This window comes from Entelurus aequoreus, linkage group LG03, assembly GCF_033978785.1.
Source record: "Entelurus aequoreus isolate RoL-2023_Sb linkage group LG03, RoL_Eaeq_v1.1, whole genome shotgun sequence".
NCBI lineage: Eukaryota > Metazoa > Chordata > Actinopteri > Syngnathiformes > Syngnathidae > Entelurus > Entelurus aequoreus.
This window is the reverse complement of record NC_084733.1, coordinates 15,327,968-15,400,056: the sequence shown is the minus strand read 5'-3', so window position 1 is coordinate 15,400,056 and position 72,089 is coordinate 15,327,968. Positions and strand designations below refer to the sequence as shown.

Sequence of the window (72,089 nt, the reverse complement as noted above, 5' to 3'; positions counted from 1 at the left end):
AAGACAAGATACTTTAACGTTCGAACTGTAAAACGTTGTTATTTTTTGCAAATATTAGCTCATTTGGAATTTGATGCCTGCAACATGTTTCTAAAAAGCTGGCACAAGTGGCAAAAAAGACGGAGAAAGTTGAGGAATGCTCGTCAAACACTTATTTGGAACATCCCACAGGTGAACAGGCTAATTGGGAACAGGTGGGTGCCATGATTGGGTATAAAAGCAGCTTCCATGAAATGCTCAGTCATTCACAAACAAGGATGGGGGCGAGGGTCACCACTTTGTGAACAAATGCGTGAGCAAATTGTCCAACAGTTTGAGAACAGCATTTCTCAACGAGCTATTGCAAGGAATTTAGGGATTTCACCATCTAAGGTCCGTAATATCATCAAAAGGTTCAAAGAATCTGGAGAAATCACTGCACATAAGCGAGGATGTTATGGACCTTCGATCCCTCAGGCGGTACTGCATCAAAAAGCGACGTCCAAGTGTAAAGGATATCACCACATGGGCTCAGGAACCCTTTAGAAAATCCCTGTTAGTAACTGCAGTTCGTCACTACATCTTTGATTGATTGATTGAGACTTTTATTAGTAGGTTGCACAGTGAAGTACATATTCCGTACAATTGACCACTAAATGGTAACACCCGAATAAGTTTTTCAACTTGTTTAAGTCGGGGTCCACTTAAATTGATTCATGATACAGATATATACTATCATATATACTATCATTATAATACAGTCATCACACAAGATAATCACATTGAATTATTTACATTATTTACAATCAGGGGTGTGGAGGGGGTGGGGGGTGGGGGGGGGGGTATGGACATCAAGTAGTGGACATAGAGAGAGAGAGAGAGAGAGAGAGAGAGATCAGAAGGCATAAGAAAAAGAAAAAGTATCTGCATTTGATTGTTTACATTTGATTATTAGCAATCCGGGGAGGGTGTTAGTTTAGGGTTGTAGCTGCCTGGAGGTGAACTTTTATTGCGGTTTTGAAGGAGGATAGAGATGCCCTTTTTTTTTATACCTGTTGGGAGCGCATTCCACATTGATGTGGCATAGAAAGAGAATGAGTTAAGACCTTTGTTAGTTCGGAATCTGGGTTTAACGTGGTTAGTGGAGCACCCCCTGGTGTTGTGGTTATGGCGGTCATTTACGTTAAGGAAGTAGTTTGACATGTACTTCGGTATCAGGGAGGTGTAGCAGATTTTATAGACTAGGCTCAGTGCAAGTTGTTTAACTCTGTCCTCCACCTTGAGCCAGCCCACTTGAGAGAAGTGGGTAGGAGTGAGGTGGGATCTGGGGTGGAGGTCTAGAAGTAACCTGACTAGCTTGTTCTGAGATGTTTGGAGTTTAGATTTGAGGGTTTTGGAGGTGCTAGGGTACCAGGAGGTGCATGCATAATCGAAAAAGTAATCTGTAAGTGCAAGTTAAGACTCTACTATGCAAAGCGAATGCCATTTATCAACAACACCCAGAAATGCTGCCGGCTTCACTGGGCTCGGAGTTCATCTAAGATGGACTGATGCAAAGTGGAAAAGTGTTCTGTGGTCTGACGAGTCCACATTTCAAATTGTTTATGGAAACTGTGGACGTCGTGTCCTCCGGACCAAAGAGGAAAAGAACCATTTGGATTGTTATAGGCGCAAAGTTCAAAAGCCAGCATCTGTGATGGTATGGGGGTGCATTAGTGCCCAAGGCATGGGTAACTTACACATCTGTGAAGGCGCTATTTATGTTGAAAGGTACATACAGGGTTTTGGACGCTATCATGGACGACCCTGCTTATTTCAGCAAGACAATGCCAAGCCACGCGTTATAACAGCGTGGCTTCATAGTAAAAGAGTGCAGGTACTCGACTGGCCTGCCTGTAGTCCAGACCTGTCTCCCATTGAAAATGTGTGGCGCATTTTGAAGCCTAAAATACCACAACTTAACAACTTAAGCTGTACATCAAGCAAGAATGGGAAATAATTCCACCTGATAAGCTTCAAAAATGTATCTCCTCAGAACTTCTGAGGAGATCAGAAACCTCCAATTTCCCCCATTCCTCTTTGCAGCACCTCTCAAGCTCTATTTGGCGGATGGTGAGCCTTAGTTTTTATCCACGATGTCTCTGTACATTGCTGCATTCATATTTCCCTCAAATACGTATGTGCACTTTGGGTAATTGTTTACCATATATGGAGATATCCACCGAGTGAATTGACCTGCTAGATCCATATAGCTGCAACACCCCCCCCCCCCCCCAAACCCCCACCCCCCCCACCCCCTCCTGCAGATACCGCCATCAAATCACAATTATTACCAATAACTAAAATTGTGACAGCGAGAAAATGAATCTGCGGTGGCAGGAATGACAAACGACGTGTTATTGGAGGTCTAAATGACACAGTGTGACACATGACATTCTTTGGACACTTCCTGGACAGTGACAAGGGCGCTGGAGTGGGAAGTGCTGAGGGAACAAGAGCTCCTTTTCTAAGTAAGGAGAGAAGGGTGACATTCGGGGGGGTCAGCCAAAGTGCGCGCACGAGTCGGCACTCGTGCGCGCACTCGTGTTTCCACGTCTAGTGACTCAGTGAGAAGCCGGCCGAGTGTTAACTTGCTCATTCACTGTGCCCATTCAGTTGCGAAACCCCCCTCTTTGCTACCCCCGCGTTTGTCCACACACACTCCCACACTGACCTTGAGGAAGATTCCCAAAAGCCGACATGAACCGTGCCCGAAAGAGGCGGAACCACACTATGGGAATTGTTCCCTGGTATTTGTTCTGTGGAAGATTATCTTGACTGGATGCCCGGAAGAGTCCGTGACCTGGCGCTCCACTGCCAATCACCGGGAAATCCAAATGTCAGATTGTTACCATTCGTCAAGATTACTTCGGACAAAACCCACTACTTCGCTGCCACACTGAGACACGGTTCAATTGTTGGAAAACTAATGCGCTCTACGTTTCTATAATCGCCATTAAAACACAGAAAAATGCTCGCTTTCAGTTGACATAATGTATTTATGACTGTCCTTGTAGTTAGGCTTTAAAGGCCTACTGAAATGATTTTTTTTAATTTAAACGGGGATAGCAGATCTATTCTATGTGTCATACTTGATCATTTCGCGATATTGCCATATTTTTGCTGAAAGGATTTAGTATAGAACAACGACGATAAAGATTGCAACTTTTGGTATCTGATAAAAAAAAAGCTTGCCCCTACCGGATGTAGCGTGACGTAGTCAGTTGAACATATACGCAAAGTTCCCTATTGTTTACAATGATGGCCGCATGAAGTGACAGAGATTCGGACCGAGAAAGCGACAATTTCCCCATTAATTTGAGCGAGGATGAAAGATTTGTGGATGAGTAAAGTGCAAGTGAAGGACTAGTGGGGAGTTGAAGCTATTCAGATAGGGAAGATGCTGTGAGAGCCGGGGGTGACCTGATATTCAGCTGGGAATGACTACAACAGTAAATAAACACAAGACATATATATACTCTATTAGCCACAACACAACCAGGCTTATATTTAATATGCCACAAATTAATCCTGCATAAAAACACCTGCGTGTTTGTTACGCTAGCTCCTAGCTCCTATGCTAGCTCCTAGCTCCATAGAACACGCCAATACAATTCAAACACCTGATCAACACACACAATCACTCAGCCCAAAAGACCGTTCACCTAACCCAAGGTTCATAAAGCTTATATATTTTTAAAAAGTTACGTACATACGCAAAAAAAAGTTGCGCACATACGGTCAAGCGATCAAATGTTTAGAAGCCAAAGCTGCATACTCACAGTAGCACGTCTGCGTCTTTGTCATCCAAATCAAAGTAATCCTGGTAAGAGTCTGTGTTGTCCCAGTTCTCTACAGGCGTCTGTGTATCGAAGTCAAAAGTCCTCCTGGTTAGAGTCTCTGTTATCCGAGTTCTTCCATCTTGACTGCATCTTTCGGGAATGTAAACAAAGAAGCGCCGGCTGTGTACTGTTGTGGCTGACTACGTTCGAAAAATAGGTCCATTTCGCACCGACAACTTTCTTCTTTGCTTGCTCAGCTTCCTTCTCCATAATGCAATGAACATGATTGCAACAGATTCACGAACACAGATGTCCAGAATACTGTGGAATTATGAAATGAAAACAGAGCTTTTTCGTATTGGCTTCAATGTGGAAGGCATACCCGTGTTCCCCGGTCTACGTCACGCGCATACGGCATCCTCAGAGGCGTTTCGAACCGGAAGTTTAGCGGCAAATTTAAAATGTCACTTTATAAGTTAACCCGGCCGTATTGGCATGTGTTATAATGTTAAGATTTCATCATTGATATATAAACTATCAGACTGCGTGGTCGGTAGTAGTGGCTTTCAGTAGGCCTTTAAATGTGTTTTCTTTCTTTGGTTTAAGTCCTTGGAGTTGGTTTATTTCAATAGAAAACAATTTGGAGAGGGATTGTTTTTATTGGGTTGATTTAATTTAAAGGCCTACTGAAAGCCACTACTACCAACCACGCAGTCTGATAGTTTATATATCAATGATGAAATCTTAACATTGAAACACATTAACTTATAAAGTGCAATTTTAAAATTCCCGCCACACTTCCGGTTAAAAAACTCCTTTGGATATGATTTATGCGCGTGACGTCACAAAATCCACGGAAGTGGTTGGACCCCATCTGACCCGATATAAAAACATTTTGTTTTCTTCGACAAAATTCCACAGTATTCTGGACATCTGTGTTGGTGAATCTTTTGCAATTTGTTTAATGAACAATGGAGGCTGCAAAGAAGAACGTTGTAGGTGGGATCGATCGGTGTATTAGCGGCTAAGTACAATACTTACAGCAACACAACAAGGACTACTTACTACGCCTAGCCGATGCTTGCCGCCAAACCCACGGATGAAGTCCTTCGTCGCGCCGTCGATCGCTGGAATGCAGGTGAGCACGGCTGTTGATGAGCAGATGAGGGCTGGCTGGTGTAGGTGGAGCGCTAATGTTTTTATCATAGTTCTGTGAGGTCCGGTTGCTAAGTTGCTAAATTAGCCTTAGCGTCGTTAGCAACAGCATTGTTAAGCCTTACCAGGCTGAGAATTTTTAACCGTGTAGTTACATGTACATGTTTTAATAGTATTGTTGATCTTCTGTCTATCCTTCCAGTCAGGGATTTATTTCTTTTGTTTCTATCTGCATTTGAGAACGATGCTATCACGTTAGCTCAGTAGCTAAGTGTGTCACCGATGTATTGTCGTGGAGATAAAAGTCACTTTAAATGTCCATTTCGCGTGCTCGACTCTCATTTTCAAGAGGATATAGTATCCGAGGTGGTTTAAAATACAAATCTGTGATCCACAATAGAAAAAGGAGAGAGTGTGGAATCCAATGAGCCAGCTTGTATCTAAGTTACGGTCAGAGCGAAAAAAGATACGTCCATCACTGCCTCTCTAGTCCTTCACTGTAACGTTCCTCATCTACGAATCTTTCATCCTCGCTCAAATTAATGGGGTAATCGTCGCTTTGTCGCTCCGAATCTCTCTCGCTCCATTGTAAACAAAGGAAAATTTTGAGGAATATTACCTCCTGTGACATCACGCTACTTCCGGTACAGGCAAGGCTTTTTTTTTATCAGCGGGCAAAAGTTGCGAACTTTATCGTCGATTTTCTCTACTAAATCCTTTCAGCAAAAATATGGCAATATCGCGAAATGATCAAGTATGACACATAGAATGGATCTGCTATCCCCGTTTAAATTTAAAAAAATCATTTCAGTAGGCCTTTAACTCATGTGCTTTATCAAATTTCACAGGAATTGGCCATAGCGTTCTGTTTCCTATTTACCGCACCATACCATAGCTTTTGTATGATAAATAAAACTGTTAAAAATGACCAATTTGGAGATACATGCTTTTTATTGCATACAAATCACAGCCGGATTTAATGTAATCCAGTATTCCAACCCAGTGGCCTGGTGGTTAGAGTGTCCGCCCTAAGACTGGAATGTTGCGGGTTCAAACCCCGGCCGAGTCATACCAAAGACTATAAAAATGGGACCCGTTGCCTCTTCTTGAGACCAGCTCGCCCCACCTGCAGGGACCCACAACGATGGAGATGGAACATCCAGCAACTGCCCCTGGCGGATCCTCCCCCTGAGGAAAGAGAAGAAGAAACGGAAAATTGAGGAAAAGGAAGGAGGACCGACACGCCGACACACAAGGTCACTACCCCGGCAGCATGCAACACCGCAGAATACCACGCAACCTACCGAGGCGCCACGATAGACGCGAGGGCTGGACCCAGCAGGCCCCAACTAAAAAGAGGATGGGCGGCGGGACCCAGGGGCCCCAGACACGCACACATACACACATATACATATATACACATACATACACATATATACATACAGTATATATATACAGTATATCCATACATATACTTGCATACATACACATACACAAATATGTACCTACATACATACATACATACAGTACATACACATATGCATACATACACACACATGCATACATACACATACACAAATACATACCTACATACATACATACATACACATATGCATACATACACACGCATGCATACATACACATACACAAATACATACCTACATACATACACATATACATACATACACACGCATGCATACATACACATACACAAATACATACCTACATACATACATACATACCCATTACATACATACACACACATGCATACATACACATCCACAAATACATACCTACATACCCATTACATACATACACACACATGCATACATACACATACACAAATACATACCTACATACATACATACAGTACATACACATATGCATACATACACACACATTTATACATACACATACACAAATACATACCTACATACATACACATATGCATACATACACACACATGCATACATACACATACACAAATATATACCTACATACATACATACATACCCATTACATACATACACACACATGCATACATACACAAATACATACCTACATACATACATACATACCCATTACATACATACACACACATGCATACATACACATACACAAATACATACATACACATATACATACATACACACACATGCATATATACACGTACACAAATACATACCTACATACATACATACATACCCATTACATACATACACACACATGCATACATACACATACACAAATACATACCTACATACATACATACATACCCATTACATACATACACACACATGCATACATACACATCCACAAATACATACCTACATACCCATTACATACATACACACACATGCATACATACACATGCACAAATACATACCTACATACATACATACAGTACATACACATATGCATACATACACACACATTTATACATACACATACACAAATACATACCTACATACATACACTTATGCATACATACACATACACAAATACATACCTACATACATACATACATACCCATTACATACATACACACACATGCATACATACACAAATACATACCTACATACATACATACATACCCATTACATACATACACACACACACACACACACATGCATACATACACATACACAAATACATACATACACATATACATACATACACATACATGCATATATACACGTACACAAATACATACCTACATACATACATACATACCCATTACATACATACACACACATGCATACATACACATACACAAATACATACCTACATACATACATACATACCCATTACATACATACACACACATGCATACATACACATACACAAATACATACCTACATACATACACATATACATATACATACATACACACACATGCATACATACACATACACAAATACATACCTACATACATACATACATACCCATTACATACATACACCCACATGCATACATACACATACACAAATACATACCTACATACATACACATATACATACATACACACACATGCATACATGCACATACACAAATACATACCTACGTACATACATACATACCCATTACATACATACACACACATGCATACATACACATACACAAATACATACCTACATACGTACATACATACCCATTACATACATACACACACATGCATACATACACATACACAAATACAAACCTACATACATACCCATTACATACATACACACACATGCATACATACACATACACAAATACATACCTACATACATACACATATACATACATACACACACATGCATACATACACATACACAAATACATACATACATACATACCCATTTCATACATACACACACATGCATACATACACATACACAAATACATACCTACATACATACACATATACAAACATACACACACATGCATACATACACATACACAAATACATACCTACATACATACATACATACACATTACATACATACACCCACATGCATACCTACACATACACAAATACATACCTACATACATACACATATACATACATACATACACATACACAAATACATACCTACGTACATACATACATACCCATTACATACATACACACACATGCATACATACACATACACAAATAAATACCTACATACATACATACATACCCATTACATACATACACACACATGCATACATACACATACACAAATACATACCTACATACATACCCATTACATACATACACACACATGCATACATACACAAACACAAATACATACCTACATACATACACATATACATACATACACACACATGCATACATACACATACACAAATACATACATACATACATACCCATTTCATACATACACACACATGCATACATACACATACACAAATACATACCTACATACATACACATATACAAACATACACACACATGCATACATACACATACACAAATACATACCTACATACATACATACATACACATTACATACATACATACTCCTTTGTAAATATTTTTTCTTAAAAACACATTGATGTAACAATCATAACAACTTGGAGATACTCTTTTTTTTTTTTTTTTTTACCTGGATAGTGAAAATTACAGCTTGGTTTATTTTGATTGAATTAAGCTTCTCTATACCAACAACAAAAACAGCAACAATTTAGAGATAATGTTTTTTAACGAATGGCAACATTAACAGCTGGGTTTTATTTAATTGAATTATGCATTACATAAAATTTCACTTTTTGTGTTTTCTTCCTTGTTTTTTGTGTGGAGAAAGGAAAACATTTTCCCATCATTGAAGTACATGTTTTTCATTAGTCTAGTAATTATCTCAAAAGGTTATAGAAATTGGCCAAAATGTTCTGTTTTGCATTATTTTCTTCATGTTTTCTGTAGTTAAAATATTTTACAATTGGAGATACATGTTTTTCATTATAGACGGCAACAATTACAGCTGTTTTTAAAAAAAAAATAAACCGGTCAACATTTTTTTCCTTTACTGTTTGGAAAATAATAGGGGAAAATAAATATGTATAACATCTCAGGTGTCTTGTGTGTGCTGGTAGGACAAGAAAGTTCCTAGAGTACAAGTTTTTCCACTGGATAGCAACAATTACAGCCTAGTTTAGGTAGATTCATGTCATAGCAATTTTTTGTTAGATTTGCAAGCATTTTCTGTTTTACATCCAGCATACTTCAGCTTTTCTATAGAAAAAACAACAACAACGTGTATTTTATTGAACAGCCACAATTACAACTGGGTTTCATTTCATCATCAGATTTCTTGGAATTGGTCAACACTTTTGTGTTTGGCTTTGTGTAGGAACTAGAAAAAAAAACATTTCCGTAACAATAAGGACATGTACGTTTTTGTATTACATCCCAGTTTGGTTGAATTTTATTCATGTATTCTATCAAATTTATTCGAAATTGGCCATAATGTTCTGTTTTACATTTTTTTCTCTAGCTTTTGTGTAGTTAAAAAAATATTTTTTTTGAAATGTTGGACAACAGCAATTATAGTTTAATTGAAATAATGTATTATATACCATTTATTGGAATTTTTCATCTCTTTGGATTTTGTAAAAAAAAAAAAAAAAAAAGGAAAACAGCCATTTACATAATTATATAAAAATATATATATTTTGGAAATACATGTTTTTCAATTTACAGCAACAGTTGCAGCTGGTTTTCCTGTAATCATCAATCACTTTTTGTGTTTGGCTTTGTCTAGGAATGAGAAAAAACATATTTCCATAACGATATGGATGTACACGTTTTGTTATTACATCCTGGTTTAATTTTATCCATGTATTATATCAAATGTCTTCAAAAATTGCCATTTTTTCTTTAGCTTTTGTATAGTTAAAAATGACATTTTGAAGGTACAGTACATGTTTTTATTGGAAATCAACAATTACAGCCAGATTTCATTTAATTTAAATAATCCATTCATTCCTTTTTTTTTTTTTTTAACTATTTTTTTATTTTGTTTTAGAAAATATTATATATTTATTTATTTATTTATTTATTTTCTCTTTGAATTTTGTAAAAGAGGAAAAAACATTGATATCATACAAATTTTGGAGGTACATGTTTTAATTGACCAGGTTTCGTTTAATTAAAAAAAGTGTTGAATACAATTTATTAGAATTTGTCATTTTTTGTTTTATCTTTGGATGTTGTACAAAAAAAAAGGAAAACATTTATTTATTAAAATTTTCAATTTTGGAGATACATGTCTTTATTGTAAAGCAACAATTACAACCGGTTTAATTTAAATTAAATAATGTATTATATAGAATTAATTGCAATTTGTCGTTATTGTTTGTCATTTTCTTTTTGGATTTTGTAAAAGAAATAAATAACACATTTATATAATTATGAACATTTTGGAGGTACATGTTTTTATTGGACAACAATTACAGCCAGGTTTAATTCAATTTAAACTATGTATTGAATAAAATGTATTTGAATTTGTTGTTATGCTTTCTCTTTGGGTTTTGTACAAAAAAAGAGAAAAAAAAACACATTTATTGAATTATAAAATATTTTAATTTTGGAGATGTTTTTATTAGACAGCAACAATTACAACCGGTTTCATATAATTTAAATAATGCATTATACAGAATGAATTGCAATTTGTCGTTATTTTTCATGTCGTTTTCTCTTTGTATTTGGTTAAAAAAAAGAAAAGAAGGAAAAACACATTAATACAATTGTGAAAATGTTGGTAGTTTTGCAGCAAGGTTTCTTTTAAATTAACTACTGCATTGAATAAAATGTATTGCAATTTCTACGTTATTTTTTGTTTTCTCTTTGGATTTTGTAAAAAAAGAAAAAAGAAAAAAGTGAAAATACATTTAAAACACATTAGTATAATTTTGAAATTTTTGGAGGTACATTTACAGCGAGGTTTCTTTCAAATTAAATAATGCATTGAATATAATGTATTGTAATTCGTCATCGGTTTTGTTTTCTCTTTGGATTTTGTACAAAAAAAGAAAAAGAAAAAAGGAAAAAACACATTTATTTATTTAAATTGTGGATATACATGTTTTCATTGGACAGCAACAATTACAACCGGTTTCATTTAATTTAAATAATGTATTATACAGAATGAATTGTAATAATTATTACTATTTTCCGTGCGTCGTTTTCTCTGTGTATTTAAAAAAAAAAAAATTGAAAAAAATAAGGAAAAACGCATTAATATAATTGTGAAAATGTTGATAGTTTTGGAGTATGGTTTCTTTTAAATTAAATAATGCATTGAATACAATGTATTGTAATTCGTCGTTATTTTTTGTTTTGTCTTTGGATTTTGTAAGAAAAAAAAGAAGGAAAATACATTTAAAACACATTAATATAATTTAGAAAATTTTGGAGTTACATTTACCGGGAGGTTTCTTTGTGAATTGTGAAAATGTTGGAAGTTTCAGAGCAAGGTTTCTTTTACATTAAATAATGTATTGAATAATTTGTATTGTAATTCGTCGTTATTTTTTGTTTTCTCTTTGGATTTTATAAAAAAAAAAAGAAAAAAAAGAAAATACAATTAAAACATTTTTTTAAATTTTGGAGGTACATTTACCAGGAGGTTTCTTTTAAATTAAATAATGCATTGAATAAAATGTATTGTAATTTGTCATTATTTGTTGTTTTCTCTTTGGATTTTGTAAAAAAAAAAAAAGAAAAAAAAAAAAAAGGAAAAACACATTAATATAATTGTGAAAATGTTGGAAGTTTTGGAGCAAGGTTTATTTTAAATCAAATAATTCATTGAATAAAACATATTGTAATTTCGTAGTTATTTTTTGTTTTCTCTTTTGATTTTGTAAAAAAATAAAATAAAATAAAAATACATTTAAAACACATTAATATAATTTCGAAAATTTTGGAGGTACATTTACAGCGAGGATTCTTTTAAATTAAATAATGCATTGAATAAAATGTATTTTAATTCGTCATTCTTTGTTGTTTTCTCTTTGGATTATGTAGAAAAAAATAATAAAAAAAGTAAAAACACATTAATATAATTATGAAAATGTTGGAAGTTTTGGAGCAAGATTTCTTTTAAATTAACTAATGCATTTAATAAAATGTATTGTAATTCGTCGTTATTTTTTGTTTTCTCTTTGTAATTTGTACAAAAAAAGAAAGGAAAAAACACATTTATAAAGTTCCAATAAAAAAATGGAGGTACAGGTTATTCTTTAGATAGTGACAATTACAACCTGATACGACCTCATATGTCATATCTGCCCCTTAACCTTTTTGAACAGGCACATACTCCATTGCCACATTCCTGAGGAGTGTTACATTTTATGACTTTGTGTTGCTTTTGGATAACGATCGCAGGTGTGCCCCGTGGTTATAACCACATCCTGGAAAGTCACGCAGCGTTTTCAGTGGAAGTCTGACTCTCGCCATATCATCACTAAACCAAATGGAGGGTGGGGCATTTGGGGGAAAGAGGGATCAGGCAAAGGACGGGAAGCACGGAGGAAAAAGGGTCCATGAAGAGAGGAGGAGGGAGGGGCTAGGAGAAGGGGGCGGGGCCTAAAAGTATGAACTTGTGTATGATTTAAGCAGCAGGAGGAAGCGACAAGAAGAAGACAGGCGAGGGAGCAGGACGGCTCCTAACTTACATTCCGCCCCCACCTACCTGTTAAAAACACTTTTAGGACACTTTCGTTCCTTTTTTTTTTCGCGCCAAGACCGAGTGGAGACGAAGCAGAGAGAAAGGATAAAGACATGAAAGTGTTGATAGATATGTGCTGCTGCTTTCTGCTGCTGCTGCTGCTACACTCCGCTGCCGTCCTGTCCTCGTCTACACGTAAGTACGCACACACACACACACACACACACACACACACACACACACACACACACACACACACACACACACACACACACAAACACACACAAACACACACACACACGCACCCACAAACGCACACGCACACGCTTGTATTTGTTAACTTCTTGAGACCTCCGAAAAATGCCTACCTCTTTAGGACCACCCTTCCTAGAAATATAACTATTTGTATTTACAACATTAATAATATATACATACTATGCAAATATAAAAAAGGTAAGCTTTTAGTTCATTTTTTTAAAATTTTTTGTTTGTAATTGTTTTTTAATCTTCATTAATTACTTCAAGTTATTACAGTATGTCTCTATATACATATTTTTTATAAATTATGGCCAAAGGGGGCGCATTTCAATTTCTTACACGCACTTGTTATTACATATGTCGACCAGAGGGGGAGCACTTTTAAAACCGACACACAGTTTTCAGCACAGTCCCACTGAAGGGCAGACAACTATTATAGGGAGACAGAACAGGACCGCTGACGGGTCAGCCAACTTCCGGCGCCCCTTAAAAAGGTGGGAAACAGGTAAACATTGGTGGGGGTGGAGGGTGAGGGGTCCAGACTGAGACCAGGAAAAAAAACCTCAATAGCCATAGCACACACAAACAAGTTACAAAGAATACACAAGACTTGCAACAGAGTAAATTTGAAAAATCCCTCCTTTTTGGGACCACCCTAAAATTGATAAATTTCTCCCCCCGGGGGGGGGGGGGGGGGGGGGGGGGAGAAGAAATTCTCTATTAGATGCAATGGTTTTCCGTATTGGGACCATGATTTATCTCGTAACTCGTTCACCGGTCCTCATATGGAAGGTACTTTTCCTTGTTGATGTCTCAAGAAGGGTAGAAATACAAGAACACACACGCACACGCTTGTATTTGTTACCTTCTTTAGGACCACCTTTTCTAGATAAATAAAGATTTGTATTTACAACATTAATAATATATACATACTATGCAAATATAAAAAAGGTAAGCTTTTAGTTTATTTTTTTGTAAATTTTTTTTTTGTAATTGTTTTTTAATCTTCATTAATTACTTGAAGTTATTACAGTATGTCTCTATATACATATTTTTTTATAAATTATGGCCAAAGGGGGCGCATTTCAATTTCTTACACGCACTTGTTATTACATATGTCGACCAGAGGAGGAGCACTTTTAAAACCGACACACAGTTTTCAGCACAGTCCCACTGAAGGGCAGACTAATATTACAGGGAGACAGAACACCGCTGACGGGTCAGCCAACTTCCGGCACCCCTTAAAAAGGTGGGAAACAGGTAAACATTGGTGGGGGTGGGGGGTGAGGGGTCCAGACTGAGACCAGGAAAAAAACCTCAATAGCCATAGCACACACAAACAAGTTACAAAGAATACACAAGACTTGCAACAGAGTAAATTTGAAAAATCCCTCCTTTTTGGGACCACCCTAAAATTGATAAATTTCTCCCCCCGGTGGGGGGGGGGGGGAGAAGACATTCTCTATTAGATGCAATGGTTTTCCGTATTGGGACCATGATTTATGTCCTAACTTGTTCACCGGTCCTCATATGGAAGGTACTTTTCCTTGTTGATGTCTCAAGAAGGGTAGAAATACAAGAACACACACGCACACGCTTGTATTTGTTACCTTCTTTAGGACCACCTTTTCTAGATAAATAAAGATTTGTATTTACAACATTAATAATATACACATACTATGCAAATATAAAAAAAGGTAAGCTTTTAGTTTATTTTTTTGAATTTTTTGTTTGTAATTGTTTTTTATTCTTCATTAATTACTTCAAGTTATTACAGTATGTCTCGATATACATATTTTTATTTTTATAAATTATAGCCAAAGGGGGCGCATTTCAATTTCTTACACGCACTTGTTATTACATATGTCGACCAGAGGGGGAGCACTTTTAAAACCGATACACAGTTTTCAGCACAGTCCCACTGAAGGGCAGACAACTATTATAGGGAGACAGAACAGGACCGCTGACGGGTCAGCCAACTTCCGGCGCCCCTTAAAAAGGTGGGAAACAGGTAAACATTGGTGGGGGTGGGGGGTGAGGGGTCCAGACTGAGACCAGGAAAAAAAAACTCAATAGCCATAGCACACACAAACAAGTTACAAAGAATACACAAGACTTGCAACAGAGTAAATTTGAAAAATCCCTCCTTTTTGGACCACCCTAAAATTGATAAATTTCTCCCCCCGGTGGGGGGGGAGAAGACATTCTCTATTAGATGCAATGGTTTTCCGTATTGGGACCATGATTTATCTCGTAACTCGTTCACCGGTCCTCATATGGAAGGTACTTTTCCTTGTTGATGTCTCAAGAAGGGTAGAAATACAAGAACACACACGCACACGCTTGTATTTGTTACCTTCTTTAGGACCACCTTTTCTAGATAAATAAAGATTTGTATTTACAACATTAATAATATATACATACTATGCAAATATAAAAAGGTAAGCTTTTAGTTTATTTTTTTGATTTTTTTGTTTGTAATTGTTTTTTAATCTTCATTAATTACTTCAAGTTATTACAGTATGTCTCTATATACATATTTTTATAAATTATGGCCAAAGGGGGCGCATTTCAATTTCTTACACGCACTTGTTATTACATATGTTGACCAGAGGGGGAGCACTTTTAAAACCGACACACAGTTTTCAGCACAGTCCCACTGAAGGGCAGACTAATATTACAGGGAGACAGAACACCGCTGACGGGTCAGCCAACTTCCGGCACCCCTTAAAAAGGTGGGAAACAGGTAAACAATGGTGGGGGTGGGGGGTGAGGGGTCCAGACTGAGACCAGGAAAAAAAACCTCAATAGCCATAGCACACACAAACAAGTTACAAAGAATACACAAGACTTGCAACAGAGTCAATTTGAAAAATCCCTCCTTTTTGGGACCACCCTAAAATTGATCAATTTCTCCCCCCGGTGGGGGGGGAGAAGACATTCTCTATTAGATGCAATGGTTTTCCGTATTGGGACCATGATTTATCTCGTAACTCGTTCACCGGTCCTCATATGGAAGGTACTTTTCCTTGTTGATGTCTCAAGAAGGGTAGAAATACAAGAACACACACGCACACGCTTGTATTTGTTACCTTCTTTAGGACCACCTTTTCTAGATAAATAAAGATTTGTATTTACAACATTAATAATATATACATACTATGCAAATATAAAAAAGGTAAGCTTTTAGTTTATTTTTTTGTAAATTTTTTGTTTGTAATTGTTTTTTAATCTTCATTAATTACTTCAAGTTATTACAGTATGTCTCGATATACATATTTTTATTTTTATAAATTATGGCCAAAGGGGGTGCATTTCAATTTCTTACACGCACTTGTTATTACATATGTCGACCAGAGGGGGAGCACTTTTAAAACCGATACACAGTTTTCAGCACAGTCCCACTGAAGGGCAGACAACTATTATAGGGAGACAGAACAGGACCGCTGACGGGTCAGCCAACTTCCGGCGCCCCTTAAAAAGGTGGGAAACAGGTAAACATTGGTGGGGGTGGGGGGTGAGGGGTCCAGACTGAGACCAGGAAAAAAAACCTCAATAGCCATAGCACACACAAACAAGTTACAAAGAATACACAAGACTTGCAACAGAGTCAATTTGAAAAATCCCTCCTTTTTGGGACCACCCTAAATTTGATAGATTTCCCCACCAGGGGTGCAAATGAGACATTCTCTATTAGATGCAATGGTTTTCCGTATTGGGACCATGATTTATGTCCTAACTTGTTCACCGGTCCTCTTATGAAAGGTACTTTTCCTTGTTGATGTCTCAAGAAGGGTAGAAATACAAGAACACGCACACGCACACGCTTGTATTTGTTCCCTTCTTGAGACCTCCGAAAAATGCCTACCTCTTTAGGACCACCTTTTCTAGATATATAAAGATTTGTATTTACAACATTAATAATATATGCATACTATGCAAATATAAAAAATGTAAGCTTTTAGTTTATTTTTTTGAATGTTTTGTTTGTAATTGGTTTTTAATCTTCATTAATTACTCAAAGTTTTTACAGTATGTCTCTATATACATATTTTTATTTTTTATAAATTATAGCCAAAGGGGGCGCATTTCAATTTCTTACACGCACTTGTTATTACATACATAGGGGAGCACTTTTAAAACTGACACACAGTTTTCAGCACCGTCCCACTGAAGGGCAGACAAATATTACAGGGAGACGGAACAGGACCGCTGACGGGTCAGCCAACTTCCGGCACCCCTTAAAAAGGTGGAAAACGGGTAATCATTGGTGGGGGTGTGGGGTATGAGTACAAATATTCAGTCTAAGGCTGGACTCCCCGGGAGGGGTCCAGACTGAGACCAGGAAAAAAAAACTCAATAGCCATAGCACACACAAACAAGTTACAAAGAATACACAAGACTTGCAACAGAGTCAATTTGAAAAATCCCTCCTTTTTGGAGCCACCCTAAATTTGATAGATTTCACCACCAAATGAGACATTCTCTATTAGATGCAATGGTTTTCCGTATTGGGACTATGATTTATGTCCTAACTTGTTCACCGGTCCTCATATGGAAGGTACTTTTCCTTGTTGATGTCTCAAGAAGGGTAGAAATACAAGAACACACACACACACCCACACACACACACACACGACATGTGTATGTGTCCCCTATAAACTTGGCTCCTTGCTTGTCAACAACTGATATGGATTTCCCACAGAAGTAGCCAAGCAAGAAATTACATCCTAGTACCTTTTAGGGGCTGGTATTCGGAGTTATACCCACCAAAGCTCTAATTCTTACAGCTCGGGGCAGACTTGAACCATTTCTGCTCTGGAGCAACTTTGAAGTCAATCAATCAATTGATCAAAGTTTATTTATGTAGCCCTTAATCCAGGGGTGTCAAACTCATTTTAGATCGGGGGCCACATGGAGAAAAATCTACTCCCAAGTGGGCCGGACTGTTAAAATCACGGCACGAAAACTTAAAAATAAAGTCAACTTCAGATTGGTTTTTTTGTTTAAAAATAGAACAAGCACATTCTGAAAATGTACAAATCATAATGTTGTTGAGGTTATTTTTACACTTATTCTATCTTTATTTGTCGTTATTTATACTTTTTGAATAAATGATGTGATAATGTTCATCAGTCAACTCATTGGTGTTAATTTTCAATCTATCAAGATAAAAAAATAATATCAAAATCAAATTACAGGATGTTATTTATGTAGTTTGCTCATTTTCCTCGACTGATGCACTAACATCATGTGGTTTATTTAATTTTTTTTTACATATGTAGCATCATCTACAAAGATACAAAGAATTGCTGTATGACACATTTCTTTCATTCAAAAATTTCGGTCCATTTTTATACTTAGCAAACTCATCCCGCGGGCCGGATAAAACCTGTTCGCGGGCCTGATCCGGCCCGCTGACCGTACGTTTGACACCACTGCCTTAATCACAAGTGTCATATTGCTTGTCACAGTTGTCAGTGTGTGTCCAGGCACTAAGTTAGTCCAATTCCTCAAATAGTATGAGCCTCCTACAGCCCATGAAACACCTTAAACCGTGTTCGGTTTTTGAAAAGTCGGACTAACACACCTGGGTTATGCGATTGGAAACCAGATCTATGAGGGGGCGTGTGCGGCCGGAGAGGACCCTTCATATCGCGCATGCGCCAGTCTCAACGCGAAGGATATAACCCGAAAGCAGAAACCGTTCAATAAAAACATAGCAACAATTGTAATGAAGAGGAGACTGTTTATTTGCGTCACAAATGAAAAGAACAGGACATTTTGAAGTGCATCGATGGTAGAAACAAAGAAACAGAGATTTATTTAAGAAGGTAGAGAAGGAAATGTACAGTATAGGCCATACGAGAAATATCTACTCCCAAGTGGGCCGGACTGGTAAAATCACGGCACGAAAACTTAAAAATAAAGACAACTTCAGATTGTTTTCTTTGTTTAACCAGTTGTAATTGTTGCTGTTCAATAAAAACATGTATCTCTAAAATAAAATGTTTTAATGAATAAACGCTTCTTTTTTTGTACAACATCCAAAGAGAAAACAAAAAATGACAAATTCTAATAAATTGTATTCAATAAATTATTTAAATTAAACGAAACCTGGCCAATTAAAACATGTCCATCCAAAATTTGTATAACATCAATGTGTTTTTTCCTCTTTTACAAAATTCAAAGAGAAAACAAAACAAATCAAAAATAAATAAATATATATTTGGTAAAATAAAAAAAAAATTGGTAAAAAAAATTTAAAAAAAGGATGCATGGATTATTTAAAATAAATTAAATCTGGCTGTAATTGTTGCTTTCCAATAAAAACCTGTACCTTCAAAATGTAATTTTTAACTATTTGTTTAAGAAGGTAGCGAAGGAAATGTAGAATGCCGGCTTAATTCGGACTCGGTATAATAAAGCGTACACAAACCTCTTTATGCTACATTTGTGCACTCCAAACTAATTAACTTTTCACACAACTGGCAAGATAGTCCAAAACAATAGCAGCCTTTCTCTGGAACAGTATCATTCGGGTTACGAACTGTCTTTTCTTTAGGATTTAAAATCCCTTCCATCAATCCCCAGAGACCTACATTCAAAAGTTTTGTTTCCCTTAACCATCAAAAAAACACTTCCGCCAGTCTTCCTCTGCATCGACCTGCATCTGCCCCGTATGCATCCTTGGTAGCAGCATCACGTTCGTAGCACAATCCAAGATCATGATGCTGTCTGCTATTTAACATCAACATAGCCATTAAAGACGTAGTATTTGTAATCTGTGCCAATATTACAGCGGACATCAGTTAAAACAAGTTCCAAGGATCTGCAGATGCCTAGTGTGATGTTATAGGTCAAACGGAAAAGGTATTCATTTGTATGCGCTAAAATGAAATAAACGCCCCCCCCCCAGGGTACGGGAGGCACACGGCGTATGACCAATAGTCGCATTAGAGCAGAGCTGGGCAAATATTTTGACTGGGGGGCCACATTAAGAAAAAAAATGTGCCTGGGAGCCGATGTGTGTGTGTATAAATTATATATACACATGTATCTGTGAAAATCTGCTGTACAGTATGTGTTTGGGTCCCTTTTTTCAGGAACACTAATACCAAAAGTCACAAGGTCCGATAGAATTCTAAAAAAGTTAGGACAATTATAGTTTTTTTTTACTGAATGGGACACCCAAAATGTACATTAAAAAAAAGAAAGTGGAATTTACAATATTAACTATGAAACAATAAAACACTGAATATTAACAACATATGAACGTCGCTCCTCTTTTACTTCTCAGACCAGCTCCTCGATAGTTGTGTATCTTTTACAGTCAAGCAAAACACAACAAAAAATTTAACAAACAGCAAAATATGAATTCAAATGGTAATAAACACCTACAATATGATATATTATCACTTTTATGCAGAAATTTGTTGTAAAAATTGGCTTCCGCATCTGTTCCTGACACATGCGTTTCGAGCTGGATGCTCCGAAAACAAACCCCGCCCACTCTGCTTCGTTCCTCGTCTGAGCTGCTGTGGCGCAGATTACCGTAAAAACTGGTATAACACTCAAAAGCGCAGATTTCCACCTTGGAAATACTTTCTATAGTTCAAGACTTAATGTAATTCAAAAACAGCACTGCACATCATAATGGCGGCTACAGTTTTGATGTTAAAGGTCTAAAAAAAATTATGTAGAACGTCCGGCGGGCCGGACTGAAAAACTTAATGGGCCGAATGTTGACCACGGGCCGTATTTTGACCAGGACTGCATTAGAGAGTGTGCATGGACACTTGGACTTCACACATAAGTGTGAAAATACAAAAGAAATTCAGACTAATTTAGTGCATGGAAATGTAGTGACTGTTGTACCCTCAAGAGCGACATACCTGTACTTTTTTGGGTCATTTATGTACTGTACTTTGAAGTCCACTAATGCATCCTATGGGGGACATTTGTGTTAGGAACCCTTAAAGGTTTGACTGGATGAGCGTATGTACCCAGTGTGAGTCTTTTATCAACTTAATAGTCCATGAAATTTGTAGTAATGGTCTTCCTAATTTTACCAGTAATTACTTTCCATACACCCACTTCGTGGCATGCAGGCTGTGTGAAGTTGCCCCTTGTCTCAATCTCCCCAAACCTGTCCAAATTGTTTGTGCTGCTAACATTCTATGCCTAATTATTATAGTTTTCAAGTTAATGAATTATGATTAAGAACCAGCTCCATAAAACGTTAACATAAAAACAATAATAGTTGGACCAAAACCTTTTGCAGCACAAACAATGGAGACTTGTTTGGGGAGTTTTTGAGAAGGTGGGAAGGCTGTTGATGAATCAGAGTTCGTTAATAACTTAAAAATTATAATAGTTGCACCCAGGGGCGTCACTAGCTTTTAAGGACAGGGGGGGCTTAGCCCCCAGGAGATGCACAGGATGCGAGCGAACGTAGCGCACAAGCACAAAACTTCACAAACGGCTAATAAAGACTTAGAAATGATTCATCCATCCATCCATCCATCCATTTTCTACCGCTTATTCCCTTCATTGTTATTATTATTATTTCAGTGGTTTTATTTTCAATCTGAGTTCAGTACAACAACAAACATGGGTTTGCACAGTGACATTTTGTTTACAGCATCAACAAGAAACAATGACTTTCATGATCCTTCAAGATACACTGAAACACAATGAAAGTCATGGCATTAGCCTCTATGTTATTCATTCACAACATAGAGGCTAATGCCACCACTTTAGCTCCCAATACAATAATTGTTTGTTCCCAAATATTTTGAAGTTGCACAGATTATATTTTGGGCACATATGTGACTAAAATGGTTGTAAATTCAAGCCCTGGAAATTTTACTTAATTACTTGAATTAAAGTAATATCTGGATCTAATGCAAACAATAAAATGTAACTTCCCGGGCTTGAGATTAACGTAGTCCCGTCATCCCGGGGATGGTAAAAAAAAATGCACGGAACGAAATTAAATGCTCCCCTCCTTTTAACCATTTTTTTTCTTTTTCTTTTTATGTATTTATTCATTTTACATTTTATATTAAATGTCTTGGTTTTTCCACCCTCCGAAAATCCTATGAAATGTTTAACAAGCCATCCTATAATAATACAACAGCTATTAATGTAACAATACAATAAAACAAATATATTTAATGATGTTTTTTTCATTATTTTAACAATAGGCTAAAGTATATTACTTTATATAGATTCTACAAGAAACACAAAACTTAAAAACTAAATTATTTACAATTGCAGACACAAGGTTCTTGTTCTGCAGTGCTGTGTGCTAATGTGCTTCGTACACCTGCAGGACCGCAAGCAAGGTCGCATAGAAAATGCGGACTGGATTTTGAGTGATGTGGGCATTTTCTATATGAACAAGTGGAATGGATTGGATACCGACACACTAAAGGGGCTCTCTACCTTACACTATGAAGTGAGGGGAAACTGAGTGAATAATGACAGGTTATATGATTATTTATTTAAACTCATATCCGGGCCACTTTATAATGAATATATCGGCATGTATTTGTAAAAAAAAAAAAAAAAAAAGTTTTTTTTTGTTTTTGTTTTTTTAACACCAAATTATTTAGGGGGACTTAAGAGCATTTTAGGGGGGCATGAGCCCCCCTAAAATAGGCCTAACAACGCCAGTGGTTGCACCAAACATTTTTGGACATTGTTTGGAGATTTGGACATGGTTGGAAGTAGAGGTGGGAATCTTTTGCCACCTCACGATTTGATTACGATTCGATTACAAATCTATTATTGGTGCATCTTTAATTTATGTATATTCGTGCATTTCTTTTCGTTTCACTAAAGAAGCGTTTATCACTTGCAACTTTTAAAAACAGTGCATTTGTACCAAGAAATTCCCATCACATTTATTGAATTAATGAAAATGTGTGCAAAACTAGAACATAGGTGCCCTATAATGAAGGAGTTGGTCTGGCTGCAGTCAGACAGATTTTAGAACTGTCTGCATTACTTTATTTGCAATAAATACATCGATTATTGACGTTTACTAATCGATTTTATCATCGCCCATGTCCAAATTGCGATGCATCTAAAAATCTAGTAGGAGGGCTGGTTATGAATAATAACACTTAAATACCATAATAAAACACTAATAAATAAAAATATAAGATTAAGTAAAAAATGTTGTAGCATAAACGTAGCACTGACGATTGCGACAAGTTTGGGGGAGATTTTGAGAAAGTGGTGGGGGTGTGTTGGGGGGGCTGGTTATGAATCATAGTTTGTTAATAACTTAAAAACTAAAGACCAAAAATGTTTGCAACACAAACGTAGCAACAATTGGAACAGGTTTGGGGAGTTTTTGACATGCTTGTACAGCTGGTCATAAAAAATAATAGCATAAAAACTATAAAACTTTAATAACCTAAAAACCGCAACGGCACAAACAAAAAAATTTTCAGCACAAACTTCACACAGATGAATCTGAATACTTGAATAACTTCAATACTATAATAGTTTATGTTTGCAGCACAAACCAGCACCAACGATTGGGACAAGATTGGGGAGATTTTGACATAATTGGGGTCTAGTTATGATTAATAACACGTTTATCACTATAACATGAAACGTTAACTTTAAAACTATCATAGTTGGGCCAAAAAATATTTGCAGCACAAACGATTGGGACCGGTTTAGTGAGGTTTTGACTAGTAGAGATGATCAGTTTATTTATTGTAAATAAAGTAATGTAGACAGTTCTAAAATCTGGCTGACTGCAGTGAGCCACCTCACCGAGAGATCCTTCAACTCCTTTATTATTATTATAGGGCACTTATGTTCCAGTTTTGCACACATTTCCATTAGGGGGAAGGTGCAGGTTATGCATATTGAAACACTAATAACTTAAAAACTATAATAGTTTGACCAAACATTTTTTGCAGCAGAAACTACCACAAATGAATGTCACTGGGGTTGTACCCCCAAAAGGTTGTACTCTTGAACCTGTTTAATCAGCAATGGGACATACTTGTACCATTTTGGCTCAAAAGCTGCCTTGCAGTCTAGTAATTACTCCAACTGGAGACATCATCCAACCTGGAGGGTGGTACACTTCAAAGGCAAGGCTTATGTACCCAGCATGGGGGGGGGGACATACCTGTAAATTTGTGTCTTTGACAGATGAACTGAAGTCCGTACGCCCACCTTGGGGCATGAGGGCTTGTCAGAATAAGCTCTGAATACTGAGGATGTGAATCTTGCAACTCACAATTCGATTCTGATTCATGGGGTGACTATTCAAATCAGGATCGTTTTTCGATTCAAACAGATTCAGGCACTATGTTATTGTGTCTAGTAATTACTCCAACTGGGGACGTCATCCAACCTGGAGGGGTCCAATAGTCACCGGGGGTGGTACACTTCAAAGGCAAGGCTTATGTACCCAGCATGGGGGGGACATACCTGTAAATTTGTGTCTTTGACAGATGAACTGAAGTCCGTACGCCCACCTTGGGGCATGAGGGCTTGTCAGAATAAGCTTTGAATACTGAGGATGTGAATCTTGCAACTCACAATTCGATTCTGATTCATGGGGTGACTATTCAAATCAGGATCGTTTTTCAATTGAAACAGATTCAGGCACTATGTTATTGTGTCTAGTAATTACTCCAACTGGGGACATCATTCAACCTGGAGGGGTCCAATAGTAACTGGGGGTGGTACACTTCAAAGGCAAGGCTTATGTACCCAGGATGGGGGGGACATACTGTACCTGTAAATTTGTGTCTTTGACAGATGAACTGAAGTCCGTACGCCCACCTTGGGGCATGAGGGCTTGTCAGAATAAGCTCTGAATACTGAGGATGTGAATCCTGCAACTCACAATTCGATTCTGATTCATGGGGTGACGATTCAAATCAGGATCGTTTTTCGATTCAAACAGATTCAGGCACTATGTTATTAGTATAAAAATTATAAAAACCTTTTCAAAACAGGTTAAAGAGGCTCCTCTTGGCTGCTGACATACGACGTATACACCCGGCGAGTAAGTGTAGAGATGACTTAAAAAACTTTTATCGAATCTTGAAAATTAGGAATCGATTTCCAATTCCGATGTGAGTCGATTTATTTTCAGCACCCCTACTGAATATGCTAAGCAAGTTAGCCCTTGGATGTTCGCTGTACTACTTGCAGTATATCTCTCAACGTGTGATGTTATGCGGTTAAAATGCCGAGTACGACTTCCAACATTTGGTGCGACTTTAGATGCACAAATTTCACATTGTATAATCCTAGGGGTGTTTAACTTTCGAGTATTTTTCTTAAGAAAAACTTAGCTATTTTTTGTTGCTCCATTAACTGAAATTTTGTGATTAGTGATGTAACGATAAACCGTGGTAAAACTTCCCATAATTAGTATTATCGTTGCATATAAAATGATCAAAGAACCGTGGTTGATAGCACGTTGATAAACTCACGGAGACACTGCTTATTTCCTGGAGAAGCAAGCTAGTGCTAGCTATCGTAAATGCTAACATGAAAACAAGAGACATTAACATCTTTCCCCATTAGAAAACAACATTCCTCAATCTAAACATGTGGAAACACATTACTGTCTGAGCTACTATTCAATTGTACACATTAAGCATACATGCTTAGACAGAGAAATTGATCGATACTCGAAGAATATGACAACAGGAAGTTAATTTGTGTAACGTCACATAAACTGGACGCGACACACCCAACACCCGTTTTTTTTTAATAATTAAAAAAAAAACCACTTAAAACTTTTACAAACTTAAAACGGAAGAAGATAAACACATTTGAACACTCAAAAAAACCTAATATGGTTCTTAAGTAGCCAGAACAATATCATTATATAACATACTTCTTCTGCCAAGAAAGTATATTGATTCACTATTTATTTATTGTATTACATTTTTTTATTAAAACTTGGTTAAAAGTGTGCTTAATAGGGCTGCGAATCTTTGGGTGTCCCACGATTCCATTCAATATCGATTTTTTCGATTCAACGCGATTCTCGATTCAAAAACGATATTTTTCCGATTCAAAACGATTCTCTATTCATTCAATACATAGGATTTCAGCAGGATCTACCCCAGTCTGCTGACATGCAAGCAGAGTAGTAGATTTTTGTAAAAAACTTTTATAATTGTAAAGGACAATGTTTTATCAACTGATTGCAATAATGTAAATTAGTTTTAACTATTAAATGAACCAAAAATATGACTTATTTTACCTTTGTGAAAATATTGGACACAATGTGTTGTCAACCTTGTGAGATGCGATGCAAGTGTAAGCCACTATTGTTAATTATTTTTAACATTTTTTTATAAATGTCTAATGATAATGTCAATGAGGGATTTTTAATCACTGCAATGTTGAAATTGTTACTAATATTGATACTGTTGTTGATAATATTCATTTTTGTTTCACTACTTTTGGATTGTTCTGTGTCATGTTTGTGTCTCCTCTCAATTGCTCTGTTTATTGCTGTTCTGAGTGTTGCTTGGTCGGGTTTGGTTTTGGAACTGGTTTGCATTGTTATGGTATTGCTGTGTAATGTTTTGTTGGTTTGATTAATTAAGAAAAATAAATAAATAAATAAAAGAAATAAAATAAAAAATCGATTTTTGAAAAATGAGAATCGATACTGAATCGTACAACGTGAGAATGGCGATTTGAATTCGAATCGATTTTTTCCCACACCCCTAGTGCATAAGTACTTTTTGAGCACTTTCAGCAAAACCGTGGTATGAAATTTTCATATCTATTTATTTGTGAGTTATGCACAACAACGGTTAAAATGCCGACAGAAGCATATTTTTTGCCTAGATTTGAGTTGAATTGCGACTAGAAACTCTTTCGGGGGCATTTGCATCTACATTGGAACAAGTTTTTCCTTTTTCCCAGACCTAATGTCAAGGGTGGTAAAGTACTAAGTACCATTAAGGGTATTCCTAAAAATACAACAATTGCCTCTAAGTTGTCCTACATAATTGCTGGACCCGACGTGGACCCAGCGGAAGCCCCAATGCCACTTATGTGTCTACTTGCCGGGCCTGGTTATTGACGAGCTGCCGCTGAAGTATATATGCCTCGTATCCCTGCAGCAGCTCCCGGGAGGCTGGCTTTCAACAAGTCTGCAGGCCGTAATTCCTTTAACACATGGGGGGAAAAGGCAGAGAGTTTTTTTTTTTTTTTTTTACGAACCGCATCAAAACAGTGACATCATTAGCTCAGGTCTGAGAGAATGTTTGGCGGCGCGCACAGTATAATGTAAATAAATCAAAGTTATGTGCGTTTCCGCGCATAAGTAGGTGGATTAGTTTTTAAATGGTAGAGAGCAGCATTCTCCTGCTAGTCATTCTTGCTTTATAGGCCGCGCTGGAGGAGTAGGAGGCAACACTTCCTGTTTATTACGAGGCGCTAATTGCTCATTACTGTTGTTGTGATGAATGAGTGTAACCTTTAAATGCGCCGCGGTTAACAGTTTGAGCTGGGACTTTTTATCGCCGGCGGTCTTAAACTCTCACCTGATTAATTTCTAGTGTTCGGCAAATTTTCAACTTTTATGTGTCCCGTTGGCCTTTTTGAAAACGTCATATAATCTCGTAGCCATCTCCAAAATAAACAGAAGCTCTACAAAAAAAAGTTAAGATATTCACATGCTTTACAGTAGGCTACAAAGCATGACTATGCAGATTGTGAGTGTTTTGGATTTTATTTAAATTCGGAAATAAAAATACAAAAAAAAAAAAGTATAAAATATGTAGAGATAATGGCTTTTTGGCCGATATTCCGATATTGTCCAACTCTTAATTACCGATTCCGATATCAAACGATACCGATATATACAGTCGTGGAATTAACACATTATTATGCCTAATTTTGTTGTGATGCCGCGCTGAATGCATTAAACAATGTAACAAAGTTTTCCAAAATAAATCAACTCAAGTTATGGAAAAAAAAAATGCCAACATGGCACTGCCATATTTATTATTGAAGTCACAAAGTGCATTCTTTTTTTTTAACATGCCTCAAAACAGCAGCTTGGAATTTGGGACCTGCTCTCTCTGAGAGAGCATGAGGAAGTTGGGGAGGCGGGGGGTTGCGGGGATAGCGGGGGTGTATATTGTAGCGTCCCGGAAGAGTTAGTGCGGCAAGGGGTTCTGGGTATTTGTTCTGTTGTGTTTATGTTGTGTTACGGTGCGGATGTTCTCCCGAAATGTGTTTGTCATTCTTGTTTGGTGTGGGTTCACAGTGTTGCGCATATTTGTAACAGTGTTAAAGTTGTTTATATGACAACTCTCAGTGTGACCTGTATGGCTGTTGACCAAGTATGCCTTGCATCCACTTATGTGTGTGAAAAGCCGTAGATATTATGTGATTGGACCGGCACGCAAAGGCAGTGCCTTTAATGTTTATTTGCGCTCTGTACTTCTCCCTACGTCCGTGTACCACTCCGTACAGCGGCGTTTTAAAAAGTCATAAAATTTACTTTTTGAAACCGATAGCGATAATTTCCGATATTACATTTTAAAGCATTTATCGGCCGATAATATCGGCAGTTCGATATTATCGGCCAGCTCTAAAAATATGTCTTTTCTATTCATGAATAAACTTCATGAAATTAGTTTTTTTGAGATGCATGTTTTAGTGGATACTGACTGACAAAAACCCGCAATGTACTTATGAGACTATTGTAAAAAAACGTTTAGTTTTTGTAATTTTTTTCAGTAATAAGAAAAACTAAATAATTTGGAAATACAGTGTTCCTTTGCCAGGTGTTTAACAATGGAGCTAATTGGAGGCATTGCGTCTATTCCGCCCATAAAGCCCTCTAAAAAACGTCCAAAAACTGCCAACAATATTCCATTTACATGTTTTGATCTGAATACTAACCAAGAATTAGCAATATAGTTATTATAATATATTATAATAAGAGTATAATATTATAGTTATTACCATGAATTGATTTACGTGGAATCCGACTTAAACAAGTTGAAAAACGTATTTGGGTGTTACCATTTAGTGGTCAATTGTGGAATATGTACTGAACTGTGCAATCTACTAATAAAAGTTTCAATCAATCAATCAATAAGACCAAAAGCTAAGGAATTACTTTTAGCAGCGCCGTGAGCTAAATAGTTTATGTTGCTATATTGTCATACTTAGCGGCTGCATCGCCTCTAAATTGGTAAAAGTTCATTCTCGAACAGATTTTAGTTCATGCCTTTAGTAGAAGATTGTGGCCATAAACCGAGAATTGGTCAACTTTACCCAGAGATTGCAAGAAAGACACGAAAATATTCTTGTCTCATTTCTTTTTTAAACCTGCGTGAGGATGACATTTAACTTTTTATCTAAACGGGAAGATATGAACATCCCATCAGTCGGCATCCCACTGAGAGCAGACATTGTACACTAAGTGATTGTTTTATTATGTTCGTAGTTGGTATATGTTGTTTAGCATTTAGCAATAGTGCTGCTTGCAGCATCTGCTTACCACTTAGCTTCTAAAAGTTGCAGCTCATCCTCCATATGTTTAGGCTAAAAAAATCATGTTATGGATCATCATGATTAGTTGTTTAAGGCAAAGCGAACATTGTGATGCATCTGTGAAATTAATACGCCGCTGTATGCTAAAAAATTTGCAAAATAGGTACATTTTACGTGTTATTATGAATGTGCATGTTATTACATTACATATACACTACCGTTCAAAAGTTTGGGGTCACATTGAAATGTTCTTATTTTTGAAGGAAAAGCACTGTACTTTTCAATGAAGATAACTTTAAACTAGTCTTAACTTTAAAGAAATACATTCTATACATTGCTAATGTGGTAAATGACTATTCTAGCTGCAAATGTCTGGTTTTTTGTGCAATATCTACATAGGTGTATAGAGGCCCATTTCCAGCAACTATCACTCCAGTGTTCTAATGGTACAATGTGTTTGCTCATTGGCTCAGAAGGCTAATTGATGATTAGAAAACCCTTGTGCAATCATGTTCACACATCTGAAAACAGTTTAGCTCGTTACAGAAGCTACAAAACTGACCTTCCTTTGAGCAGATTGAGTTTCTGGAGCATCACATTTGTGGGGTCAATTAAACGCTCAAAATGGGCAGAAAAAGAGAACTTTCATCTGAAACTCGACAGTCTATTCTTGTTCTTAGAAATGAAGGCTATTCCACAAAATTGTTTGGGTGACCCCAAACTTTTGAACGGTAGTGTATACATACAGCATGTTTATAAAACTTTCAAGGTTTCTGGACGTTTATTAGAGCGCTTAATTGGCAAATAGAGCCAAACCCATTACCTCTATTGTTAGCTGACCTATGCTAGCATTTATTTAGGGGTTAAAATGCATTAAAAAAAGAAAACGCGTGCTTGTCTCACAGAAGGCTTGTGTATGAGTCGGGGGGTGGGTGGGGGGGGAGGGGGGGTGCAGGTTCCCTTTAAGTATTAGAGCAGGCCTGGGCAATTATATTGACTCGGGGGCCAAATTTAGAGAAAAAAAATGTGTCTAGGGTCCGGTATATCTATTTTTAGGAACACTAATACAAAACCTCACTATAATGTCTTTTTTTTAATTTTTTAAATGAATTTATTAATCAATCAACAAAACAATACACAACAATACCACAATAATGCAATCCAATTCCAAAACAAAACCCGTCCCAGCAACATTAAGAACAACAATAAATATAATTTTTATTTATTTTATATATTTTTTTTATTTTTTTATTTCTGATTATTGTTATTATTAATGTATTATCATTTATTTTTTGTTTATTTAATTGATGTATTTGTAGATATTACTTTGTTGTTGTTTTTTTGGCTGTTACTTTCTTTTTTTGGGGGGCGGGGGGGTGGGTGGTATGGTTGGGATATAAACAAAAAACATTTGGACATTTAGGGCAGACAACAGATATAAGATGTATGTGAATATGATGTAATGGATAGGAATGTCTGATGCTGGATGTCAATAAAAAAAGAGAAAAAAAGAAAAAAAAAAGAACAACAATAAACAGAGCAATTGAGGACACACAAACATGACACGGAACAACCCAAATGTAGTGAAACAAAAATGAACATTATCGACAACAGCATCAATATTAGTAACAATTTCAAAATAGCAGTGATTAAAAAACCCTCATTGATATTATCATTAAAAACATTAATAAAAAATTATTAAAAAATTAGAAATGAACAATAGTGTCACAGTGGCTTACACTTGCATCACATCTCACAAGCTTGACAACACACTGTGTCCAATATTTTCCACAAAGATATAATAAGTCATATTTTGGTTCATTTAATAGTTGAAACAAATTTAAATAATGGATCCCATATTCCAATATATGACTCATTATTATCTAAACTAAACACAGTTTGTTCTACTGATATCATCTCCATAGCTTGTGTGTACCAGTCAGTATGAGTTGGACTATCAACAGCTATCCATTTTTTTAAATATTACCCTTTTTGTTACTATGCCTATTGAAAGAAAAGCATTTTTACTCTTTGATGACACATTACTAAATTGATTTGGATCCCCAAGAATATACTATAATGTCTGATTGAATGCTAAAAACATTATGACAGACCACCTGAAAGGACGGAGTGGAATGTTACATTTTTTCACTGAATGAGACACCCAGAATGTACATGAAAATAAAGAATGTGGGGTTTACAATATTAACTATGAACGATAAAACACTGAATATTGACAACATATGAACGTCACACCCCCTCTCCATCGACATATTTTACAATCAAGTGAAACACAACAGACATAGCGAAATATGAACGCGAAGGGTAAAAATACCCCACCTACAATCTGATAGATCTGATACATCACTAAGCTTTGTTGTAAACATCTCCTTCCGCGTTTCAAGGAAATGCTCCCGACCCACACTGCTTGGTGCCTCATCTGAGCTGCTGTGACGTAGATGACCACAGTAACTAATTAGATTACCATAGTAACTAGTATATCATGCAAATGCACAGATTCCAACCATTGAAATACTTTATATAGTTCAAGACTTACGGTCATTTGAAAATGTCACTGCACATCATAATGGCGGCTACAGTTTCCATCTTAAAGATCTAAAAATATTATTTGGGAATGTCTGGCAGGCCAGATTGAAAAGCTTAACGGGCCGCATGTGGCCCCCGGGCCTTAATTTTCCCAGGTCTGTATTAGAGTGTATGAAGTGTTTTAAGAGCATAGAAGTGTGTGGAATGCTAGAAATGCATATAATATTTATAAAAATTGGGTGGATGGATGGATACAATTATTAATGTCCCTGCTTCGCGGAAACTGACCTAACACAGGAGGGCTCTGGAACGTTCCTCCAAATGTTGAGTTTTTAGGTTTTAATAAAAAATCCAGAAAAAAAAAAAAGTGTTAATTTTTCAGCTATTTGAATAAGAGGGCGTGGGAGGTGTATCTCTTTAAAAAAAAAAAAAAAAAAAAAAGATACAGGTATATGCTTTTCATGAAATTAGTTGTTTTTAGTCCTTTTTATTAAAAAAAATATTAACATTTTTAGTCACAAAGAAAACTTGGAGATGCATGTTTTTTTTTTTATAAATGCTGACAAATAAACCCAATGTGAGTATTTGCCATTTTTTAGTTTTTGTATTTTTTCAATAAAAAGAAAAAAAACAACATATGTAGATAGATACACGTTTTTCTTTTGATATAATTTCTTTTGAAAAACAAATTCCAAGTTAATGTGTTAACTAAAACCTCTGCCTTGTTTTGATGAATACTTAAGCCTACTGCGCTACTGTATTTTAACGTTGGTCATTATGGTGGTACTTGGAGAGCCAAACGTTTCCTGAGACTTAGACTTAGACAAACTTTAATGATCCACAAGGCAAATTGTTCCACACAGTAGCTCAGTTACAAAGGATGGAAAGTGTAAGGATGGAAAGGATAATGCAGGTATAAAATAGACTAAAAATGTACCGTAGTAGCAATATAAAATATAACATATATGTAATATTTACATAATATATGTACAGTATATGATATATACTGATAGATTATATTATGTTATATGTTTATATCATACATACAATATAAAACAATTACCATGTGCGTACAGCTCCACTAATGGACATTGGAGTGTTACTTTCAAAGGCAAAATTAAAGTATTGCTAGAAACATAATTTTCAAAAAGAAAAAAGCATAAAACACAGTATATTTAAATATACTAAATGTAAAAAAGGGAATAAAGATTCAAAATAATCTAGTTTGGTTACGCCATCATGAGCGCAACACAAGGTTGTAAAAGTTTAAACTACAATTCTAAATAAAATGTCAAAAGCAAACTGAAATCAAATAAACAGAGCTTAAAGATTGATCAATACCTATTTAAATTTAGTGATACATAAATATGATGATTTATCAAAATATAAAAGAAATATACCTGAACAGAACGCTCATGATGGTTACACCAAAAAGTAACGCTATGAATTGCGTTTTTCCAAGTTTTTGGGGCATTTTTATGCTATTTCCAAGCATCTCCTTTTTATTATCGTAGATTTTAAAGGGTCAAACTAATGCATATTATATATGCATGCCCTAGTAAACAAAAAAAAAGGCATATTTATTCTGATTGTTACATTTTGAAGTACATTTGTGCAGGTGGGTGCGAATGTACCCATTACCAGAGCTGTACACATGTACAATATTACAGTATATGTAACAGCTGCAGCATAAAATAGAGAGTAGATCCAGCAGAAAATAGACATTATAAACAAAGAGAGGTAGCTAACAAAGAAGGTGTCAGGTAATATGAGGTGGTGCTTGGTGAAAAAAGTTTGAGAACCACTGATCTAAAATATCTCTCATCCCCCATAGAGGTGGCCCTCATCTACCCCCAGGACCCCGTCCTCCGTATGGGCTCCAACCTGACGGCCAGCTGCTGGGTGCACCCCGACCTCGGCGTCCACGCCAGCTCTCTGTACTGGACACTGAACGGCCAGCCGCTGCCCATCTCCACATACCAAGTGCTGAGCTCCACCAACCTGAGCGTGACGCTGAGCGGCCTCAACGCCTCCAGGCAGCGCTCCGGCGACAACCTGGTGTGCCACGACCACAAGGGTAACATCCTGGCCGGCTCCTGCATCTACGTCGGAAGTAAGTGTTTGAAACACGTGTGGTCCACTCCTGGAATTAGAGGCTAATAAAGTTGAGGAGAGGAGTGGAAAGGAAGTGGGAATAAATAGAAGGAAAAAAAAGGGAGGAAGCAGTGGGCAGATTTTTGTTGAAGTGTCCCTGCACACTCGCGGCCGTAATTTAACTTTTTAGTGCTCCTGCCTGCGAAGCGAGGGCCTCCGTGAGAGTGTGTGTGTCGCTCATGTGACGCTTTGAGCGCCTGTGTGGTCCATTACTCGCACTATCACTCACAGGGCATCGCGCTCTGACACTTCACACACATTTCTGCTTATAAGGCCCTGCGGCCGTCATACGTACATGCGAGCGGGCCCGTAAACACTTTTTTACAACGCTCTTGTCAATTGCAGCCTGAATTTGAGAAACCAAGCCTTAAATTCCTCCGCCGCTCAAAAATGTGCCTCCTCAGTTGCCTCTTTAAGCCGTCATTGTGCACAACGGCACCAAAATGGTCCTCGCGTTTGAATTTGATGCTACTTTGAGACACTTTTTTGCTCCAAATCTGTTGACATTATGTCGACAACCTGTCTGCATTGGGTCTGGGTTAGTTTTTGCCTCATTCCTCACTTAGCGTTAGAGTGAAAAATGCGCTACAGACCTAATGAGACCGAAAGAGAAAGAGATGATAAGGTGTTATCTGCTCACAGATGCTACCTGGTGGTAGTTTGAGCACACTGCAGCTAGTCCTGGATAGACCCACTCCTTGATGCTTCAGTCACATGCAGGATTCACATAGGTATAAGGCAAAAATACAACCTCACCTATTGTATGTGGACTAGAGGTGTAAAGATTATTTGACAAAAATTGATCATATTTGTCGATAATAAGTCGGTGACGTCATCGCTGATGTTTTTCCCCCAACTGAAACAACCAATCGCGTGTGATCGCGACCTGTGACCGCAAACAAAAATGCACTGCAAAAACACCACGAGTAAAAACTAAACTGGTCAAATACTAAAATAACTTACCGTATTTTTCGGAGTATAAGTCGCTCCGGCCGAAAATGCATAATAAAGAAGGAAAAATACATATATAAGTCGCACTGGAGTATAAGTCGCATTTTTTTGGGGAAATGTATTTGATAAAACCCAACACCAAGAATAGACATTTGAAAGGCAATTTAAAATAAATAAAGAATAGTGAACAACAGGCTGAATAAGTGTACGTTATATGACGCATAAATAACCAACTGAGAACATGCCTGGTATGTTAACGTAACATGTTATGGTAAGAGTCATTCAAATAGCTATAACATATAGAACATGCTATACGTTTACCAAACAATCTGTCACTCCTAATCGCTAAATCCCACAAAATCTTATACGTCTAGTCTCTTACGTAAATGAGCTAAATAATATTATTTGATATTTTACGGTAATGTGTTAATAATTTCACACATAAGTCGCTCCTGAGTATAAGTCGCACCCCCGGCCAAACTATGAAAAAAACTGTGACTTACAGTCCGAAAAATACGGTAGCTAAATAGTTTCTTCACTGTATTAAAGCAGTATAAAATAATACGTCATCAAATTATTCAGACAAATCTAATTGCAAATAAAGTGAGCCTTATAATTACTCTAAGCATGCAATATACAGGTATACATTTTCGTATTATGCAAATAAAGTAAATAGTCCCATTTTGGCTGAATAAACATAAAGCACGTTCCATAAAATGTCAATTAACTTAAAGGCCTACTGAAACCCACTACTACCGATCACGCAGTCTGATAGTTTATATATCAATGATGAAATCTTAACATTGCAACACATGCCAATACGGCCGGGTTAACTTATAAAGTGCAATTTTAAATTTCCCGCTAAAATTCCGGTTGGAAGCGTCTATGTATGATGACGTATGCGCGTGACGTCACGACAGCAACGGAAGTATTCGGACCCAATGTGTCACCATACAAACTGCTCTGTTTTCATCGCAAAATTCCACAGTATTTTGGACATCTGTGTTGGTGAATCTTTTGCAATTTGTTTAATGGACAATGGAGACTGCAAAGAAGAAAGTTGTAGGTGCGATCGGTGTATTAGCGGAGGACTACAGCAACACAATCAGGAGGTTGTGTTGTGTTTGAGTTGGATAGCAGACGCACTACCGTGAGTACAGCTTTGGCTTCCAAACATTTGATCGCTTGCCCGTACGTGCGTGTCGCTATGTGCATGTCACGTACGTAACTTTGGGGAAATATATGTTTCTTGCCGACTCTGATGGCGGCCGGGGTGTCGTCGAAAGCTACAACGCCCGCCGCCGCCGCCGCCGCTCCCGCTCCGTAGTTAGCTTCAATTGTTAAGCTTCGCCAAGCTGGAAATTATTAACCGTGTATATACATGTTCATGGTTTATTAGTATTGTTGATCTTCTGTCTATCCTTCCAGTCAGGGTTTTTTAAAATTTGGTTTCTATCTGCATTTGAGCCCGATGCTATCACGTTAGCTCCGTAGCTAAAGTGCGTCAACGATGTATTGTCGTGGAGATAAAAGTCACTGTGAATGTCCATTTCGCGTTCTCGACTCTCATTTTCAAGAGGATATAGTATCCGAGGTGGTTTAAAATACAAATCCGTGATCCACAATAGAAAAAGGAGAGTGTGTGGAATCCAATGAGACCTTGTACCTAAGTTACGGTCAGAGCGAAAAAAGATACACCCTGCACTGCCTCTCTAGTCCTTCACTCTAACGTTCCTCATCCACGAATCTTTCATCCTCGCTCAAATTAATGGGGTAATCGTCGCTTTCTCGGTCCGAATCTCTCTCGCTCCATTGTAAACAACGGGGAATTGTGAGGAATCCTTCTTCCTGTGACGTCACGCTACTTCCGGTATAGGCAAGGCTTTTTTTTATCAGCGACCAAAAGTTGCGAACTTTATCGTCGTTGTTCTATACTAAATCCTTTCAGCAAAAATATGGCAATATCGCGAAATGATCAAGTATGACACATAGAATGGATCTGCTATCCCCGTTTAAATAAAAAAAATTCATTTCAGTAGGCCTTTAAACATCATTTAGGCTCCTACAACAATATATGGTTGTTCTTACAATGCCATCCATCTATCCATTTTCTACCGCTTATTCCCTTCGGGGTCGCGGGGGGCGCTGGAGCCTATCTCAGCTGCATTCCTGTAAATATAAGTGTTATTTTTTACAATATAATTCTAATAAGTGTAAAACCTACAGTATGGTCGTAATTTTTACAGTGCATTACTGTGCATGGAAAAATTATGTTAATATTACTGTACTATTTTGGCGACTCAGCTACCAGTAATATATGGTGAAATCAAACTTTTTTTTAAGAGTGCAACCTCCTTGTGGAGGTAAAAAAAAAACCTCGGTAAAGTCCACAGTCTCTCTCATCTGTTGGGAAAAAGTCAGGGCGGTAAAGAAGGGATGGCGAGATGGCGGTGCAGCACAAAGATAGACAGACAAGATCGCACACACATTTGAGTAGAGGCGGCATGGATCCTAATCTCAGTGTTCAGAACTTTGTGTTCTAGGAGATGTTGGCAGGGATGTGAGATCTGATTACACACACTGAAGTCTGCCTACCAAATATAGTAAAAAAATGAAAAATTCTCTGTGGAACATCACTGGTGTGCGAGCCGAGGGTACTAACACTTTGAATCCTCTCTCCTAATCTCACGGACTTTCTCCTTTTCTCCTCCTCTCCCTTTTGTCCATTCATGTTTTCCCGCAGTGCCGCCAGAGAGGCCGGTCAATTTGACCTGCTGGTCTCGGAACACTAAAGACCTGACGTGCAGCTGGGCTCCTGGAGGACAGGGAGAAACCAGCATTAGGACACAGTACTTGCTCAAATACAAACTCAGGTAAGAAACACAATATAAGCTGCTCATAGCAGTATCTCCTCCAGTTTATCTTTTACAATTAGAGGTGGCGGTAATAGTCAACTGATCGTGTGGCGTAATGTAGTTTGGAATAGGGGGTGTTCTGATCAGGGTGTTTTGCTACCGATTCCGATAATCCATTAGTGAGATCAGCCAATACTGGTACTGATCACATACATATATTAACTGTACATTGTATCACAATTATAATCATAAAAGAACAGAATGGCAAAGTAACAATATCAACACAATCTTGGATAGATAGATAGATAGATAGATAGATAGATAGATAGATAGATAGATAGATAGATAGATAGATAGATAGGTAGGTAGATAGATAGATAGATAGATAGATAGATAGATAGATAGATAGATAGATAGATAGATAGATAGATAGATAGATAGATAGATAGATAGATAGATAGATAGATAGATAGATAGATAGATAGATAGGTCTTTATTGTCATTGCACAAGTACAACGAAACTTTGTTTTCAGCACAAACCCGTTCAAGATTAGACAAAAAAACTGTGTACAGGGTTACAGAACAGGAACGCTGATGGGTCGCCACAAGGCGCCCCGTAAAAGATGGGGAAAAAGGTAAAACCCTGGGAAAGGATGAGTAAAAAAAATACAATCTAGACTGGGCTCCGAAGAGGACCCAGTCTGGAGTGGGAAAAAACCTCTATAGCAAAGCACATATACATATTACAACGTACATCTCGAGATTTCTAGCAACAGAAGGAAGGGAGTGCGGGGTCATGGTGGTGGGCCGCAGCTCTCAGGCGCCGACCATCCTTTCATCACCCCTATGGGATTTGCGTCGAGGGCGTTGGGTTGGGGGGGTGGGGTGTGTATGTGTGGCGTATATTTTTTTGGATGCATGTTTGTGTGTAAGCCTGCAGTGTGTCTCTGTTCCAACTAGTTCCATTTTCTCTTTTATTACTGTATTTAATTAGCACGGTATTTAAGTTGTACCCGCACCCACCAAATTTTAGAATATATATATATATTTTTTTACATATATTAGCTGCTACAAGCCGCAGATATACACCGGTACGTAAGATTTTGTAAAGGTTTATTTAAATATCTTAATTGTTTCCAAACGGTGCCTGTAACGCGGTAGTAAAATTGGCTATATCAACCAAAACCGAAGTCTTCGTCATGGACCCACTAGCTGCGGAAGCTAGCTCTGTAATCAATCAGCTAAACAGACTTAAAAACTCCACGGTGACCTTTTGGTGAACTTAGAAAACTGAAACAATACAAAAAGAAATGCCATTGTAAGTTATTAACACTAACACAGACACTTGTGAATGTGTTAGCATATTTGCTAATGCTGATGACGCTAGCTTGATTACATTACGATAGCACGTACAACTATGCAAAAAAACATTTCTACAGACATCACACATGGGACGGTTTAGTAAGTATGAATTGTTTTGGTAATATTGTAAAACTTAAACGTTGCTTGGAGTGATCAATGTCAATCAATCAATCAATGTTTATTTATATAGCCCTAAATCACAAGTGTCTCAAAGGGCTGCACAAGCCACAGCGACATCCTCGGTTCAGATCCCACAAGGAAGAATCCTTTCGAGCAGAAACGCTTATACTTACGGTTGAAGGCACAAAACAGGAAGTACATTTTCAATCCGCAGCACCTGCAGTGAGTGTATTCGTCTCAAAAAATGGTGCCATAGCGCAAACAAAACACCCTTTCAGTGTCTGTTGATGTAGTATGAAAACTATTTGTTGATTACAAAACATGACGGTTACCGAAGGAAAACCCATAAATTAGCCGCACCGTTTTATAGGCCGCAGGGTTCAAAGCGGCTTATATGGCAGTGTTTCCCATAAACTGCCAAGATACCTGTGGCGGTGGGGGCGTGGCTATGGGCGTGGTCACATGTCATAATCGAGTAATTTGCATAATTTACTACAATGATATGATTTTCTGTAAAAAGGCTCAAAAAATGTATACTTACTAATTAATAATAACAGTTTTGTTTTAAACGTCCATCCATCCATCCATCCATCCATTTTACAATATAATTACAACACTTTATGTACATATTTATATACAGATTTGAACAATAAGTTATTCACTGAAATACATTTATTAATTGTGGTTCTTACAAAAAATATATGTTATAAAATATAAAAGTTAAAATGTCTCTTAAAGCTCTGCCCCTTTAATTAGTGCATACTAAATCATTTAACTTTAGCCTACTACTACAACCATATTATTTACCAGCAACATAAAGTGAAACAAAGGCAGAGGTGTCCTGCCACAGTCAGTAACAAATAAACAGAAAACAGTAGTGGTCAAATACAAATAAGGCAACAAGAGAAGTATCCTACACTTCTCTTTTGTAAAGTAAATCTGAACAGCCTATATGGGCATCTACATCAACTATATGATTTGCCTGAGAAGCTGGACAGGACAAAAAAAAAAATATATATATATATATATTTGTGGCGGACGTAATTCTTTCGTGGGGGGCCGCCACAAATAAATGAATGTGTGGGAAACACTGATGGTCCGTAAAATTCTGTACATAGTGTACAATTGTTTGAGGAAAAACAAAGTCAATAGTACACAATAACTAGATAAAAGCAAGAACCGTCCTCAAATTTCTCCTGAGTAAGGGAATTATCCTTGAGTTTATAAACATTAACAACAATTCCAAAAATGTTGTCAATCTAATCATGCTCGTATCGATCTTATACATGATGACACTACAGTTATACTGATCGAGCCGCCCTCCACTTACGTGTACTCCCGACAAAGTGACAAACAGTGATTTTACTTTTTCTCTCGACTCTTATAAATCTACCTTTTTTGATTTCCTGTTAATGTCTGCCAACTTTCTGCAGCAACGTGGTTGTATTTACACTTCTTAAACTTTACTAAGCACTTATTTCTTGTTGTTTTAAGATAGTTTAGTGGCCAGATTAATGATTAGCATGCCTTTTTGTTTGCTTGTTTACTCGGGGTAATATGTTTAGCCCCGTCCTCCAATGATAATGATACCTGTGAGAAATGTAGTTTATTGGCAACAATGGAGGATTATTAACTTAGGGGAGCGGTTCTGCGCTGTTTAGGAACATACACCGTTAGCTGCGAGGCCCCTCAGTCACTAAGAGGGGAAAAATATACTATCACTCAGAGGCTTTTGTAATCTGCATTTTAAATGGAAATCAGGCGATACTGATTGGGGCTGATCGATCGGCGCATCTCTACTTTGAAAGCAATCGGAGGACCATAGAGTGCACTTCTACAGGCGTTGATGATTTACTCATTTACCATGAATTGATTAACGTGGGCCCCGACTTAAACAAGTTGAAAAACTTATTCGGGTGTTACCATTTAGTGGTCAATTGTACGGAATATGTACTGTACTGTGTAAACTGTACTGTTTCATATAAGGTATTCTCTTCCTTTGCAATCTACTAATACAAGTTTCAATCAATCAATCAATCAATCAATTCTTAAGTACAGTAGTTTGCTATCTGGCAAGACAAGACAGCTATGAAAAAAACACTTTGGAATGTAAACAAATATATTATCTAGATTTGCCAACAAATACACTAAATGTCTGTAATTGATATACACGTATTTGATACATTTGCCAAAATGTGACATTTTTTTTAAAAAATTCTTTTTGTAAAAAAATAATCTTGATACACTCTTTCGTCCAGATTTGCACAAACAAATATTTGAGTCATGCCTGACTGAGGAAAGTTTGAATTTAGATTTTTATTTATACCTCATTTTCATGATCATGGTTTTTTATGCTCCCATACAGCATGGGATGATTTATCTTTAACGGTCTGTTAAATAGTACCATTTTAAATCAAATTTAATTAAATGTGAATTATATTTTCCTGGTTTGCATTTTCTTTTTTTAATCAAGCTCGTTATATGCTCAGGTGTTTTAAAAATTGCTAGAATTACACGAAACAAAATAAAAATAAAAATTGTTTGATTACATCACAATTATTAATATGTTCTATTTCCTCCCCCAGCAGGTGATATTTTTTTAACTGTTTGTAAAGTGTGTTGACATTTTAAAAAATGATTAAAAAATGGATTAAAGAAAAATAAATGTATTATGATCATCAAGTGAAGCATATTTATACAGTATAGCACTTTTTTTCTCTCGAGACTCAAAGCACTTTACATAGTGAAAACCATTATCTACATTTGTAATATTGATAAAATATACAATCGATGGAACATTCACCTGTATACAATTATACAGTTAGGAAAAAAGGTGGACTTTAAGTAAAATAAGATGTTGTGTAAAACTTATTTGTAAGCTTTCAACAAACAAATGAAGCCATTTAGAAGGGAAATACATGTGCAGTGAAGCGCGCCAGCTTAGCTTCTTATTGGGGTTACATGCAGTGTAACTAAGGACGTAATAAAAGTCATCGAATGTAAACACCAATTACATGTGCTGTGTGTCTGTACAGGTGGTACGGCAAGGAAAAAGAGTGTGAAGATTACACCCACGCTCAGCCGTACTCGTGCAGCATCACACGAGACCTGCACCTCTTCACCCCCTACGAGATCTGGGTGGAGGCCACCAATCAGCTGGGCCAGGCCGCCTCAGAGGTCATCACGCTGGACATTCTAGACGTGGGTGAGTGCGAATAAACGCCAGTGACCTCTGACCCCGCTTTGATCCCGGTCTCGGCCAAGCCTCGGGCGGCGATGGAGGACAATGGTTTCAGACTTCTAAGCTTGGTTGAGAACACTGCGGACATTTGTTACCCACGGAACAAAGGGAACATTTTATCATCAAGTTCGGGCGTTATTTAATAAGTAATTAGGTAAAAAATGTGTTACGTTTCGTGTCACGGTTGGGTTAATGTGGACCCCAGGATGCAGAGGCGGCAGGCACAGCGCGGGTTGAAGTGTATTAAATGACAAAAATAACAAAATAGTGCAGCAGGTAGGAATGGCTACTGACCGAATCCCGTCGGTCATACCGATTCACTTAAATTACAACAATACCATGTTACGGTAGATGGGTTGCACGTGATGTCACGCCCAATTGCTGTCTTACTTGGCGATCACACGAGCAGCACTGAGAGGGGACTCAGCCAAACTACCTCTAGGTTGGGGTGCCTAATCTTTTTGCCTCCAAGGGCCAAACTGAAAATGTGATCATAAGCTGCGGGCCAAAGACTGTTATTTTAAGGTGAGGAGGTTAGACTTAGACAAACTTTAATGATTCACAAGGGTAATTGTTCCCACAAGGGAAATTGTTAGCCTCATACCGCCATATATAGGGAAGTAAAAAGTCTGTTACCTTCAATAAATGACAACTAGTTACCTTGCGGACATGCCATCAATGATTGTGATCTTGAAAGAGGTCCTTATGAATATGTTGTATACCTGGGAAGCTGCCCTTTGGCGGGCCAAATAAAACAACTTGGCTGGCTAAAACTGGCCCATCACTTTTGGCACCCCTGTTCTAGGTCAGTGTTTTTCAACCACTGTGCCGCGGCACACTAGTGTGCCGTGAGATACAGTCTGGTGTGCCGTGGGAGATGATCTAATTTCACCTATTTGGGAAGACTATGTCTCCCGGCTGGCCTGGGAACGCCTCGGGATCCCACGGGTAGAGCTGGACGAAGTGGCTGGGGAGAGGAAAGTCTGGGCTTCCCTGCTTAGGCTGCTGCCCCCGCGACCCGACCTCGGATAAGCGGTAGAAGATGGATGGTTAAAAATATTTTTTGCAGACCAGTAATTATAGTCTGCAAATTATTTGTTGTTGTTGAGTGTCGGTGCTGTCTAGTGCTCGGCAGCGTAACCGTGTAATACTCTTCCATATCAGTAGGTGGCAGCCGATAGCTAATTGCTTTGTAGATGTCGGAAACAGCGGGAAGCAGCATGCAGGTAAAAAGGTGTCTAACGCTTAAACAAAAAGTAAACAAAAGGTGAGTGCCCCTAAGAAAAGGCATTGAAGCTTAGGGATGGCTATGCAGAACGGAACTAAAACTGAACTGGCTACAAAGTAAACAAAAACAGAATGCTGGACGACAGCAAAGACTTACTGTGGAGCAAAAACGGCGTCCACAATGTACATCCGAACAGGACATGACAATCAACAATGTCCACACAAAGAAGGATAAAAACAACTGAAATAGTCTTTATTGCTAAAACAAAGTAGATGCGGGAAATATCGAAATCCCCAAAAAAAGAGAAAAAGCCACCAAAATATGAGCGCAAGACAAGAACTAAAACACCACACACAGGAAAACAGCAAAAAACTCAAAATAAGTCACGGCGTGATGTGACAGGTGGTGACAGTACACCTACTTTGAGACAAGAGCTATATTGATGCATGCTTGGTTATGGTTTAAAGTCATATCCAACAATTGCGACAACGACTTTTTACTGTCAACTGAGTTTCGTTTTTTAATGATTTCTGCTGGTGGTGTGCCTCCGGATTTTTTCAATGAAAAAAAATGGGCCTTGGCTCAAAAAAGGTTGAACAACACTGCTCTAGGTAATGTTGAAATTTTCAATGGCATCAAAGAAATTGACTCAAAAAAACACTCCAATGTAAGTAAAGTAAGGCATCGCTATTCCAAAAAATGCACTAGCTTGATGCTAATAAACATTGGCTTTGCTATTGACATGCTACTGATTAGCATTAGTGATTTCACACGGCAACTTCAATACCCCAACATTTGTTCATGAAAACTACAACTAAGATGGACGTTACAATCAAACAGCTGTTGCTTAAAAAGTACAATACTTGCAGTATTAACACTGTTCAGGGCGCAACAATAGACTAGACATTAAAGACTAAACTGATCAACACACTGTAAACTATACATCACTGCCATCTATCGTCTTGGACTTGCAAGTGTAATTAAGAGTCAGAAATGTTACTATAAAACAAGATATAACTGGACAGCACTTATATCATCTCAATTTAAATGTTAAAATAAACAATGTATTATAAAAAAAATAATATTAACACACACAATGGTACTGAAAATTGGTACCAAATTGATTCCCAAGTACCAGGAATTGGTATTGCATCGGTTCAGATGTGAACGGTACTCACCCGTCGCAGCGGGGGAAGTACACCGAAAGCATAAGGAAAGCTACGCACGTTTCAGTGCAAAGACAAAGTAGAACTGATGCACACAAAGCACAATTATCCAGCCTTGTTTTGCATATAAAGCATCCTTATTGGCAACCATAGACAAACGAGGGAGCCAGCGCCCAGACTGAAGAAGTTGTGGTCAAAGGAGACAAACCGTAAGTGGAAACGAAACTTAGCCGGACAGGAAATACAGAACAGGAACAAAGTCTAGACATAAAAATGTAGTTTTTAACAATTAAACATCCCATCCATCCATCCATTTTCTACCGCTTTTCCCTTTTGGGGTCGCGGGGGGTGCTGGAGCCTATCTCAGCTGCATTCGGGCAGAAGACGGGGTACACCCTGGACAAGTTGCCACCTCAACACAGGGCAGTCACGGGGAGAACATGCAAACTCCACACAGAAAGATCCCGAGCCCAGGATTGAACTCAGGACTATTCAGGACCTTCATATTGTGAGGCATATGCACTAACCCCTGTTACACCGTGCTACCCAACAATTAAACAGCGTTTCATAAATTAAACATTTTTTTTTTTTTGCATAATAACACCAATAACAAAAAGCAAGCCCCTTTGACTGTTACATAAATACTGCAACCAAAATGTATCGCTGTTAATTGGTTACAGGCCTGACTATGGTAAATTAATTATTGATTATAAATCAAATATTTTCACAGAAAGATCCCGAGCCCGGGATTGAACTCAGGACTACTCAGGACCTTCGTATTGTGAGGCACATGTACTAACCCCTGTTCCACCGTGCTGCCCAACAATTAAACAGCGTTTCATAAATTAAAAACTTTTTTTTTTTTGCATAATAACACCAATAACAAAAAAGCCCCTTTGACGGTTACATAAATACTGCAACCAAAATGTATCACTGTTAATTGGTTCCAGGCCTGACTATGGTAAATGAATTATTGATTATAAATCAAATACTTTCATAGCTAGAGCATAAAAAACTTTCTAGATATGTTTAACATCATGGGAGCCCTCTATGCATGAAATAACATCCACATAGTCACCTTTATACTCGTGAAGGCGGGACTGGATGCTGCCTGAGTCTGGGCCAATCAGTGGCCACAATACTGAATAGTGCATTCTGATTGGTCTGGTATCATTTAGTGGCCAATACTACTGTGGTAATGATATTTTTAGTTAATTCCGACCATTTTAGGCTTAAAAATGCTTAATTGAGACCAAAAATACATAGAATATGCTAAAAGCAGAAAAATAATCAATGATGGAGCGAAGCGGCAAATTTTGAAGCGCGATGTAGCGAGGGTTTGTGTTGTATGTATGGATGTAACCCACCTGCTTTGGTCCCTGCCTTTCCCGTTCCACACGTACTCAAACCCGGGCCGCTCGCATAAAAGGCAAGCTTGCCGACTACCCAGCTAAAAGCCCAGACTATCAACCTGATACATGTGCTCTGAAATCCAAGGCCCCTGAGGTCGTAAGACTTAACAAAAGTAGAAAAGAAGAAGCCAAGAAAGTAAATCATGTCCAGTAACAGTTGGCGTGGTGATGGCGGAAGATAAAAAGACTCAATTCCAGCGTGTTGCTTCATATCTGGGAGAAGACTCCAGCACAAGTCGGGTCAGGCCTGCAAGGACTACGAGGACAACGAAGACCCCCCTCACCCCCACCTCCACCCTTTTTGCGACAGCTGTGGAATGTGTCCATCCGAAGGCGTTCCCGCCTTCAATACCGCCCGTGGACGTGCGTGACTCACACCGTGACTCAGGTGTGGTTTTTACGTGTCTTTAACGACCCGCCTCATGAAAAGAGCGTCCAGGGCAACCCAGCAAAAACAAAACAGACGTCTTAGAAAGTCGCCTACACGGCTTCCTATACGGTTAGCGAGCCCCGCCCGGCCCTGAGGTGCGGTGTAAACAGGTGTGTGTGTGCATACATTAGCCAACGGAAAACAGATTACAGTTTGATGGACGCTTGATGTGCCTCTGAAACGCAATACAGTGGTCTCTCGGAGGGTCCGACAAGCCTCGGGCAGTCTGCGATCGGATTAGTCGAGTCTGGAACATTCCAACGACACAAAAAGGGGATTGCAACACTTTTGCAACGAAGAGTTTGAGCCCTCCGTGTTGGCCCACGCATGTTTAGTCAAGGCTGACCTAAACTAAGCTGGCCAGAACAACGCTTTAAAAGGAAACTGCGCTCGCTCCCCATCAGTGCCGACGCCCCGATGAGCTCCTGTGGACGACTTCTTCCCAAAGCCACGATGGCTTAGAGAGGATTAAAAAGAGGAATGTTGAAAAGTCGAGTGTTATTCTTCCTCTACTCCATCTTTCAATACCCTCTGTTCTACGGTTGCTATAAAAAGCTAAGCTAATCTACTTATAATTATAAATATACATAATAGTAATAAATAAATATTAAATCCAGGAAGTGAACAAACTATCAGTAACTGCTGAGACATGGAGAAGGGGTTGGATTAACCTCCTTCAGCATCCACTGCAGTCATACTTGCCAACCTTGAGACTTCCGAATTCGGGAGATGGGGGGTGGTGGGGTGTATATATTTTCAAGTATTTCTTATATATATACACTACCGTTCAAAAGTTTGGGGTCACATTGAAATGTCCTTATTTTTGAAGGAAAAGCACTGTACTTTTCAATGAAGATAACTTGAAACTAGTCTTAACTTTAAAGAAATACACTCTATACATTGCTAATGTGGTAAATGACTATTCTAGCTGCAAATGTCTGGTTTTTGGTGCAATATCTACATAGGTGTATAGAGGCCCATTTCCAGCAACTATCACTCTAGTGTTCTAATGGTACAATGTGTTTGCTCATTGGCTCAGAAGGCTAATTGATGATTAGAAAACCCTTGTGCAATCATGTTCACACATCTGAAAACAGTTTAGCTCGTTACAGAAGCTACAAAACTGACCTTCCTTTGAGCAGATTGAGTTTCTGGAGCATCACATTTGTGGGGTCAATTAAACGCTCAAAATGGGCAGAAAAAGAGAACTTTCATCTGAAACTCGACAGTCTATTGTTGTTCTTAGAAATGAAGGCTATTCCACAAAATTGTTTGGGTGACCCCAAACTTTTGAACGGTAGTGTATATATACATATATTAGGGCTGCAACAACTAATCGATTAAATCGATTAAAATCGCTTATAAAAATGGTTGGCGATTAATTTAGTCATCGATTCGTTGGATCTATGCTATGCGCAGAGGCATTTTTTTTTTGTATTATTTTTTTTTTTTTAAATAAACCTTTATTTATAAACTGCAACATGTACAAACAGCTGAGAAACAATAATCAAAATAAGTATGGTGCCAGTATGCTGTTTTTTTTTCAATAAAATACTGGAAAGGATAGAAATGTAGTTTGTCTCTATCAGATTATTAATCGAAGTAATAATCGACAGATTAATCGATTATCAAATTAATCGTTAGTTGCAGCCCTAATATATATACAGTATTTTCCGCACTATAAGGCGCACCGGATTATAAAGTGCACCTTCAATGAATGGCCTATTTTAAAACTTTGTTCATATATAAGGCGCACCGCATTATAAGGCGCACCTCATTATAAGGCGCATAGAATAGACGCTACAGTAGAGGCTGGGGTTGCGAGACCTGTTGTGGCTCAATATTGGTCCATATATAAGGCGCACTATCAGCTTTTGAGAAAATTGGAGGTTTTTAGGTGCGCCTTATAGTGCGGAAAATACGGTATATATATATATACCTGTATATATATAAATAATCCGTTCATGAATGAGTATATCCGTTCGGCCACCGTGTTCAATGGAGAAGTCTGATCTACAAAATGTGCAGGCAGCATACCCCTTCCCCTCCGAGCTGTCCTGGATGAACTGAAATTATTTTTTTCCAATCATTTTGGAACTTGCAAGCGTACTCCTTCTTACTCGTCGTCGCCATGTCTCTTCTTCGTTCTTCTGCTTCGTCTCTGTTATGTTTTTGGACATTACTACTTTGCCGTAGTTTTGAAGCAACGCATGATGGGAATCCGGATGTTGTGTGTCAGTGTATTAATGTGCCGGCTGGAATAAACACACGCTGAGAAATAGCTCCGTGCCTGCCTACTTTATGCGTTATAGATAAACCTATGGATAACGGAGACATATATAGTAGTCTCCTTTTCAGGTGAGAGAGGACGCTAAAGGCAGTGCCTTTAAGGCATGCCCCCAATATTGTTGTCCGGGTGGAAATCGGGAGAAATTCGGGATAATGGTTGCCCTGGGAGATTTTCGGAAGGGGCACTGAAATCCTTGAGTCTCCCGGGAAAATCGGGAGGGTTGGCAAGTATGACTGCAGTGGATGTTTGTTTTTTTCTATTCGTTTCAATGTTTTTGTCAAGAGTTATAATTTTCAGGGGGAAAACATGGTCCTGTTATGCAAAACACAAATGTCCACTGCAGAGGATGCTGCTTCTCTGTTAGTTAAATACGCTCAGCTTCTTCCTACTTTAGGTAGGTAGGTAGGTCTTTATTGCCATTGCACAAGTACAACGAAACTTTGTTTTCAGCACAAACGCGTTCTAGATTAGGCAAACAGTGTATAGGGTTACAGAACAGGAACGCTGATGGGTCGCCACAAGGACTTTGTGTCAATTCTAATTAGAACATTCCCAATAAACTAAACCAGTACCATTCATGTAAAGTTATGCACATTGTAGAAAAAAATTACCATGACAAATGCCTTGTTGATAACTACAGTGTATCCTGTCCGACATCTACTGGAGTGAAATATTTTATTAATTTGCAAGTTGATATCTTTTGTTCTGATTTACGCCTCGGGTTAATTAACCAGAGTCAACTGTAGTCACCGGGGGTGTATACAGTCTTTAATTATTAGAGGTGGGAATCTTTGGGCATCTCGTGATTCGATACCGATTCTTGGGGGGAGAATTTAATTTAGAATTGATTCTCAATTCAACAGAATTCTTCTAAATATTATTTGATATAATAATTATGATAAAACCGTTTCAAAATAGGTTACAAAAGCTCCTCATGGCTGCTGACGTATGACTTATATGTGCAGTGTTGGCCTACAAAAACTTTTTTTTAAATTTACAAAAATAACAGAACGATATTTATCAATAAAATAAAATAAATTGGAACAACCTCAAACCAATCTCACCTTTACAATAATTATGATAGAAGTTTACAAAGCAATTGAGAAGACATACAAATACAATACTAAAAAAAATTAAACCCCAAAAATAAAAGCAACAGTATCAATCATAATGCCAATAGTTGTTTTTAATCCATAAATGTACTCTTAAAAAAGTATTTAAATGTCAAATTATGAATCGATTTGAAATCGGAATAAATAAAAATTGCGATTTGGATGGGAATCAATTTTTTTGAGCACCTCTACTAAAAAAGAAATACATCAGGCAGCTGCCTACAGCTCTAGCTGGTAGTTATAAAAAAATTAAATAATAATAATGCCACAAGATGGCAGTAGCTGCATTTGAAGTATCCCAAGTGGTCAGCATCCAGCAGCTTTAACGTACCTCTGCATGCACTTTATAATGTTGGTGTAGTGTCTAAAGCCATCATTGGGTGAATGTGTGCGTGAAAAGGTGAATGTGATGTATAATGTAAAACGCTTTGTGTATCGTACAGGTATAAAACACTATATAAAATGATGGACAACTCACCATTTCTAAACGGTGTGTTTAGTCTGTGGCATATTGTAGACTATTAAACTAAAATAAAACATGAAATTAAAGCAAAAATGCGCAATGTAAAGTGAAAAAACTGAAATGTTGACACTAATAATAACTGAAAGCTAACATGCCAAGTTCATAGACAGTGGCCACTACAGTGGACATGTTCAAAAGCTGTTTTTGTTGTTGTCAAAGTTGCAAAAAAGTCACGCTAGTGTGTCATGCCATTCTCTGCCTCCCACTGGTCAGCTGTGTTAAGTGCACAAAACCCAATAAAAACGAGATGGTGGACAAAAGTATAGAATTGCAGAGAAATGGAGGAATATCTGTATTCCTTTGGGAATTTTAGTATTCTACAAGAGCCTTGGACCCCGACTTAAACAAGTTGAAAAACTTATTCGGGTGTTACCATTTAGTGGTCAATTGTACGGAATATGTACTTCACTGTGCAACCTACCAATAAAAGTCTCAATCAATCAATCAATCAATCAATCCTTACTGGTAAGCAACAACAAAGTAATTTTTGCAAACACATTTTAGTATTAATAATAATAATACCTGGGATTTATATAGTGCTTTTCTAAGTACCCAAAGTCGCTTTACATTTTAAAAACCCATCATTCATTCACACCTGGTGGTGGTAAGCTACTTTCGTAGCCACAGCTGCCCTGGGGTAGTCTGACGGAAGCGTGGCTGACAATTTGCGCCTACGGCCCCTCCGACCACCACCTATCATTCATTCAACATTCAATCACCGGTGTGAGCGGCACCGGGGGCAAGGGTGAAGTGTCCTGCCCAAGGACACAACGGCATGGTAAGAGGCGGGGAGCGAACCTGCAACCCTCAGGTTTCTGACACGGGCGCTCTACCCACTACGCCATGCCGCCCTAGTATTGATTTTATGATAGACGAAACTAATTAAACTGATTCTGATTGATGGGTCCAATATATTAGACATAATGCATTGCTGGATATATTTTGACTGACATTTATAGTATTGCTGCTGCAACTTGGTTGTTTCCGAAAATACTTCATCTGCAGTAAAAAAACAACTTGTGCTGTTAGAATGTACATTTAGTTTTTTATCAGAATGTAGCAATGTGTTTTGAGTATTTAGGGGCGTTCACACATTGGCAGTTTGGATGGCTGGTTCATGGCGTTTCTCAAACTACTGTGTACACAACAACAGCCTATATAGTACTGCCATCTAATGTCTTGGACATGCAACTGCATTGCAAATGAGACTTGCGTAATAGGAAACCCAGATATAACTGGACAGCACAGGTATTAGGATGTATACAGATGTTACATGACGGTGGTGTACAACCTCTTGTGCTATTAAAAATGTATTTTTTCACATTTTCATTTACACCAGGGATGTCCAAAGTGCGGCCCGGGGGCCATTTGCGGCCCGCAGGTCATTTTTTAATGGCCCCACGGCCCATTTTAAAATACGATTAAAAAAATAAAAACATAAAAAGTGGTATGAAAGACCAAACAGGTGAAATGTTACAAGAAAATGTTGCAATGTTTACTCTAATAACAAAGCTGCCATGCAGACTGTTTCTTTCTTTAAAAAAATAATAATGAATCAAAATCAATGTTATTATGAATTATTGACCTATCAAGGCTCCAATTACGTCACATTAAATATTGCACTTTGAGATATTTTTTGGGAAAATGTTGCATATTTTGTGTTTGCCATATAAAAAATTGAGTTTTTTTTTGTTTTGTTTTTTAAAGAAGGGCATAAAACAAACAAACAAAAAACATAAACAACAATACAACGTATAATTGACGGATGGATCTGAAGTTGATCTCGGGATTATTGTGTTAAAAGTAAACATATTGTGTTAAAAGTAAACAGTAAAAAAAATGTATAATTTATTTTGTAACACTTTAATGAGTAGGACCCTTTTGGTTCCCAGATAATTTTTGTGTGATTTGTTTTTAAGTGTCATTGCTCAAAAAATAATAATGAATTAAAATCAATGGTGTTATGAGTTATTGCCCTTTTTAAGGCTCCAATTATTATATAATCTGAAATATGCCTCTTAAAAATTTTATTGGGTGAAAATATTGCATATTTTGTGTTTTTTCCATAAAAAACAGGGTTTTCTTTGACAAAACGAGCATACGACTTAAATCTTTAAAAACGTTATATTGACAGATAGACCTAATGTTGATCTAGAGATAATACTGAATAATGACACATTTTAAATATTTTTTGGACCAAACCCCTCTGGGGTCCCCGGGATCAAGCCTGAGTAGAGGCCTTAATGTATATTTTTTATACATATATTGTATTATTGGTTTTTAAAATAAAAAAATATCAAAATGGCCCCCGCTTGCTTTGATTTTTCAGTGTGCGGCCCTCAGTGGAAAAAGTTTGGACACCCCTGATTTACACCAATTACATGTAGTACAGACAAGAGTATCAGTGAATACCGGTATCGATGAAAGAATATCAATATTGTTATCAGTATCAATTAAACCCTAACCATATACATCCCTAGTTTTAATCAGCTAATTTTTAAATGTTATATTAAAAGGGAACTGCACTTTTTTTTAAATGTTGCCTTTTGCTCACAATCATTATGAGACAAGAACACAAATGTCTTTTTTTCAGGATTTTAAAGATAACGGCCTGTAAAATTGCACGCTTCAATCAATCAATGTTTATTTATATAGCCCTAAATCACGAGTGTCTCAAAGGGCTGCACAAGCCACAACGACATCCTCGGTTCAGATCCCACATCAGGGCAAGGAAAAACTCAACCCAATGGGACAATGAGAAACCTTGGAGAGGACTGCAGATGTGGGGACCCCCCCTAGGGCGACCGGTGCCATGGACCTCGAGTGGATCTAGCATAATATTGTGAGAGTCCAGTCCATAGTGGGGCCAGCTGGAGACCATCCCAAGCGGAGACAGGTCAGCAGCTCAGATATGTCCCCAACCGATGCACAGGCGAGCGGTCCACCCCCGGTCCCGACTTTGGACAGCCAGCGCTTCAAATAATGACTCCTTTAAAGGCCTACTGAAATGAATTTTTTTTATTTAAACAGGGATAGCAGATCCATTCTATGTGTCATACTTGATCATTTCGCGATATTGCCATATTTTTGCTGAAAGGATTTAGTATAGAACAACGACGATAAAGTTCGCAACTTTTGGTCGCTGATAAAAAAAAGCCTTGCCTATACTGGAAGTAGCGTGACGTCACAGGAGGAAGGATTCCTCACAATTCCCCGTTGTTTACAATGGAGCGAGAGAGATTCTGACCGAGAAAGCGACGATTACCCCATTAATTTGAGCGAGGATGAAAGATTTGTGGATGAGGAACGTTAGAGTGAAGGACTAGAGTGTAGTGCAGGGTGTATCTTTTTTCGCTCTGACCGTAACTTAGGTACAAGGTCTCATTGGATTCCACACTTTCTCCTTTTTCTATTGTGGATCACGGATTTGTATTTTAAACCACCTCGGATACTATATCCTCTTGAAAATGAGAGTCGAGAACGCGAAATGGACATTCACAGTGACTTTTATCTCCACGACAATACATCGGTGAAGCTCTTTAGCTACAGAGCTAACGTGATAGCATCAGGCTCAAATGCAGATAGAAACAAAATTTAAAAAAACCCTGACTGGAAGGATAGACAGAAGATCAACAATACTATTAAACCATGAACATGTAAATACACAGTTAATAATTTCCAGCTTGGCGAAGCTTAACAATTGACGCTAACTTAGCTACGGAGCGGCGGCGGGCGTTGTAGCTTTCGACGACACCCCGGCCGCCATCAGAGTCGGCAAGAAACATATATTTCCCCAAAGCTACGTACGTGACATGCACATAGCGACACGCACGTACGGGCAAGCGATCAAATGTTTGGAAGCCAAAGCTGTACTCACGGTAGCGCGTCTGCTATCCAGCTCAAACACAACACAACCTCCTGATTGTGTTGCTGTAGTCCGCTGCTAATACACCGATCGCACCTACAACTTTCTTATTTGCAGTCTCCATTGTCCATTAAACAAATTGCAAAAGATTCACCAACACAGATGTCCAGAATACTGTGGAATTTTTCGATGAAAACAGAGCAGTTTGTATGGTGACACATTGGGTCCGAATACTTCCGTTGCCGTCGTGACGACACGCGCATACATCATCATACATAGACGTGTTCAACCGGAAGTTTAGCGGGAAATTTAAAATTGCACTTTATAAGTTAACCCGGCCGTATTGGCATGTGTTGCAATGTTAAGATTTCATCATTGATATATAAACTATCAGACTGCGTGGTCGGTAGTAGCGGGTTTCAGTTAAGGCTGCAGCTAACGATTATTTTTCTATCGATTAATCTATAGATTATTTTTTCGATTAATCGGTTAATCTATAGATTATTTTTTTCGATTAATCTATAGATTATTTTTCCTTTTACCGATTATTTTTTTATTCAAAATGAAGATGAAAAAATAAATGTAGGCCCGTTTTTTCAAAAGGCATGGCTTTTATTTACAAAAAAAAAGAAGTATGGCCACTCAGTCAACATTGACAACAACATGACTAAATATTCTGTAACAATGTAAACATTGTAAACTTTTAACATTTAACAAAATTAAAAGTAGCTTATTTGCTTTTTAATGTGCAAATATAAAAGTCAACATCCAGTGCAAATCTTAATATTCTGCAATAGTATAAGCATTTCAAAAGTAAAAGTATTGCTTATTTTGCTTTAAAATGTGCAAAAATAAAGATAAACATCCAATACAAAAAAGTGCAAAATGAAATATTCTGTAACAACAGTGTAAACATTTCAACAAAAGTGAAAGTATTGCTTATTTGCTAAAATGTGCAAAAATAAAGATAAACATCCAATACAAAAAAGTGCCAATCTAAAAATTCTGGAGCACTGTAAACATTAAGTATTGCTTTTAAAATGTGCAAAATAAACATCCAGTCCAACACAGTACACAATAACCAATTCTACTCATTCCAGTGAGTGACTAACAGTTGTAATGAAGAAAGGTTAGCATGTGTACATGTTTGGTTCTTTTCTTGTTTACAATATTCCCAGCAGCTGAAAATAGGCGCTCAGAAGGGGTCGATGTGGCTGGAACTGAGAGGTAATTAGCCTTCACCTCAAGCCAGGACTGCGAGTGAGCTGAGCTGCAGTTTATATTTCTAGAAGGTCAACGGGCTCATAGTGATGTTACTAGTAGTTGACTGGGAGGTGTTTATTATCATTTGGGGAGAGTCCGCTGCCTGATGCTCACCTGCTAAACACCTATCTGCTCCACGCTGAAGCGCTGACTACATGCGCTCTGAATACACACTGCTGATTGGCTGATAATGCTTCGTGTGTACCAATCAGATGGTTGTGTGGGTGGGACAATGCTGCGTGTGTACCAATCAGATGGTTGTGTGGGTGGGACAATGCTGCGTGTGTACCAATCAGATGGTTGTGTGGGTGGGACAATGCTGCGTGCTGAGACAGAGGCAGAGGAGCGAAGCAGCTTGTTAAGACTTTAGCAGCTAAAGTTAGCTTTAGCTTAGAAACTCGTTCGGTACACCCCCGTGCTGAACCGAAAGCCCCGTACCGAAACGGTTCAATACAAAACACGTACCGTTACACCCCTGGCAGATACAAATGACACATTCATGTTTTTGTGTAATGATGACAACGTATGCTCGCGCGGACGATTGACTAGTTGATTGTTTTCTTTTCAAATGTTCGTTCATAGCCGTTGTGCTGCTATGATAGGCCATTTCCGCTCGACACAGTGTGCATACAACAACATTATTAGGCCGTTTATTGAAATACTCCCACACTTTTGACCACTTTTGGCATGCTTTTCCCCCCTCGCTCGCATCGTCTGCTTTGATCGTCTGCTTTGCGGTCCGCCATGACGGTAGTGTGACGTAAATATGTGACGCGTCGACGCACAAAAACGGCGTCGACGTATTTACGTAACCGATGACGTCGACTACGTCAATGCGTCGTTTCAGCCTTAGTTTCAGTAGGCCTTTAATGTGCCCTATACTCCGGTGCGCCTAAAATATGAAAAAAGATCACAAATAGACCATTCATCGGCAGTGCGCCTTATAATCCGGTGCGCCCCATGGTCCGCAAAATACGGTAGTATGTTATCATAATGTGCCCCTGAAATGGTTGATGTATTGAATTTCTCAACGATTTTGCGCCTTTTCTACAAAATCCTCAGGAGATTATTTCGGCACAAATCGTATTATGGTTCAATATCCCCTGTAGTGTATTAGGTATAGAAGATGTTTTTAATCTCCTCGTGTTTGTTTTACTTCCTCGACCCAAGCAAAACCCACACAAATACTTTGTCAAGTCTTTCCCTTGGCTGACTCATTCTCGTCGGCCCCCCTGGAGGTGGTCGTGTTTGCTTAATGGTTAAGGCTGACAAAAGCGAACCCAAAACAAAGGGCGAGGAAAGTGAAAATAACAGTTAGCCTGTCAAAAAAAAGCCACCACTGAGACGTCGGAAGACCGCAAACCTCCGCGGAACCTTCAGTTTTCCGGATAAAGACATCAAGCCCACCAGTCGGAAATGGATTTGATTTCTCCGGCCTCTAACGTAAACGTGGCAGCCCCTAAAGCTACGACTGCTCTTACTTGATCCGGACCATCTGGCCTGTGATAGAGAAACCTTCTTGGAAGGCGAAGAAATAAACGTGTTCATTACCGTAACACACATTCCTTAATAATGACTTCTCACAAGGTGCGCTCGGCTAAACAGTGGCTCCGATTTCGACATGGAATTTGAACGGACATGCTTGTAGTAGTGAGGCTAAGAGGTTTTATGCAAGGCAGCTGCCGTTTTTTATTGTTTTTTAATGTCTAATACAGCCACCGGCAGAGCTTTGTTTTCTTTGGCACGGACTAAAAAAGGAGTGTTGAATATTAAAAAGAACATCCAAATAAATGCTAATGCTTCCAAATGGGACCCGCTACACTTCATTAGCGACATTGTCAGTTTAGGGAATTTCTTTCCCAAACAAAATGAAAAGAAAACATTGAAAGTCACATATTATTATAAAGTATAGGGTACTGAAAGTGTAATATAGCTTTGATGCGGGTATTTAGACAATTTAAAAATGCGGTTTTGTGTGTTAGTAGCTCCAATTCTAATAAGCTTTTGTGTATTTTATTCACTTTTTACATCCACACGGTAATTTCACTCTTATCCAACATAATATATTTCATATTATACATCAACAATGTTACATTAAGGAATTAGGACAGGAGGACACAAACGTTAGCAACACTAGCATTGCTATGTGAGCTACTGTATATACATATACATGTATATATACATATATATGTACATATATATACATATACAATATACACAGACATATACACATACAGTATATATAGATACATATATATGTGTATATATACATACATACACACATATACATATGTATATACATATACTGCACATATACATATAAATACATATACAGTGTATATGTGTGTGTGTATGTATATGTGTATATATATTATATATATATATATAAATAAAAATATATATACATATACAGTATACACAGACATATACACATACAGTATATATATACATATATATGGGTGTATATATATACATACAGGTACATATACACATACACATGTATATGTATACTCCACATATACATATAAATACATATATATGTATATATATATATATATATTCATATACACACACATATATATATATATATATATATATATATATATATATATATATATATATATATATATATATATATATATATATATATATATATATATATATATTAGGGCTGTGAATCTTTGGGTGTCCCACGATTTGAGTCAATATCGATTCTTGGGGTCACGATTCGATTCAAAATCGATTTTTTCCGATTCAACGCGATTCTCGATTCAAAAACGATATTTTCCCGATTCAAAAGGATTCTCTATTCATTCAATACATAGGATTTCAGCAGGATCTACCCCAGTCTGCTGACATGCAAGCAGAGTAGTAGATTTTTGTAAAAAGCTTTTATAATTGTAAAGGACAATGTTTTATCAACTGATTGCAATAATGTCAATTTGTTTTAACTATTAAATCAACCAAAAATATGACTTATTTTATCTTTGTGAAAATATTGGACACAGTGTGTTGTCAAACTTATGAGATGTGATGCAAGTGTAAGCCACTGTGACACTATTGTTCTTTTTTTATTTTTTTTATTTTTTATAAATGTCTAATGATAATGTCAATGAGTGATTTGTAATCACTGCTATGTTGAAATTGTAACTAATATTGATACTGTTGTTGATAATATTCATTTTTGTTTCACTACTTTTGGATTGTTCTGTGTCGTGTTTGTGTCTCCTCTCAACTGCTCTGTTTATTGCAGTTCTGAGTGTTGCTGGGTCGGGTTTGGTTTTGGAATTGAATTGCATTGTTATGGTATTGCTGTGTATTGTTTTGTTGGATTGATTCATTTTAAAAATGTATACATTTTTTTATTTTTTTTTATTTTTTATTGACATCCAGCATCAGACATTCCTATCCATTACATCATATTCACATAAATCATACATCTATTGTCTGCCCTAAATGTCAATATTTTTGTTTAAATGCCATCCATACCACCCCCCCAAAAAAAAGAAACAACAAAAAAACCAGGATTGGATTGATTAATTTAAAACATTTATACATTTTTAAAAATGAGAATCGATTCTGAATCGCACAACGTGAGAATCGTGATTCGAATTCGAATCGACTTTTTCCCACACCCCTAATACATGTACACATATCAGTGTTTCCCATAAACTGCCAAGATACCTGTGGCGGTGGGGGCGTGGCTATGGGCATGGTCACCATGACATCATCGTGTAATTTGCATAATTTACTACAATGATATGATTTTCTCTAAAAAGGCTAAAAAAAATTATACTTACTAATTAATAATAACAGTTTTGTTTTAAACGTCCATCCATCCATCCATCCATCCATCCATTTTACAATATAATTACAACACTTTATGTACATAATTATATACACATTTGAACAATAAGTTATTCACTGAAATATATTTATTAATTGTGGTTCTTACAAAAAATATATGTTATAAAATATAAAAGCTAAAATGTCTCTTAAACTTCTGCACCTTTAATAAGTGCATGCTAAATAATTTAACTTTAGCCTACTACTACAACCATATTATTTACCAGCAACATAAAGTGAAACAGAGGTAGAGGTGTCCTGCCACAGTCAGTAACAAATAAACAGAAAACAGTAGTGGTCAAATACAAATAAGGCAACAAGAGAAGTATCCTACACTTCTTTTTCCCACACATACATATATATATATATATATATATATATATATATATATATATATATATATATATATACACAGTATTTATACAAATATATTTTATGTCAAAAAACAAGAGAAGTGAATAAAAAGCACCCTGATTGGCAACCAGGGACAGGTGAGGCAGCCAGCAATCAGAGTAGTGGCAGAGGCAAACAGGAAGTGGAAAACAAAATTAAGAGTGCTGGCCAGGAAATACATACAGAAACTAATCATAAAATCCAAACTGTCATGCAAGATCGTGACAATTTTTCGGATTTGTTATCTTAAAAAACAATAACAACTGTGCAGTTGTCCTAAGAAACACATGGCAGTTATCACTCACAATAATATATATTAAGAAGCGGGACAGGAGGACACAAATGTCAATAACATTACTATAGCACTCAGTAGCTATGTGAGCTACGTGTGCTAACATTTGAATAGCCACGTCAACTCGGTTATACGGAGATGCCTGCACTCAAAGATTTATTTTATGATGTGTAGCGAAGCCCGCTTATTTAATTATGTATTTTTTTCAACTAACTGTCAACTGTGACACGGTTGGCTTTTACATAGTGAAGGTTCATCTCTTCGTCGGCGTTATTGAACTCACATTAACTTCTCTGGTCTGGTTCCTTTCCAGTGACCACGGACCCTCCATCGGGTGTGACTGTGAGTCGCGTTGGGCAGTTGGAGGACCAGCTGAGCGTTCGCTGGGAGGCACCGCCGGCCCTCAAAGACTTCCTGTTTCAGGCCAAGTACCAGATCCGCTACAGACTGGAGGACAGCCAAAACTGGAAGGTAAAGCACAATTACAATTACACAGCAACACGAACATGACAAGCTATTTACAATTTCAAAAAAACCTCAGAAATTGAAGACAAATTATAATTAAATAATCATTATTAATATTTTCAATAAATACAAAATGTCATTGCATCATTAAAGAAATAATTGATCATCAGCGAATATCAACGGAATTGCTCTGATCCTTTTTGGTTTCCCTGTTCCCGATTCAGGAAAGTGTGCCCCAAAATAACGGAGGAAGGACAGGGAGGATCGGAAGAAACAGAAAGTTGTATAATTGTGTGAATGCTATATTCAAGCCAACATGTATTACGGTTCCGAAAATTCCCGGAATTACTAGGAATTTTACCCTACTGAAAATGAATGGCCAACATACAGACTTTTACACATCCCTCATTTCTCAACGGATTTCAACATTTCCAAAGCTCTTGTTAGTCAACTGCTAACATGTGCATGTTAGCATGATAGCATGCTAACATTAGCATGCTGACTTTTTACAGTAATTTGATTTCTCAGTTGTGCACCTTGGAGTCACATAACTTTGTATGTGACACATGACAATGTAGAAAGTTAGTATGTTAGCGTTAGCATGCTAACTTTAGCAAGCGTTTATTCCAGAGTCATATAACTTGGCACTTGACATATGCTAACTTTAAGCATGCAGATGTTATCGTGCTAGCATGCTAACCTTTTAAGCCGATTTTGCTGCCGTACACGTCAGAGTCATTTAACGTGGTACGTGACATATATTAACTGTTAGCATGCTAACGTTAGCATATTTTTAGCAAAATTGTACAACCCTTTACCCCAGAGTCGTATAACTTGGTATTTCACATATGCTAACTGTTAAAATGCTAACGTTAGCATTCTAACATTATCATGCCTGATTTTATTTAGCTAATTTGTGTATTCTAACCGTTGGCATGTTGACGTAAGCATTTCTGTTCAACTTGCGAATATGGGCATCTTGCGCGTTTACGCGGCTTGCATTCACACGCATTTCCTCCCAAAATTGCAAATTCTAGTTATGAGTTACAACTGGAGATGTCCGATAATATCGGACCGCCGATAATATCGGCCGATAAATGCTTTAAAATGTAATATCGGAAATTATCGGTATCGGTTTCAAAAAGTTACATTTATGACTTTTTAAAACGTCGCTGTGTACACGGACGTAGGGAGAAGTACAGAGCGCCAATAAACCTTAAAGGCGCTGTCTTTGCATGCCGGCCCAGTCACATAATATCAACGGCTTTTCACACACACAAGTGAATGCAAGGAATGCTTGGTCAACAGCCATACAGGTCACACTGAGGGTGGCCGTATAAACAACTTTAACACTGTTACAAATATGCGCCACACTGTGAACCCACACCAAACAAGAATGACAAACACATTTCGGGAGAACATCGACACCGTAACACAACAGAACAAATACCCAGAACCCCTTGCAGCACTAACTCTTCCGGGACGCTACAATATACACCCCCCGCTACTCCCTACCCCACTAACCCTGCCCACCTCAACCTCCTCATGCTCTCTCAGGGAGAGCATGTCCCAAATTCCAAGCTGCTGTTTTGAGGCATGTTAAAAAAAAATAATGCACTTTGTGACTTCAATAATAAATATGGCAGTGCCATGTTGGCATTTTTTTCCATAACTTGAGTTGATTTATTTTGGAAAACCTTGTTACATTGTTTAATGCATCCAGTGGAGCATCACAACAAAATTAGGCATAATAATGTGTTAATTCCACGACTATATATCGGTATCGGTTGATATCGGAATCGGTAATTAAGAGTTGGACAATATCGGATATCGGCAAAAAAGACATTATCGGACATCTCTAATCTAAACTTAACTCTAAAGCACCACTAAACAAACCAATTTACTAAATATTTTAATTTTGCATCAAAGTGACAAACCTTTTTCACTATAGCGCCATCTGGTGGTTGCTTGTCTGTATAAAGGAATGAATGACAAATAGCGTGTTGGATTCCGTGGTGATTAAAGCTGCATTACGTGGCCGAGTGGATGAGACCCGAGACCACGTGGACCGCTTCTCATGGTGAGGTCACGCTGGTAATGTCTTCAATATGGCTGCCGGGCTCCTTCCTGTCATGATAATTATTACATGTTCTATGATGGTGCGCTGCATTATTTATTCATCTCCTGTTTATTTGCCTGTGGTTTAATAGCTCAGCACATGTGACTGATTTGTCTCCCTCTGCGTGCTCTTCTACGCGCTGATCCACAGCAGAAATGTTTCCATAAACACGCTGATCAGGAGCCACTAAACAAACACGCTCTGCAAACATATTTGTGGTTGGCGTCTGATTGAAGCTTTGATGTTGGATTGATTTATTTATTATTATCATTATTAATCCTGTTTGTTCTTCACTGACCCGCAGGTGATGGATGACGTCGGCAATCAGACATCTTGCAGACTGGCGGGACTCAGACCTGGAACTGTGTACTTTGTGCAGGTAGATAGCGGTGTTATTTATTTATATATTTTTTTTAAATTATTAGAATATTGTTGCTAGTAGCATTGTTATTATTGGTAGAATTCTGTTGGAATTATTATTATCAATATCATCATTGTCATTATAATTTTTATTTAGAACATTATTGTTAGTATTACCATTATTATCACTATCATAATTATAAATATTATTAGCGTTATTGTTATTACTTGATTACTATTATTATTAATATTAATATCATTACATACTATACATTACCTTTTGCACTATATTAATTTATACTATGTGTTGTCAACTTTGTACTTTTTTTTTTTTTTTTTTTTTTTATGTCATTGCCTGAAATAAATAAATCAATAAATGAAAAAGAAATACAAATCATTAACATTATTAAACGTTTATTTGTATCATTGTTAGAATTATTATTATTAGCACGATTATTTTAGCATGATAATTATCAGGATTGTTTTTAATAACATGATTATTTTATTTTATTATTATTAGCATTGTAATTATTAACATATTTGTATTATCATTACTAATACATTAATATTATTGTAGGCAATAACATTGTCACTATCATAATTATATATTAATATGAGCATTATTGTTGTCATTAGCATTATTACATTGTTATTATTGTTAGTATTATTATCATGATTATCAACTTGATTATTTTAGCATGATTATCATTTCATGATTATTTTTAGCAATACTATTTTAACCTGATTATTATCAAAAAGATTGTTTTAGCATGATTGATATTATTATGATTATTTTTAGTATGATAAATATTGTCTTTGTATGATTGTTATTAACATCAGTCATGATTATTATTATTAGCATGATTGTTATTATTATAATTATTTTTAGTATGATAAATATTGTCATTGTATGATTGTTATTAGCATAAGTCATTAACATGATTATTATTAGCATTATCATTATTAACATTAGTGTTATAAATAACATTATTGTTAGCTACAACATTACTATCACTATCATATAATATTATCATTATTGTTATCATTACTATTACATGCAATAATTTAATTAGCATGATTCCTTTTTTATTGTGTTATTGTTATTATTATTATATTAATCATTATTTTAGCATGATTATTATTATGAACATTATTGTTAGCTTTAGCATTTTTAATAATAATAATAAATTGTTAGCTTTTTTATTATATTATTAGCATCATTATCATTGGCAAAGTTATATTTTTTCATGATAGTATTGTTACAATTATTATTATTAGCCTGATTATTTTTAGTTTGATGACAACTATTATTATTTGCATTAATTTTAATGTATTATTATTAGTGTTTTTCCATGTGGCTAATGTTTATCCCCGTGTAGGTGCGGTGTAACCCAGTGGGGATCTACGGGTCTCGCAAGGCTGGAATCTGGAGTGAGTGGAGTCATCCCACTGCTGCATCCACGCCTCACAGTGGTGAGCATGCACACAGAAATTGGAGTAAAAATACCATAAATAAATATCCCAAAACAATTATGATCAGCAAAAAAATTTGCAAAAATATGAAGAAAAGTCTGCACAAAATTATCATAAGAAAATAAAATATTTTTAATTCTGAATGTACATGTTTAAAAACATGATTATTATTACAAATATCAAAATTCTCAGCTCAAAATTACTGTTAAATAAAAATTGCTTACGTCTAAAAAATTGCTTACGTCTAAGTAGCAAATAAAACTAAATATATTTAAGCATTAAACAAGTATAAATATTAAAAATATTATATACAATTGGAAAAATGACTGCCAAAAAAATACACATTAGTGTAAAATGATAAGTTATTATTTATACCCTGCCAAATTGATCTAAATCCAAATTAAAATAAATATATGACCGAAAACACACAAAATGTAATAAATACATAATAAATCATAGGGTAAACATAAAAAAAAACAAAAAACAAATCCAACATGAATCAAAAAATATTGAAAAATATGTGACATTGCTGGTTTATGTGCAGAGGAGCATGTTCAGCAGCGCACAATCACAGAGTACTTACAAGCAGACACAGTGTGTAGACAGAAAAGGGAGAACTGACGCATTTTGGCTTAAAAACTAACGATAAAGGTGAAGTTATAACACTGAAACACCCTCAGGAAGAGGTGCTTTAAGACATGGCTAGCCAGCTAGCAGCTAAAGTCAAGCCCCAGTCTGCAGTGTTTTAGCTACTTCTAAATCACTAATCCTCGCCTCCATGGCGACAAATAAAGTATGTTTCTTACAAGTATCATCCCTGCAGGACGAGGAATAGCTAAACATGCTTCACTACACACCGTAGCTCACCGGTGTCACAATGTAAACAAACGCCATGGGTGGATCTCCACCTTACATCCACTGTATTGATACCAAGTACAGGTGCGTATCTAGTCGATACTACTCTGATTACATCTATATTTTTTAGCATCACAAAATCTTTTTTCCTTTCTTAAAAATGCATATTATGTTTATAAACTCAGGAAATATGTCCCTTAACACATGACGACTTTGAATATGACCAATGTATGATCCTGTATCGACTTGGTATCGGATTGATACCCACATTTGTGGTATCATCCAAAACTAATGTAAAGCATCCAAACAACAGAAAAATAAGTGATTATTACATTTTAACAGAAGTGTAGATAAACATGTTAAAAGAGAAAGTAAGCAGATATTAACAGTAAATGAACAAGTAGATTAATAATCCATTTTCTACCACTTGTCCTTAATAATGTTGACAAAATAACAAAATGAAAAATGACACAATATGTTACTGCACATGTCAGCAGACTAAATTAGGAGCCTTTGTTTGCTTACCGTATTTTTCGGAGTATAAGTCGCTCCGGAGTATAAGTCGCACCGGCCGAAAATGCATAATAAAGAAGGGAAAAAATGTACTGTATATAAGTCGCACTGGAGTATAAGTCGCATTTTTGGGGGAAATGTATTTGATAAAATCCAACACCAGGAATAGACATTTGAAAGGCAATTTAACATAAATAAAGAATAGTGAACAACAGGCTGAATAAGTGTACGTTATATGAGGCATAAATAACCAACTGAGAACGTGCCTGGTATGTTAACGTCACATATGGTAAAAGTCATTCAAATAACTATAACATATAGAACATGCTATACGTTTACCAAACAATCTGTCACTCCTAATCGTTAAATCCCATGAAATATTACACGTCTAGTCTCTTACGTGAATGAGCTAAATAATATTATTTGATATTTTTACGGTAATGTGTTAATAATTTCACACAAGTCGCTCCTGAGTATAAGTTGCACCCCCGGCCAATCTACGAAAAAAACTGCGACTTTTTGTCCGAAAAATACGGTACTAACTACTAAAAGACAAGTTGTCTTGTATGTTCACTATTTTCTTTAAGGACTTAACTGCAATAAGAAACATATGTTTAATGTACCCTAAGATGTTTTGTTAAAATAAAGCCTACAATGCCATGTTTTGTGGTCCCTTTTATTTAGAAAAGTATCGAAAAGTACTGAAAGGTATCAAAATACATTTTGGTACCGGTACCAGTACCAAAATATTGGTATTGTGACAACACTAATATATACACTACCGTTCAAAAGTTTGGGGTCACATTGAAATGTCCTTATTTTTTAAGGAAAAGCACTGTACTTTTAAATGAAGATAACTTTAAACTAGTCTTAACTTTAAAGAAATACACTCTATACATTGCTAATGTGGTAAATGACTATTCTAGCTGCAAATGTCTGGTTTTTGGTGCAATATCTACATAGGTGTATAGAGGCCCATTTCCAGCAACTATCACTCCAGTGTAGGGATGATGTTTGATAAGGAATTATCGAGTTCGAGCCTATTATCGAATCCTCTTATCGAACCGATTCCTTATCGATTCTCTTATCGAGTCCAGATAGGTTGTTGTATATGGAAAAAAACACACAATATTTGGTTTAACAAAAGCTCACTTTTATTATATGATAAAAAAATAAAATCTAATGAATAAATAAATATTGACTGTTACCCACCTAAAAAAATAAAATAAAATAAATAAATATTGACTGTTGTTACCCAAAGTATATTAAGTGGGATTTTTCAGAGAAACAAATATATACAGTAACACAAAAACAACCTGTCTCTGTGATCACTATAGGTGTATAAATAATAATATAGTGTTAAATAAAATCAGTCCCTTGGGCACAAAACTGAAAATAATACAGCTCTCCAAAAAGTGCACTTCTGCTGCTATTTGACATAACTGTTTGTTATGATGCTTTGACATTTTTGCACTTTATTTCTTTATTGAAAGAACATTCTATGAAGAGAAAAGTTCTTTGCAAATGTGGTTACAATGCTAATAAATGAAAAGTTAAAGCTAAAAAAAGAAATACACTTTATTGAGTTAACATTATTTCTTTATGGGGGAAAAATGTTATGAGCTAGAGAATATAACAACTACACTACCCAGCATGCAACGGGAGTTACGAGCATGCGCGGTAGCCCCGAAAAGTGTTGCATGTTGCCACGCTGTGAAAGTAAACGTCAAGAACTCAGCCAACACGCCTCGTCTGCATTATTTATAATTAGACAGACAACACATCTACAGTGTGATTTTGTTTTGTTTACAAGGAAAGAAAAACAAAAGTTAAAAAAGGGAGATATGTTGTATATATATGTATGTGCTGCGGTTGTTTTAAGAACGTTGCGACAGCTGCCGTAAAGGAGGTGCGTTGCTATGTTTCCGGTTGGTCGTAAAAGTGTTCGTCATGTGTTTTACCCTGCTAAAATCTCTCAGTAAAGTTATTCAATGGATTATAGCTTTTGTTTTGAACTTTATTACACCTTGGAGCGCTTTTTCCCGTCCATTGTTTTCCTGCTTTCGCTATCTGCGCCTAATGATTGAGCTACGTGACGTCATTTATTGTGATGTCCCACGGAGCATTTCTGGTCGGGACGGGATTCAAATAAATAATCAACTCTTTTCCTTTACTATAGTGGTCTCGATAACGGGTACCGGTTCTCAAAAAGGGATTCGAGTCCGAGGACTCGGTTCTTTTCTTATCAAACAACCGGGAAAACCGGTTTCGAGTATCATCCCTACTCCAGTGTTCTAATGGTACAATGTGTTTGCTCATTGGCTCAGAAGGCTAATTGATGATTAGAAAACCCTTGTGCAATCATGTTCACGCATCTGAAAACAGTTTAGCTCGTTACAGAAGCTACAAAACTGACCTTCCTTTGAGCAGATTGAGTTTCTGGAGCATCACATTTGTGGGGTCAATTAAACGCTCAAAATGGGCAGAAAAAGAGAACTTTCATCTGAAATTCGACAGTCTATTCTTGTTCTTAGAAATGAAGGCTATTCCACAAAATTGTTTGGGTGACCCCAAACTTTTGAACGGTAGCGTATATATATATATATTAGGGCTGCAACAACTAATCAATTAAATCGATTAAAATTGCTTATAAAAATGGTTGGCGATTAATTTAGTCATCGATTCGTTGGATCTATGCTATGCGCAGAGGCATTTTTTTTTTGTATTATTTTTTTTTTTTTAAATAAACCTTTATTTATAAACTGCAACATGTACAAACAGCTGAGAAACAATAATCAAAATAAGTATGGTGCCAGTATGCTGTTTTTTTTCCCAATAAAATACTGGAAAGGATAGAAATGTAGTTTGTCTCTATCAGATTATTAATCGAAGTAATAATCGACAGATTAATCGATTATCAAATTAATCGTTAGTTGCAGCCCTAATATATATACCGTATTTTCCGCACTATAAGGCGCACCGGATTATAAAGTGCACCTTCAATGAATGGCCTATTTTAAAACTTTGTTCATATATAAGGCGCACTGCATTATAAGGCGCATAGAATAGACGCTACAGTAGAGGCTGGGGTTGCGAGACCTGTTGTGGCTCAATATTGGTCCATATATAAGGCGCACTATCAGCTTTTGAGAAAATTGGAGGTTTTTAGGTGCGCCTTATAGTGCGGAAAATACGGTATATATATATATACCTGTATATATATATAAATAATCCGTTCATGAATGAGTATATCCGTTCGGCCACCGTGTTCAATGGAGAAATTGTTTTGAACGGTAGTGTACATATAAATATAAAACCACTGATGCAGTGTTACTGAAAGAAAATCTGCATCAAAACATGGCAACTTTGGGGGAAAAAAATCCACGCCAAATTAGGCATTTTAAGCCGAGACATAGAAAAATGTGTTGTGAATACAAATGTGGGATGCGATGAAAACAAAAGTGAAATCACAGCCATGTTGAGACCCATAAAAGAAAAATGTGAGCCAAACAAGAATCACTGGCATCCACGTTGGAAACGATCAAAGTCTACGATTAAAAACAAGGAGATCAATTTTGCGCTCATTTCTGATTGGATTTTGTGCGCAGAGCGCTTCATGTCGGGCTCCTGCGATTCCAAAACGAGCGGCGACTCCAACTCCACGCTGCGGCGGGAGCTGAAGCAGTTCTTCGGCTGGGTGCGCAAACACGCTTACGGCTGCAGCAGCATGTCCATGAAGCTGTACGACCAGTGGAGGGTGCTCATGCAGAAGTCGCACAAAGCACGCAACCAGGTAGGTAAGCATCACTAATGTGGCGAGCGCACACACACACACACACGCACACACGCCCCAAACGGCTAATTTGTAACAGATTCTGTCGTGTTCATTTAGGTTCTCCAAGGGGATAAATCGTAGCACATGCTGCTGCTGCCTTTTTTCATCTGCTTTTTTTCACTTTTTTTAATTTTTTTTTTTTACAAATCCAACAGCAGAAATCCCAGAAAAGAGGAACAGAGTGTGATTTGGGGTGAAATGACAAAAACACGTTTGTATTCCTGCAGAGGACATCCAGAGTTAATCCTAATTTTCCCGTCAAGACAAGCACTGGCTTGCATGAAACGCTTGCAAGATGACTGACAAGGCAAAGAGGACACATAATCAAAGGAATTTGGTGGAATTTTGGACACTGACTGAACCCAAGAAGGCAGGAAAAACACTTTTTTGTTTAAACCCTGCAGCTCCAATGCGACACCCAGTGGCCACTCAGTGGCAATGCAAACGCGTTGAAATGATCATGCTGTATTTTTTTTTGTCATGAACATTGCCTGCCTTTTATTTTTCTACCAAATCCTACCGCTATATTTAAAATATGTATAAAGTTTTATTTCTTAAGTTATGTTTAGCTCCCTGAATAAATATTAATGACTGAACGCTGCATTGACCAATTAGTCCGTGTGTTTTTTGTTAGGAAATAAAGAAAACTATGTCGCCTGCATTAATGGGCAGAAATGTTAAAGAAAAAAGCTATTAAAAAAAATATCTTGATAAATAAATGAAAAAAACATAATATTTTTGTGTACCCAGATAAAGAAGCCAATTTTCCCTTGTGCATGTTCATAAATCTAAAAAACACTTTAAGACCAATGTCTTGGAAAAATATATCACTCTTGAATCAACACAGTAGTTAATACTATGATCAATGTTAATTAAAAACTAAATGTGGGATATAGATAATAATGGAAGTATAATTGTTTGTATATAGTGTATAATTGGTGCAAAGGTTTATAACATGTGTACAAGGATATTTCACATGCCTTTACTTTTTGAAACCAAGAGCTACTTCTTGGGTACTGATTAATGCGAAGGGCTACCAGTTTGATACACACTTAAATAAATTGCCAGAAATAGCCAATTTGCTCAATTTACCTTTAACTCTATGTTATTATTAATAATTAATGATATTTACACTTAATTGAACGGTTTAAAAGAGGAGAAAACACGAAAAAAAATGACAATTACATTTTGAAACATAGTTTATCTTCAATTTCGACTCTTTAAAATTCAATCGAAAAAAAGGAGAGAGAAACTAGCTATTTCGAATCTTTTAGAAAAAATAAAAAAAATAATTTATAGAACATCATTAGTCATTTTTCCTGATTAAGATTCATTTTAGGATTTCGATGACATGTTTTAAATAGGTTAAAATCCAATCTACACTTTGTTAGAATATATAACAAATTGGACCAAGCTATATTTCTAACAAAGACAAATCATTATTTCTTCTAGATTTTCCAGAACAAAAATTTTAAAAGAAATTCAAAAGACTTTGAAATAAGATTTAAATTTGATTC

At 37.0% G+C, this 72,089-nt stretch overlaps 1 protein-coding gene across 3 annotated transcripts; it reads left to right on the top strand.

The window, feature by feature from the left end:
• The first annotated feature begins 13,051 nt into the window (after positions 1-13,051).
• Positions 13,052-71,173, top strand: crlf1a (cytokine receptor-like factor 1a). 3 transcript variants are annotated; one of them, XM_062041341.1, is made up of 9 exons: positions 13,052-13,312; positions 34,284-34,562; positions 38,298-38,427; positions 42,927-43,096; positions 61,266-61,423; positions 63,841-63,915; positions 65,276-65,369; positions 70,346-70,530; positions 70,728-71,173. In XM_062041341.1, the coding sequence occupies exons 1-9, from the start codon at positions 13,231-13,233 to the stop codon at positions 70,767-70,769; spliced, it is 1,215 nt and encodes a 404-aa protein (XP_061897325.1). In that variant the 5' UTR covers positions 13,052-13,230; the 3' UTR covers positions 70,770-71,173. The 3 variants fall into 3 exon arrangements, with proteins under 3 accessions (XP_061897325.1, XP_061897327.1, XP_061897326.1); XM_062041343.1 differs by having other exon boundaries at positions 70,346-70,534; positions 70,630-71,173; XM_062041342.1 differs by having other exon boundaries at positions 13,053-13,312; positions 70,630-71,173.
• Positions 71,174-72,089: the final 916 nt, after the last annotated feature.

Coding starts and splice junctions, on each gene's coding strand:
- crlf1a (XM_062041341.1), top strand. CDS start 13,231: ATGAAAGTGTTGATAGATATGTGCTGCTGCTTTCTGCTGCTGCTGCTG. Junction 43,097..61,265: donor GCTGGACATTCTAGACGTGG/GTGAGTGCGAAT, acceptor GTTCCTTTCCAG/TGACCACGGACCCTCCATCG. Junction 63,916..65,275: donor GAACTGTGTACTTTGTGCAG/GTAGATAGCGGT, acceptor ATCCCCGTGTAG/GTGCGGTGTAACCCAGTGGG.